Source organism: Clinocottus analis, unplaced genomic scaffold (genome assembly GCF_023055335.1).
Source record: "Clinocottus analis isolate CAN_PGR_092001 unplaced genomic scaffold, fCliAna1.0.p SCAF_28, whole genome shotgun sequence".
NCBI lineage: Eukaryota > Metazoa > Chordata > Actinopteri > Perciformes > Cottidae > Clinocottus > Clinocottus analis.
The window spans coordinates 991,140-1,062,993 of NW_027176020.1; the positions used below are offsets into that span (position 1 = coordinate 991,140).

At 48.2% G+C, this 71,854-nt stretch overlaps 2 protein-coding genes across 2 annotated transcripts in view; both read right to left on the reverse strand.

The window, feature by feature from the left end:
• Positions 1-28,454: 28,454 nt before the first annotated feature.
• Positions 28,455-58,727, reverse strand: prdm5 (PR domain containing 5). Its single transcript, XM_068592736.1, has 16 exons — positions 58,629-58,727; positions 57,249-57,332; positions 56,503-56,625; positions 54,727-54,892; positions 53,901-54,078; positions 53,410-53,502; positions 53,087-53,208; positions 51,565-51,644; positions 50,651-50,735; positions 50,378-50,535; positions 49,255-49,348; positions 47,952-48,112; positions 44,636-44,729; positions 34,657-34,742; positions 32,300-32,404; positions 28,455-29,351 (listed from the first exon to the last, which is right to left on the reverse strand). The coding sequence occupies exons 1-16, from the start codon at positions 58,725-58,727 to the stop codon at positions 29,187-29,189; spliced, it is 1,893 nt and encodes a 630-aa protein (XP_068448837.1). The 3' UTR covers positions 28,455-29,186.
• Positions 58,728-65,276: 6,549 nt separating this feature from the next.
• The window catches only part of ndnf (neuron-derived neurotrophic factor), a 10,927-nt gene continuing 4,349 nt past the window's right edge, over positions 65,277-71,854 (reverse strand). The window contains exons 2-4 of the mRNA XM_068592739.1: positions 70,284-70,487; positions 69,840-69,964; positions 65,277-68,276 (exon numbers count right to left, since the gene is read on the reverse strand). Of these exons, the coding sequence (XP_068448840.1) occupies positions 66,883-68,276; positions 69,840-69,964; positions 70,284-70,486 (1,722 nt within the window). The 5' untranslated portion in view covers position 70,487 and the 3' untranslated portion in view covers positions 65,277-66,882. The remainder of the gene's footprint in view (positions 68,277-69,839; positions 69,965-70,283; positions 70,488-71,854) is intronic.

Consider the following 71,854-nt stretch of genomic DNA (forward strand, 5'->3'; position numbering starts at 1 on the left):
GTTGCGTCCCTGTACAGGAAACCATTCTGTGGTCAGATGACGAGCTGCCATGAGCCCATGAGCCTGTGTCAGGTCATGCAGTGGATGGTTTCTACCACCACGTTGCTGGTTGCTGAGTGTCTCATCGTCCCATGCTGCATGGGGTGTGTGTGTGTGTGTGTGTGTGTGTGTGTGTGTGTGTGTGTGTGTTCCTTTCAGACCATCACTCTGCTGCATGTGCAGCTAGCCGGATGCTATCTGAAGCTATCTGAAACATGCAGAGTGAGCGGTTTCCCGTCTCTTCGCTCTCGACAAAGAAAAGCAATTAGCGCGCCGCGAGGAGGCTAACGCTCCTCACCACCGACCCCTGAGCCGCCGTACAAAAGGAGGAATTACGGCGGCTGCGTGGACTCGGCTGTGGGAAGGAGCCGCTCTATGTGACCCGCCGCTCTGTGAATGAAGGTCTCTGAAGCCGCCTGCAGAGGACAACGCGATGAAGAGACAGAATGCAGCACGATGTCTGGATTCATGCAATAAATGACACGTTGCAGGCCTTTTGTGGAGATTACTTTTGTCGTGATTTTGTCTGGTTGGGTTTTCTTTATGCCGGGAAGACAAAGCGTGTGCAGCACATGCACACGTATGTGTCTGGTGTGTTCTCACACTGTGAGCTCCATGTCAGCGTTTCAGCCAAAAACAGATTCTGTTCCCAATGGACCCAAACGGGAAACCCAAGAGCAAACCTTCTGGTCCAAAGAGGAGTCACTTTCCTTCTTTTCCTGCTTTCAGTGAGAAGAAGTTTAGCGACGCAGGTGAACGTTACATTACACGCAGCATTAATAACTGTAATCACATATCTCTGTTCACAGTGAACAGCTGCCTCCGTCTTTGTGCTGCTGTTGTTCCGTGCAACGGCGAGCCCAGAGGAATGTTACACACACACACACAGACACACACACACACCTAAAAGTGTACACAGAAGAAGTCTGAGGAGGGAAAAATGTCTCACCTCAGCAACAGGACTGTAAAGTTAAGTTTAGTGGAGCTTTAAAAAGAGACGCCGTCCCAAAGAGAACGTTTGCCATTACGCAGAATGTAATGAGACACACCCACGCTGTGTGTGTGCATGTGTGTGTGTGTTAGTTAGTTAGCTACATGATGGATCTCAGCCATGGATAACAGAATATAGCCCTGGAAAGTGAGAAAATGACTAGCTCGCTGCGCTCTGATTACAAGCCTCCAGCCTGAGGTTTCCACCTCTGCTGCCTCCCTGCAGGACTTCATGAGCTTCATCAGCGAGTTCTTTCCAGAGGTCTCTCCAAGCGCCGGCCCCATCCATCAACGGGATCTCCATTATGCGGCGAGCTCCCCGCCGTGGTCAAGGACCGTGATAACGAGACAGCGTGGAAACAGATGTGAGCCGAAGTGAGACGAGAGCAGAGCTGAAAAAAAAATGCAAAAGGTGAGCCAACACTTGTGTTTCACCAACGGGTGCTTTTCCTCCTGGAGGAGTTTAGGGTTCAAGGACAAAGAGGAGCTCCTCGTGCTAGCTAGTGGTTGTGTGTAGCGGGACCTGAATTGTCTGTTTGTGTGATTTGTTTGTGTGACAACTTTTCCTCTGAGAAGACATTTTGTTTCAGGCAACAAAATTACTGAGCTGAAGGAAAAACATCATGGTTGACCTTAAAAGAGTCAACACAACTATGAAGAGTTAAGTTCAGTCAACACAACTATGAAGAGTTAAGTTCAGTCAACACAACTATGAAGAGTTAAGTTCAGTCAACACAACTATGAAGAGTTAAGTTTAGTCAACACAACTATAAAGAGTTAAGTTTAGTCAACACAACTATGAAGAGTTAAGTTCAGTCAACACAACTATGAAGAGTTAGGTTGAGTCAACACAACTATGAAGAGTTAGGTTGAGTCAACACAACCGTGAGCATCAAACCACAACGTGTTTCTCTGAGTTTCTTCGTCCTTTAAATTCATTTCATTCACTCGTCTGCCAACAAATAAAGTTCTTAATCGACTTTTGCTTTGTTTTCCTGCTGAGTGACACAAACACAGACAGTTTGTGTGTCTGCGGCTGAGAAAGCAGGCGGTTGTTGTCCACGTGAGCGGCGTGGAGCTGCAGCTCCTCAGAGTTTAATCACAGAGCGACGGCGCTCCGGCTGTCCGTCATCTTTTGGTTTCGGTCACGCATTTCAGGCCAACTCCCAGCTGGGTGCTCCTGGCTCTCCTCTTCACCCTCTGCTTAATTTATCTGTTTCCTTTGAGAGTGAAGGACATCTCTGACTCCCCGTGATGAAGAAACTCTCTGCTTCTTTTTCTTCCCTCGCGGCCGCTGCTGTTCTCAGGTTGCTTATTGTCTGCTGGTGTTTTCACTGCTGCCGGGAGGGGAAGTGCGATAAAGTCGCCTTTTCTTTGCTTGTTTCTGTGTTTGAACGTCTCTCTTCCTCCTCCTCCTGCTCCTCCTCCTCCTCCTCCTCTTCCTCCTCCTCCTCCTCCTCTTCCTCCTGCTGCTGCTTTTGTGCACACAGGGTTGTTTCACGCGAGGTTACAGGAAGGTCAGATCCAAAATCAATGAGGAAGCGGCTCCGCTGCTCTGAACTCTTATTTCTGCCAAGCAGGATCCTCCGAGACGAGCCGGGATATCAGGAACGGCCGAGCGGGAGGATCGTTAACATGACGGATGGGACGAGCGAGAGAGGAAGAGGACGAGAGAGGAAGAGGAGCGAGAGAGGAAGAGGACGAGAGAAGAAGAGGAGCGAGAGACGAGCGCTCTCTGGGAAACGTGAGCCGGCGAGCTGAAACAGAAGAAGAGCGTTTCAGTGTTTTAGTGTTTTCTTGAAAGAATCTCATCCTCCGGATCCTTAAACTGGACGTGAGGACAGAATGATACAAACACACTGCAGGAAATGACTAAAGTCCTGCAGCCATAGGGTGAACAAGTTATATGAAAATATATGTTTATATATTTATATATACAAACATGAGGAAATAACTACAAAGACAGACAAGATGATTACAAAGAGACAAAACGACTACAACGAGACAAAGAAATTAACTACAAAGAGATACAAAATGACTACAAACAGACACAAATTAACTACAAAGAGACACAAAACGACAACAAAGAGACACAAATTAACTACAAAGAGAAACAAAATAACTACAAAGAGAAACAAAATAACTACAAAGAGACACAAAATGACAACAAAGAGAAACAAAACGACTACAAAGAGACACAAATTAACTACACAGAGGAACAAAACGACTACAGAGAGACATGAAATAGTGTAAAAGTATTTGTGTGTCCATGTGAAGTCTTTCTCACACTCTCAGCGCTGCTGGCAGGAGGTTCGTTCCCAAAAGGCCGGCGAGGTGTCTGAGTGTTTCTGAGTGTTTCCTATAACTGAAGCGATGTTTCTCCAGATGAAGCGTGGAGGCGTTCAACAAAATGTGAGAAATCAGGACGAGTGTAACACAACCTTCAGGGATCATAACCATCTGTAAACTCATATCTAGCATTCAAAAACTACTTTATTAGCTCCAAACAAGGTGTTAAACGTGTTGTAATGAAACTAAAAAGGCTGGATATCCGGTAAGAGACACTTAACCCTCTTTATAAAACCCTTAACGTGTAAATAGTGATTTAATCTGAGAGTCAACGTCAAGAAACGTTTCAGCTTTTCAATATTGCTGCTGTTATTGCCAATATCCTGATAAAAATGGCACACATGAATAAAATAGCGGTATTTTGAGAAGGGGGGGGGGGGGGCAACACAACGCAATAAAGTCCAGCGTGCCCCAGTGCCTCATGGGAAACCTCGGGGGTTGCTTTAATGTTTCCTTCCTCGCCGCAGAGCGGATATTACAGATTATAAAATCTCACACTCATCCTCCTCTCCTCCCTCCTTTCTCCTCTCTCCTCCCGTCCTCTCCTCCTCTCTCTTCCCTCCTCTCTCCTCTTCTCCTCCCTCCTTTCCTCCTCTCCTCCCTCCCTCTCTCTCCTCTCCTTTCCTCCCTCCTCCTCTCCTCTTCCTCTCTCCTCCTGTCTGACTTCATCCTCGTCATATGAACACAGCGACATGAACTCAAGATGAAGATGTAAACTGACTCTTCCTCAGGACTTCAAAGCCTCACTGTGATCACATGTTGACCAGGTTACACCGCGAGGTGAGCTTCTAGGAGAGAGGAGAGAAGGAGAGGAGAGGAGGAAAGGAGTTCCTTCACGGTCAGCAGCTTCCTGTGTGAAGGAGGAAAAAGCTTCCAGTCGATTTCACTGAACTTCAAACCTCCAAGTGCTCTAGTCCAGACTGTGTGTGTGTGTGTGTGTGTGTGTGTGTGTGTGTGTGTGTGTGTGTGTGTGTGTGTGTGTGTGTGTCTGCTGCACCTGAGTCTCTTGTGCTTTGGGGAAACTTTGTGAGCAAAATCATGTACTTAGTGTTTTTTATAATTATGTGTTTAAAACATGTCCTCTCTCTCTCTCTCTCTCTCTCTCTCTCTCTCTCTCTCTCTCTCTCTCCTCTCTCTCTCTCTCTCTCTCTCTTATTAGGTCATCTCAAAGTGGTGAATTAGCTCAATCCCCCGGGTCGGGATTTATCCCACATCTCTTCCAATTAGCTTCCTGAGCTCCGGGAGATAATTGTGTCACAGCTTTCAGAAGAAGAAGAAGAAGAAGAAGAAGAAGAAGAAGAAGAAGAAGAAGAAGAAGAAGAAGAAGAAGAAGAAGACAGGATCAGGATCAGTATCCCTCTAAAGGGGGCGGGGCTTCATCCCTCAGCGTTAATCTCATGAAGTTTGTCTCTGTGTCGTCATCTACAGATATCTTTAATAACGGAGTTGTTTCACACACACACACTCCACACACACACACACACACACACACTCTCACACACACACACACACACACTCGCACACACACTTGGGGGGATTAGACCATCGCCTTTCTGATCCGATAATCCAGCGCTCCTCGAAAATCCCAAAAACTTTGAGGACTTGTGTCTCTCTCTCTCTCTCTCTCTCTCTCTCTCGCTCTCGCTCTCTCTCGCTCTCTTTCTCTCTCTGTCTCTCTCTCTCTCTCGCTCTCTCTCTCTCTCTCTCTCTCTCTCTCTCTCTGTCTCTCCTCTCTCTCTCTCTCTCTCTCTCTGTCTCTCTCTCTCTCTCTCTCTCTCTCTCTCTCTCTCTCTCTCTCTGTCTCTCTCTCTCTCTCTCTCTCTCTCTCTCTCTCTCTCTCTCTCTCTCTGTATAAAGTTGATCTCTCACTCAGGAGACGTTGTCCGGCTTAAAATTTACAAAAAGAACGATCTCTCGACAGGTGACAGCAGTGATTCAGTGTGTGTGTGTGTGTGTGTGTGTGTGTGTGTGTGTGTGTGTGTGTGTGTGTGTGTGTTGCCCCCCGGGTTACGTGGAATGTGTGTTGACCCAACGACAGGAAGTGAGAACGAGGTTAACTCGAGGAGACGTCTTTAAACACAGCGTGCTCTTGTGTCAACGTGAGTGTGGGAAGAGAACGCTGGAAGACTGTGTGTGTGTGTGTGTGTGTGTGTGTGTGTGTGTGTGTGTGTGTGTGTGTGTGTGTGTGTGTGTTTGTTGGGATGTGATGTGTGTTTTTGTCACCCGGTGATCAGAGAGCGCTGTGATGACACACTGACCCGTCACAGCGTGAGGCTCCTCCTCCTCTGGACCTTCAGCATCTGCTGAGGAACAGACCCACAACAGACCCACAACAGACCCACAACAGACCCACAACAGACCCACAAACCCGACTCGTTGGACTTCAGGACAAACGTCTCCTCTGCAGTCGACCTGCAGGGAGCTGCATCTGTTTCATCTGGAGGAGACTCAGGATGCAGCAGCCGTCAGGTTGATACTTTTCTTTAATTGGAGCTTTTGTTTTCTGCTCTAGAGAGCACAGTCAGCACAGTTTAAACCTGACTTTCCACAGTCAGGTTTAAACCTGAGAGCATGAGGAACATCCTGAGGAACATCCTGAGGAACATCCTGAGGAACATCCTGAGGAACATCCTGAGGAACATCCTGGGTTAACGCAGAACAATGAAAGAACCTCGTAAAACATCTTCAGGTCAGAGACGAGCAGAAGAGAAGAAGAAGAAGAAGAAGAAGAAGAGAAGAGCTCTGCGTGGTTCCCTCATGCTCTCTCTCTCTCTCTCTCTCTCTCTCTCTCTCTCTCTCTCTCTCTCTCTCTCTCTCTCTCTCTCTCTCTAATCAAAGCCAAATGGTGTCTCTCTGCATCCGCGCTGCAGCTGCTTGTGTTTAATTCCATACAATCAAAGTGTCGCTACAAGAAGCCGAAGACAACGAGCAGCGAGATGTTCCGTGTTCAGACTGACAACATGGACGCCAGCGTGGAACACTTCACAAGACGTGGAACCTTTCAGAAGACGTGGAACCCTTCAGAAGACGTGGAACCCTTCAGAAGACGTGGAACCTTTCAGAAGACGTGGAACCTTTCAGAAGACGTGGAACACTTCAGAAGACGTGGAACACTTCAGAAGACGTGGAACCCTTCAGAAGACGTGGAACCTTTCAGAAGACGTGGAACCTTCAGAAGACGTGGAACACTTCAAACCACAGAGCCGCTCTGAGCTGCAGCCGCCTCAGAGGAGACGTGTCACCTGATCTCCTCCTCTGGGTCAGAACCTCCAGAACCTGCTGACCTCCAGGAGGCGACGCTGTGACCCGTGAAGCCACAGAACCACTTGTTCTGTTTTCAGCCCCGTTTCCTGTTTTGACTGATCACACGTGTGCCAACGCACACGCATGAGCTCATGCTCTCGACTTCCATACATGAACTTTTAAAACCCAGAACCTTCAGTCCTTCACGTCTCTGCTGCTGGTTTAAAACATCTAGACGAGGAGAATCCATACCTTCATATGAATGTTTATTCTTTTAATAAACTATTGTCTCTCATTCATTTGAGTCATTTAAGGTTTACTGTATGCTTTGAATCCTCATTGTTAGTTTAAATACTACATTTTATCACTTTTACTGTTTACACACACATTTCACACAATGTTTGCTCATGAACATTTAGTTTAAAGTCATGAACGTTTAGTTTAAAGTCATGAACGTTTAGTTTAAAGTCATGAACATTTAGTTTAAAGTCATGAACGTTTAGTTTAAAGTCATGAACATTTAGTTTAAAGTCATGAACGTTTAGTTTAAAGTCATGAACGTTTAGTTTAAAGTCATGAACATTTAGTTTAAAGTCATGAACGTTTAGTTTAAAGTCATGAACATTTAGTTTAAAGTCATGAACGTTTAGTTTAAAGTCATGAACGTTTAGTTTAAAGTCATGAACATTTAGTTTAAAGTCATGAACATTTAGTTTAAAGTCATGAACGTTTAGTTTAAAGTCATGACATTTAGTTTAAAGTCATGAACGTTTAGTTTAAAGTCATTTTCCATAAATGAGCAACAGTTTCATATTCTTTAATAGTTGCTGGTTTTATTTTTTAATGCCTCGAAAACCAAACTGATCCTGTCTTCTGGAAAAATATTTTACAAGGGAACTGATATTGTGTCCATCACCCTCCCCCCCCCCCCCCCCCCCCCCCCCCCCCCCCCCTCCCCCCTCCTCCCTCTACTCCTCCAGCGGCGGGACTCGAACCCTTCAACTCGGATTTACTGCCAAACGTTAAACTCTTTACCGAGTCATTAAAGGAAGAGCGGAGGAGCATCACTCCACGAGACGCTGAGTCCAGGAGACGAGACACACACACACACACACCCCACACACACACACACACACACACACACACACTGGATCTTTGATGGCTAATGACATGAATGTGCATCAAGGCTGCTTAACATTTGAGCATTGATACATGTACAGTTAAGTATACACACACACACACACACAACACACACACACACACACACACCACACACACACACACACCGCGGACGAGTGCATCATCGAGCCGTGATGATTTAGTTCGGCGTCACATTAAGGAAGTCGCTCATGCTCCAGTCTGAATGAGGGCATTACCCAGCATGCAGCGCTGTAATGCTCACACAGATTATGAAAATGGAAAAGTGACTCTGAGAAGTTCAACCGTCTCCAAAAGATCCACGAAGTCTAAAGAGAGGAAGAGACGCTCGTGTGTGTGTTGTGTGTGTGTGTGTGTGTGTGGTGTGTGTGTGTGTGTGTGTGTGTGTGTGTGTGTGTGTGTGTGTGTCACCAGAGGAACACGCAATGGAGACGACCAGAGATTAAATTAATAGGATTATAAATATAGAGAGAAGAAAAACGAAATCATGAAGATCACAAGAGAGGAACCACACACCATTCTGCTGCTCAACACACACACACACACACACACACACACACACACACACACACACACACGAGCGTTTGTTTTTTTTGGACCTTAAGTGAACATGTTTTGGACGAGTGGGCGGAGCCTGAGAGCCTTTAGCGCTACCGCTAGCAGCAGCTAGCTGTGAGAGAACTTTAACTGGAGGAACATCATCAGCTTCACTGCAGCTTCATGATGACGTCATCGCTAAAATAAAATAAAATAAACCTGATGGATCAAAATGTTTCTGCTTTCCTGCAGCCAACGTTTCCACAACGACGTGTTTTATAGACGCAGAACATGATGAAGATGACGATGATGATGATAATGATGATGATTAGCAGGTGCTGAAATATCAATTGACGTCTCTCTCTCTCTCTCTCTCTCTCTCTCTCTCTCTATATATACATATATATATATATATATATATATATATATATATATGTATATATATATATATATATATGTATATATATATATATATATATATGTATATACATATATATATATATATGTATATACATATATATATATATGTATATACATATATATATATATATATGTATATACATATATATATATATATGTATATATATATACACCCTGCTGCTGTTGCCACCCTGCTGTTGCCACCCTGCTGCTGCCACCCTGCTGCTGCACCCTACTGCTGCACCCTGTTGCTGCCACCCTGCTGCTGCACCCTGCTGCTGCCACCCTGCTGCTGTCACCCTGCTGCTGCCACCCTGCTGCTGTCACCCTGCTGCTGCCACCCTGCTGCTGCCATGAATAGAACTCTAATTGAATTCACTGGTGTTAATTGGGACGATAACGATGACCGAGTGTTCAGGGGGGGAGGGGCCTGTTGTTCCCAGCACGAGGGGGTCTGTGTGTGTGTGTGTGTGTGTGTGTGTGTGTGTGTGTGTGTGTGTGTGTGTGTGTGTGTGTGTGTGTGTGTGTGTGTGTGTGTGTGTGTGTGAGGGGGTTCTGCGGTCCTTTGTGCCTTTTTTCTTTGGGAGGAAGCAATAAAGCAATAAAAGGCCTCTGTGCTCGAATCCCCCTCTGCAGCACTGTGACAGATCATAACCGCTAACGACAACTAGGCCTGTGTGTCTGTGTGTGTGTGTGTGTGTGTGTGTGTGTGTGTGTGTGTGTGTGTGTGTGTGTGTGTGTCTGTGTGTGTGTGTGTGTGTGTGTGTGTGTGTGTGTGTGTGTGTGTGTGTGTGTGTGCGTGTGTTTCATTCTCAACCTGTTCACGTCCACAGAGCAAAACTTCAATATCAGGTTTCAAGCTTTCATGCAAATGCAAAAGCAGGTTTGAGCATAAACATATACATTATTAAACACACACACACACACACACACACACACACACACACACACACACACACACACACACACACACACACACACACTCAGCCTGCAGGATCTTTGCTTCATATTAACTTTGTTTCTTTTATTGCAGTGAATCAATATTTTAGAAGTTTGAAGGCAGAACTCTTTATTGTTCTCTTTGTTATCATTTCTTTATGAGATGATCAGAAGTAAACTGCAGCTCTGGTTTACTTCAGACACAAAGAGACAGAGACAGAAAGAGACAGAGATGCAAAGAGACAAAGAGAGATAAAGAGAAAGAGACAGAGAGACAGAAACACTTCATGTTTACAGCAGATTTCACATGTTTTCTCATGTAAGTTTGGTTTAAAGTCAGAATGTTTCTGAACCCTGACATGACGCCTCCTCCTCTTCCTCCTCTTCCTCTTCCTCTCTGTGCAGCAGCACTCCATCACTCCCCTGGCGTGACCCTGGACGGTGGCACAAGTTCAAAGCTCGCCGCATCACTCAGGAGAGTCCGTCCCATCACCCTCCTCCTCCTCCCTCTTCCTCCTCCTCCCTCTTCCTCCCCCTCCCTCTTCCTCCCCGCTGGCGTCCGTCTCCTCCATATATCAGGTGAGCGCTGCCCATAAAGAGCATCGCTCTGCGGGGAGACGGGCGTCCATTTCCACCCTGAAACCAGATTCAGGTGCTGCTGCTCGTCTCTCCACAGGCGTCCAGTGAGTGATGAACCTCCCCCCTCCCTCCTCCTCCTCCTCCTCGTCTTCCTCCTCCTCCTCCTCCTCCTCCTCCCATCCCTTATCTCCTGAACGGCCTTCAGACGTTCACCGACTCACTGAGACAGGAAAACTTACATCAAGAGAGAAGTAGAGTCATTTATATAGACTTCTATACAACCGGAGGAGTCGCCCCCTGTTGGTCAGGAGAGAGAATGCAGCTTTAACACGTGAAGCATAGACTTCTATACAACCGGAGGAGTCGCCTCACAGGTTGTGTGACGTGCTGATGGTTTCATTTGAAGTAAGAGGTTTGTGTTGTGCCTTCAATGCTACGCTGGTTACACAGGATTAGCCCACGATAGCGTGATAGCGTCTTAGCCCGCCATTGTTTTCTGAATTTGCAGGATAGATGCCACCGACGAGTAAAAAATAAAATCACCTCATTTGTTTGTGGACATTTGAAACCTCGCGTCGGCCATCTTAGGTACATTAGCATAAACTCTGACATCATTTTAAGTCTTTTAAGAACTTCTTTTCATCCTCTGAACATTCCTGTATCACAATAACAGTGTGCATATCCTGTCGAAGTAAAAAGAAGAGCCCGAGGCGTCGTCTCTACTCATCAAAGACCTGCAGCAGAACCGGCACAGCGCGAGCCGCCGCCGAGGCTTCTGGGAACTCGTCTGAACACCTGAAACAGCCGAGCGTGGCGACGGGAAACTCCCGTCTGGTGGAGGCTCAGCGTCGTATCCTGAGGGTTTGCAGGGAGAGCCGCCGCAGCGTGTAATTACCGGACTGGAATATTATATATATATATATATATATATATATATATATATATATATATATATTACTCACGCTCAGACCCCACACGCGGCCTCGGCGTCGCCGCAGAAGAGGAGGGAACGATTACCGTGAGCGACAAATGATGGAAGGGTTCGTTAAAGGAGCCGCTCGCTGGGAAGCCAAATGGATGCTGTGTGTTTTATTCATGAGCGACGCAGCAGGAGTCGCTCAGAGGTACGGTGAGTGTGTGTGTGTGTGTGTGTGTGTGTGTGTGTGTGTGTATTTCGTGTAACACACACCGTATGCACAGTAATTGGATTTGTTCTTTCTAAAAAATGAACGCGGCAGCAAATCATGCTTGAAGTGCACAGCTGTCTGATTAACACTCATGTTTTCACCGCCTTATGTGAGTTATTATATTAGTCACTTCTGAGCAGTGGATTACACAACACGGCCGCAGGAGCTGCACAGAAAAAAGGTCCTCAAGGTGTGTCCTAAACATTAGGGCGTGTCCTAAACATTAAGGTGTGTCCTAAACATTAGGGCGTGTCCTAAACATTAAGGTGTGTCCTAAACGTTGAGGCGTGTCCTAAACATTCAGGCGTGTCCTAAACATTAAGGCGTGTCCTAAATATTAAGGCGGGTCCTAAATATTAAGGCAGGTCCTAAATATTAAGGCGTGTCCTAAACATTAAGGTGTGTCCTAAACATTGAGGTGTGTCCTAAACATTAAGGTGTGTCCTAAACATTAAGGCGGGTCCTAAACATTAAGGCGTGTCCTAAACATTAAGGCGGGTCCTAGACGTTCAGGCGTGTCCTAACACATAAGCGTTATTGCCCAGGAGACAAGGTGAATTTAGGTAACTGCTGAAACAAAGCTTGATTTGATTGTGTGTTTATTGTCTTGTCTTTCTTTGTGTTGTGTAAGTGTGTTGTACACAACAGCACTTACAGCTGCAGTAGCACCAAAAGAACCGACTTCTTGATTATTCTTGATGGTTATGAATGATTTGGGACTGAAACCGGCACGAGCCCTCCTGTCTTCATGTCCGCTGACAGCAGCATGAATGTGAAGAAGAAGAGACACAAACTGGAAAAACAACTTGAAGAACGGACTCAGAGGTTATTGCCTTTTAACTCCAAGAGCACGTGGACGTTCATCCGGCGACGACAGGACCCATGTTTGTTGTCTCGGCCTGCTGGGGGCCGGGCGGCGGGGCCCCCGTGACATGAATGAGAGCCGACTGCATGACAGACGCTAACGGGCGGGACCTCGTGTGAACACGGCCATCGAAGACGGCGTCCGTCAACACCCGGATTACAGCTGGGGCTGTTAGTCCAGTCAGGAATCCTTCATCTCTCCTTCAGCGCTAATTAAAGAGCTGGCGGACTGAAGCGACCGCTGCTAACGAGGGCCGCGACTCTGAATTACCAGGGATTATCAGAGAGGAGATGTGGAGCTCTGAGATAAAGTTCAGCAGGAGAACGCAGTCAGGGAGCAGACGGAGGCCAACGAGTCTCTGCACACGTTTTCTAGCATGTTGGTCAAAGTCAAACGACTGAGGGAACAAATGATCCGGCGTCTGAAGGTTTGTGAATCTATTGGTTCCATGTGCAGGGACGAGAACTGTTTGTTAGGGTTGAGGCAACTAAACCAACAAACCCAACATGCCTCAAAACATCCGTCCAATGGGGTGAGGCGTTACCAATGAGTGACGTCAGGATGACCACGCCCACTTCCTCCTGACAGCCTGTGAGCTGGACATCAGGGTTTGTCGGCTCATTGTTTAAGGGTGTTCCAGGTAATTCTTTACCTTCATGCTTCCTGAGCAACTTTCATTGACAATGACCGTGGCGCCTCCTCCAGGGCCGCCTCCCTTCTCTTCACACCTCGCGACGCGGCGCCTCCTCGACCGTCTCTGACGCTAAAAAGGAGACGAGGGAACTTGTGTGGAAACCCCGCTGCCGGGTGCGCCGCTGTGGCGTTCACAGCCTCGGGTCGTTCGTCAGGACCTCGAAACATTCACGTTCAGCCGAGGGGGATGATGTCATCGCGGCGGCCGCGACCACAAACCATCGGCGTGCCCACACAAACCCAATGAAACGATGGGAAGAGGGTTGGCGTGGGCTGTGTAGCTTCCGCTGAGCGGTGGTTTGGGAGCATAAACTAACAGGTATGTCGCTGCATGAACACAGAGCGGCGGAGGCCACAGGGCACATGTGATTTCTATTGTCGGACTGCTCGGTTCCGCCTCGCGGATCCTTTTCCACTCGCGGACCTTTACAGCTGGCGCTTCGGCGCAGCCCTGCAGAAAGTGAAATCATCCATTTTATGCGTTTATAAGTCGCACTCCTGCAGCTCCGGTAACGGGAAGCTCTCTGCGGAGCGTTTTATTGTGTAACTCGATGAGTTGCCCGAGGAGCCAAAACCCGGTTTGAGATCTCTCTTAAGAGTTTCATCTGAGACGGTTGTCTTGTGTTTGATGAGTTTAACAGACAAGTCTCGGTATTTATTGCTGCTTTAAGAGGTCGTTTCAGGTTTTTCTATCCGATAGTAATACAATATAACATCAACACGGAGTTATTGGTCGCTGAGAGGATCCATCCCGTCCACACTGACCCGTAAAGAGATCCTAAAACGTTCTGTTTCTGTGTGAAAATCAGGCGCCGACCTCCAGTTCAGCGGAAGAGAAAAGTGTCTCAAAACCTGCATTCTCTCTCCTGACCACCAGGGGGCGACTCCTCTGGTTGTATAGAAGTCTATGCTTCATGTGTTAAAGCTGCATTCTCTCTCCTGACCACCAGGGGGCGACTCCTCTGGTTGTATAGAAGTCTATGCTTCATGTGTTAAAGCTGCATTCTCTCTCCTGACCACCAGGGGGCGACTCCTCTGGTTGTATAGAAGTCTATGCTTCATGTGTTAAAGCTGCATTCTCTCTCCTGACCACCAGGGGGCGACTCCTCTGGTTGTATAGAAGTCTATGCTTCATGTGTTAAAGCTGCATTCTCTCTCCTCACCACCAGGGGGCGACTCCTCTGGTTGTATAGAAGTCTATGCTTCATGTGTTAAAGCTGCATTCTCTCTCCTGCCCACCAGGGGCGACTCCTCTGGTTGTATAGAAGTCTATGCTTCATGTGTTGAAGCTGCATTCTCTCTCCTGACCACCAGGGGCGACTCCTCTGGTTGTATAGAAGTCTATGCTTCATGTGTTAAAGCTGCATTCTCTCTCCTGACCACCAGGGGGCGACTCCTCTGGTTGTATAGAAGTCTGTGCTTCATGTGTTAAAGGGGCGACTCCTCTGGTTGTATAGAAGTTTATGAGAAAAAAAGACGTAACATAATCGTGTTTTTTTTCCACCCTTTTCTTTCACACATCCAGGGGCTGAAGGTTTAGTGCCTTGCTCCAGAGCACCTGGTCAGGTGAAGGGAGAGAGTTACTCACTCGCCGTCCTGCAGCCTCCTCGCTGCAGCGCTGCAGCCTCCTCGCTGCAGCGCTGCTGGCATGCGACGCGCTCATTCAAACACAAACACTGACATTCCTGAGCCTCCGGAGGCTCCTCGCTCCTCCGCCGCACGCTCAGCGGAGATATACGATCCAGTGCTTATTAAACTGAGCTTACTTGTAATTAAGCCTCCCAGATGGGTTTTGCTTGAGGTTCACTTTAAGCCTCTCTCTCTCTCTCTCTCTCTCTCTCCCTCTCCCTCTCTCTCTCTCTCTCTCTCTCTCTCTCTCTCTCTCTCTCTCTCTCTCTCTCTCTCTCTCTCTCTCTCTCTCTCTCTCTCTCTCCCCCTCTCTCTCTCTTCGGCTGTCGTCTCCGTAAAAGAAGTGCAGAGTAATCGGCTTCGTAATGTGCCACAGGAATATGTTTAGAAGAGGGAGAAGCGGTCGTGAGAGCTCCAAGACATCGAAGCGCATCTGAAGCGAAGATCCAGCTCCACGATGTAATTACAGCAGTCTGAGAAACCTGAAAGCTGAAACATGAAACCTGAAACCTGAAACCTGAAAGCTGAAACCTGAAACCTGAAAGCTGAAAGCTTAAACCTGAAACCTGAAACCTGAAAGCTTAAACCTGAAACCTTAAAGCTTAAACCTGAAACCTTAAACCTTAAAGCTTGAACCTTAAACCTGAAACCTGAAACATGTCGGAGTCAAAGTGCACTCAGGAGCTCCAACGTCATGACGTCATCAGACCAGATGAAACGTCTCATCGCAGCAGATTCCCGTCGAGCCGCCGACACAAAAGTCTTTGAGACGGAGCGACCTGGACGTGATGAAGCATGTGGAGGGTGCACAGCTGTGCAGGGGGGCAGGAAGCCAGGTGTGTGTGTGTGTGTGTGTGTGTGTGTGTGTGTGTAGAGGGGGGGGGGGCTCTGATGCTGAAGGCCTCCAACACCTTCAGCACGGACCTGCAGCTCACGGCTCCATACGGAAACATCTGGAGGCGACAAGACTCCTTCTGCCAAATAGTGTTCCAATGCAGTCACACACACTTATACATATATATATATATACACACACATACACACACACACCCAGCCACACACACACACCCAGCCACACACACACACTCTCTCTTTTCAGACAAACAGGGAACTAAAGAAAAAGCTCCACAGAAACATGAAAGCAGCGTTTAAATAAACTCTAATCGAGCTGCTTTGTAACATCAGTTTATTTTTACAGCCTCCAGCTGCAGCTGAGTGTGTGGAAGCAATCAGAGAGATCGTGTTCAGAGATTCAGGACCTGGCCGAGCTGCAGGAGGAGCTGATGAAGGCTCCACTGATCGCACCGCTCGGACAATTACCTCCAAATGGATCCGTGTTGTTTTTATTTGCTGAGGACGAGGTCGCTGTTACCTTGTAATGACGGCGCTGGAGCGGCGAGGTTTTTATTGTGTGTGTTTTAGTGCGTCTTTAGCAAAAGAAGGACCAGAAGGAGAAGTCCAGCGTGTCGGGCTGAGGTTCAGCTCCAAGACGCTGGAAACCAGAAGAACCTTCAACCAGAAGACCTTCAACCAGAAGACTTTAACCAGAAGACTTTAACCAGAAGACTTTAACCAGAAGACTTTAACCAGAAGACCTTTAACCAGAAGACCTTCAACCAGAAGACCTTCAACCAGAAGACCTTTAACCAGAAGACCTTTAACCAGAAGACTTTAACCAGAAGACTTTAACCAGAAGACCTTCAACCAGAAGACCTTCAACCAGAAGACCTTCAACCAGAAGACCTTTAACCAAAAGACTTTAACCAGAAGACAGAGGACCTTTAAGAAGAAGACCTTCAACCAGAACACTTTAACCAGAAGACCTTTAACCAGAAGACTTTAACCAGAAGACCTTTAAGAAGAAGACCTTCAACCAGAAGAAAAGTGACGTTCATAAACTTAGAAACAGGACTAATGTGATGTTGTTGTCACTGGAAAAAGGAAACTAACTTCTGTGGGATTAAAACCAGGATCCATCGACCGTGTGAAACAGTGAATGAAGTGAAACAGTGAATGAAGTGAAACAGTGAATGAAGTGAAACAGTGAATGAAGTGAAACAGTGAATGAAGTGAATGAAGTGATTTAGTGTTCAGGAACTCTTAATGACCACAATGAGCGTCACAGCTGCCCTTCATGCTGCTGTCAGTTTGTGTGTCAGCTGCCGCCTGCAGGTTGTGATGATGTTTCCTGTCACATCGTCGTCAACGTAAAGAAACCGGCGGCCGCGGCGTCCAAACGTCTCCGCCGGCGTCCAAACGTCTCCGCCGGCGTCCAAACGTCTCCGCCGGCGTCCAAACGTCTCCGCCGGCGTCCAAACGTCTTCGCGGCGTCCAAACGTCTCCGCCGGCGGCCGCGGCGTCCGAGGTGTTTGTCAGGCTTCAACCGCTGCGTGACCGGCCGGCGCCCCGACCCTCCTCTCGCCCTCGCCGCCTGACACGCTGCCGCTCTGATGGATGTCGGCCATCTGGCCGAGGTGGCCGGCGCTTTCATCAGCCGCTCGGCGGGCGGGCGGGCGGAGCCGAGGGGCGAGCGGCGCCGGAGATAAAAACGAGCGTCCCGTGTCACCGAAAGATAAAACGAGGCTCCTCTTCACAGGTCGTACATCAACATTATGCCGTCTGACGCCAGGAAGCAGCAAAGCATGCTGGGTAGATGACACACCTCGGAAGATGGATCTCTCTAATCTGAGGAGTGAACACATAAATTATCCCCCGAGAGGCTTCAAGCACGTTTCACTGGGAACTCGGCTTCCAGACGGGGATTTTCAATTTATTTCCCCGTCCTGGAAATAGAGATTTAAAAAAGTGTCTGTTAACCTTGGTGGAATTCATTAAAGCGTGTGTGTGTGTGTGTGTGTGTGTGTGTGTGTGTGTGTGTGTGTGTGTGTGGCACCTCATCGCGCTCTTCCTCTGGCAGTCAACTCATCCTCCTCATGTCTGACGCTCCGTCAGAAGCTGTGCAGAGCAGACACAGAGGAGCGGTAGAGGTCGACCCCTTTGACCTCTGGGTAATAGAGCGGTGAGGCCTCTCTGGCTGCTGGTCGTTGAGGTTCGAGTTCAACAACAATGAAACCCGTGAACGAGGTCATGACATCCTGTAAACACGCCGAGTTACAGAGCTGGAGGCTTGAAAAACACAAACATTAAAGTTCATATTTTCTTCTTTGTGTTATTTGTGTTTTCAGGTGTCGGTTGTAAATAAAAATGTTGTTTCAGAATGTGTTCAACGAGCTGAAGAGATAATATGAATGATTAGAAAACACTTCTGAGAACTCAAAGAGGCTTAGCGACCGGATGCGAACCAACGGTGAGCTGATGCTTCTGATGCTGAGATGTGACTTCATCATGTCAAAGCGTGAACGAACGTCGTGAACACATGAATATAACACATTCACAGGACTCGTCCAGGCCTGGAACCGTGTTGGACTCCATGACTCTGCAGGTTCTCCGTGCCGTGCGGACGCTGCTGTCGGTGTCGGTGGGTTCTAGGTCGTTTCCAGGCCCGCGGGTTCCTGACAGGAGAACCGTGGAACCTTCAGACTCGATGCAGCAGATCGCTCCGTGCTGCCGAGCCGCCATGTGCTTCTCATCTCCTGGTACATGGTTTATGCTCCTGCTCCGGGCCGCATGGTGTTGTGTTCGGATCCCCGTTGGCTCGCTGGAGGGGGGGGGGAGGGGGAGAAGGTGGGGGGGGGGTTCTGTTTATTTGGAGAACTGGCTCTCAGCACTGTCCCAACAAGCTTCCAGTGAAGTGCAGCGTGAGCTTTAATGACTGGAGTCTGGACGAGGCTCCATTAAAATGAATGACCTTCATTAAGGAGCTGTGAGGGGGGGGGGGTGAAGGGGGGAGGGGGGGGGATGGGGGAGGTGAAGGGGGGAGGGGGGGTGCACTTGACCAGACGAACAAGTGCCTAAACAAACAGGTTTTCCTCCCTTTGAGGCCGAAGCCCGCGGAGACGCCAGCAGATTACAACCACCTGGCTTTTAATCTGATGAAATTCATTTCTACGTTCAGATAATTGATCCTAATTGTTTCTTTGAAGGCGGCCGGCGGCATCTGGCGAACATCTGGCGGCTCGACGCCCGCGGGGACAGACTCGGCGCCCGATCGCCTCCGTCTGAGCCGGGAGCCGAGCCGCCGGCCCGGTGGCCCGGTGGCCCGGTGGCCCGCCGGCCCGGTGGCCCGGTGGCACACGGTCACCTCAAAGCAGTCGGCGCTCGTGCACACGAGCGTGAACCCGCTGGAGGGGCGTCGCCCTGCAGCGGGTTGTAGAGTAAACGCCATGAGGCCCACACACACACACACACACACACACACACACACACACACACACACACACACACACACACACACACACACACACACACACTCTCTCACACACACACACACACACACACACACACACTCACACACACACACACACACACACACTCTCTCACACACACACACACACACACACACACACTCTGGGTTTCTGCAGGACGTTCAGGTCGGCTCATAACTGCACAGCTCTTCTTTGATTAAAGGATGCATGTGTGTGTGTGTGTGTGTGTGTGTGTGTGTGTGTGTGTGTGTGTGTGTGTGTGTGTGTGTCTCACATGGACTACAAGGCCGCGTTGTCACACTCATTCCTTCATGTAAACACGGCTTTTCCTCCTGAAACAGCGTCCGGAGACACAAACACAGGCGGCCATTGAAGAGATGATTATTTTTCTCTTTCTCCTCCGTGAGTGATTTTCTCCTCCAGGATGAGAGCCTGTCACCTCCCCCCCTCTTCCTCCCTCTTCCTCCCTCTTCCTCCCTCTTCCTCCCTCTTCCTCCCTCTTCCTCCCTCTTCCCCCCTCTTCCTCCCTCTTCCTCCCCCCCCCCTCCCTCCCCCTCCTTGAGCGTCGTTGATGCTGACATGTCACATCTGGAAGCTCTTCCCTACATGTGCTGCAGAGACATTTCTCCGCTCACTTTCCCTTTTCCCAGGAGGCCGAGCGCTGAGAAGCTCCTGTAACCGTGTGAGATCTGCTCTCGCTCCTCGGACGCACATTCCTCTCCCGATGTTCAGGATCAGGTTCTCCGGCAGGTGGGAGAATAGATGGAGATCAGAATGGAAGCAATTTGCTGCGAGTTTTACCACCTCGTTTGTTGGAGGCGGAGCTTGAGGTCAGCAGAGCGGCACAACGTAGCGGCACAACGTAGCGGCACAACGTAGCGGCACAACGTAGCGGCACAACGTAGCGGCACAACGTAGCGGCACAACGTAGCGGCACAACGTAGCGGCACAACGTAGCGGCACAACGTAGCGGCGGAACAACACTAAAAATCCACAGAGCAACTTTGCTCGTGTAAATAAATATTTGACCTTTCATAATGCTACGTAGCGAGCATAGCAATGTTGCATAGCAGGCGTATAGCTAAGGTTCAAACAACCTGCTGACCGTCCTGTGTGTGTGTGTGTGTGTGTGTGTGTGTGTGTGTGTGTGTGTGTGTGTGTGTGTGTGTGTGTGTGTCGTCAGCGTTCCTCCCTCGTTCTCCTCCATATTGTAAATAACAGGATCAGGTTCTACGTCATCGGGCTGGCAGAGAGGCTCAGCGCCAACATTCGTTCCTGGCGACTGCGTTTGGAAAATCCATGCTAAGCGTGCTACCGAGCTCGGCTACAGGCGAGGGCGTCGCCTTGGCGGCGGGAGGGAATGAAATAAGCATTAATACGTCTGAAGGGTGGATGATGTCATGCACGGTGAATAAATGTAGCTGTCAGGCCGGATGAGACGTCTGCAGAGAGAGTGACACTTTGGGGCGATAATGTTTCACAAGCGCAGATATGTTACACACTACACACACACACACACACACACACACACACACACACACACACACGCCCAGCCCACTGGTGGAGGCAGGACGATCTGCTTCCAGTTAGGGTTGCACACGGTTCCTGTTGGGCTCGCCGTACAAAGAGAGCGATCCGGTTTCAGGACGTGCTTTTAATGAAACTCAAACTGAAACACGTTTCTGATTGGAGAACAAAGACGAGAATCAAACGCCGTCGCCGAGGGTGACCGGGCCAAAGCGTGCTCACAACGCCAAACACCGGCTGCAAACCTCCTGCAGAGCGTCCTGCAGAGTGTCCTGCAGAGCGTCCCGCTCGTAGCGGCCGCCGCGCCGATAGCTCGGCTTACAGTTTGTTTTGAAAAGTCTGGATAAACTGCGACGCAGGTCGTTTATGACTTCCAGAGACGACTGAAACCTGGAGGAGCTTTGAAGACGAGGGAACGCAGGAAAACACCAAACATGTGTGAGCGGACGCTGATGAAGACCTCGATGAAGTCTGAGGGACTTGAACTGGAGGATGTCTGAAGGGTCCACAGCATCATTAGCTTAGCTTAGCATAACGTACTGTGGTTCTACCGTTCTGTACTGTTGTATGTACGAGTTGTTTTCATACCTCATATTTTTGTGTCTTCTACGTATTGCTTTGCTGCTGCCACAAAAAATACATCCATGCTTCTATACAACCATCCATCCTTCTATACAACCATCCATCCTTCTATACAACCATTCATACTTCTATACAACCATCTTACAGCCAAACTATTGTTATTTTCATGCTACAGTGCGTCATCTCTCGTGTTTTTCAAGCGTTTTTTAAATGAAAATATTCTCACAAAATTCTCATCAATTTCACATTTGATCGCCTCAATTTCCCTCTATTTGTGTGTGTGTATATATATATATATATATATATATATATATATCTATATATATATATATATATATATATATATATATATCTATATGTATATATCTATATCTATATCTATATATATATATATATATATATATATATATATATAGATATAGATATATATATATACACACACACACGTTTGAGAGTCAATCTGACTCTAATAAAGAAAACAATTTCCCAAAATGTGGAACTCTTTTCTTCCGGCTCTGAACTGTACGAGGATCTAAACCAGACAGAGTTTCCTTCTCTCTGTCTCTCTGGGAATAAAACCATTCTGTAAATTGCTCTGTGCTCGACGCTCAGAGACTCTTGAGCAGCTCGAGTCGTGTCGATGGTCCGTGTCGGCGTCCCAGAGGTTCTCATTGCTCTGCGGCCGCGAGCGCCTGCAGGCCGACAGAGGAAAGAGCAACAAACACAGGAAACAACGTCCTGGATGGAGCTGCAGAGCGGCAGAGATGCAGAGCTGCAGAGCGGCAGAGATGCAGAGCTACAGAGCTACAGAGCTGCAGAGCTGCAGAGCGGCAGAGCTGCAGAGATGCAGAGCGGCTCGTGAGGAGCAGAGCGACCTGCGACGCCGTCGGCAGCTCGGCCTGAGCGATGTGAGCGGCTCGGAGGCTTCGCTGTGCGGGTCGCCCACGTGGACCCAACACAAACATCTCTGTCTGCTACTGAGGCGCGAGGCGTTCAGGGGCTTCAAAGACGCGTTCAAGGACACGAGGTAAACGGTGTCAGGCCTCAGAGCTGCAACCCGAGAAGCTCAGCGAGGTCTGAGCCTCCACCGCTGCTTTTCAGAGCAGGAAGCAGAGAAAACACACAGTCTGCTGCTGAAGAGCGACAACAACGGTTCACTTGTGCGACTTTGTGACAGAAAATGTTAAAAACAACACAACAATGACACTGAAATAAATAACCATATAAGAGACGTAACATTTTGTTCATTCCAACATAAAACATTCAAAAACAATGTGACAAATGAATTTTACAAGACAACTGCACTAAATAACACAACATGAAACTACTGGAATAAATAACGACACTCACAGGACTTTGTTACATAAAACACTAAAAATAACGCAACAAGACATCACAATACTGAAATAAATCACCATGTTAAGCAGACTTTGTAGCATTTTGTTACATAAAACATTAAAAACAACGTAAAAAATTCAGACAACTGAACAAAATATCACAACAAAACATCGCAAAACACAAAAAACAACGAAATACAACAATGCAACCAAACAAAACAACACAACTACTGAAGTAAATAACAAGGAGCTAACGGGACGTTGTGACAGAACAATGTTGCGTAACACTCACCAGGGTCTGCTGGGTGAAAGTCCTTTAGCCCCGCCCACTATAGTTAATAAACCGCGTGTCACTCAAACACGCTCCCGATGACGCGCTCCTCTTTGTGTGTGTGTGTGTGTGTGTGTGTGCGTGTGTGTGTGTGTGTGTCACGTTGTTTCCTCTCTGCAGGATGTTCCTCTTCCTCGTTATTTATAACAAGATGTGATTCACGAGGACGCGGCGGCGCCGACTCGTCCATCAGCGGGTCGGACTCGCTGCTGGAGTTATGGGTTCAAGGCCGACGTCTGGCGGAGCCGCACATCCTCGTTTCATCAGCTCCCGACCAGCCAGCGCCAACCCGGCGCCAGTAAATCACCGGCTTCTGACGGCGCCCGAGGAGGATGATGTCCGACACGCGCGCCATCTTCTTCTTTTCTTTTTATTACCGAGAGGAAACTTATCACGACGGCGGAGCTCTGCTGCGGCGTCCGCGTGGGCGCCGTTCACCTGCAGAGGGAGGCGTTGGCGGCCATTTTGTGTTTACACTGCACGAACAGAGCCAATGGGAGGCGACGGTCGGGCGTCCAGCAGTGAATGAGGATGCAATGAGCCTGAAGATCTCCGGATGAAGGTCTTGCAGTGGACATTTGCAAGTGGACCAATCATTGTCTTGTTGTTTTAGGCCACGCCCCCCTGAAAGTTTCTTATTGAGGCTCAAATGTACCGTAACTCAATGTGTTATTGTTCAAACTAGATTCCGGACGCAGTTATAAAAAAAGAAATAACTTGTGATGGATTGGTGAAGAGCTTCCTGGTTGCAGTACCGCGCGTCACCACTGTGACAAAGTGGCGCTATCTCCCCGTCTCAAAGTCCCAGTTCACGCTGTTCCCTTTATTCTCGCTTCCCTTTTAGAAGGCGGTGAGAAGTTTTTAAGCTTTCAAAAAAGCTTTTACTGCGTTTTAATGATTTCATTTTGTCCTCGTGTTTGAAAGTGTTGCTTTTTATTTCACTTCACACCCGAGCGAGCTGCGAGGGAAGCAGCGTCTCTCACGTCCACGACCTTCAGCCGCTTTCCACTCGGCTGTTTGTCAGCGAGAGAACGCACACACGAGATTGTGTGTGTGTGTGTGTGTGTGTGTGTTAGATATTGTAGCAGTCAACAAGACAAGAGCAGCAGATTCATTACATTTGTTTGACCAATAACTTCCTGTGGAAGAGAGATGAGTTTTGGCTTAGCAGCTGTTCGCTCTGACAACAGTCAACCCTCGCGTGACGTCCCTGTACGGCCGGGGAATTATCATTCAGTGCACACACACGTGTGTGTGTGTGTGTGTGTGTGTGTGTGTGTGTGTGTGTGTGTGTGTGGTCTGGGTTAACAGGTTCAGCGTGGCTAATTCAGAGGACCCAGAAGGAAATCACACTTTTCAGAAGGGCCACAGACACTGGAGGCCTTTCTTCATGAGGTTAGCGTCCCGATGTGTGTGTGTGTGTGTGTGTGTGTGTGTGTGTGTGTGTGTGCAGGGCGTGTTTTACCCACCTTATGGGCACTCACATCCGATGAGACATTCTGGGGACACGCCTTTTGTGCCAAGATGTCAACAATTGCTCGTCCTCATAATGTAAATCATTACTTTTTAAAGGTGAAGACGTGGTTTGTGTCTCCAGGCAGTGAATGCAACGCCCCAACCTCATGAAAACACAACTCTGTGTGTGTGTGTGTGTGTGTGTGTGTGTGTGTGTGTGTGTTCTGCTGTTCGTTGGAGCGAGACCTGAACAGCACATGAAAGGTGAGCACCTCCGTGTTGCTCTGAGAGGAAGCAGACGTCTCCTCTCGGCGGTGTTCGGTTTCTCACGCCGACAAACTCAAAGCAGAGACGCTGAGCGGAGACAAGCAGCTCCGTGTTTCATCGCCGCGTTACGTTGGACCCCACGCAGCGCGACCTGCTGTTCAGAAGACAAATAACATCAAATCAAGACATAAAGTGAAAATGGTCTTCATCTGTCGTCCCTTTAACGGATGTTTCCTGTTGACTTCAGAAGTTGAGTCATTGACTTTGGCCCCGCCCCTTTGTGTGTGTCCTCGCCGCTCGCTGGTGTTTGTGTTAACACGGGACGCAGAGCGCCAAGAAGATGGGGGCTGACACAACAACAGCACGCGGACGGGGGGATGCGACCAAAGAGAGAAGAAGAAGAGAGGAGTTATGAGCCGTCGCTCAGCACATTGACACAAATGTTTTGGCGAGACCGGTCGAGTCTTCTGGCTTCACTAATCACCCGACAACAAATATCCAGATCCTGTCCACACGTGTGCAAGTTTTCAAACTGATGTTTTATGTTCTAAAAAAGATTTTCGCCATCTTTGTACAGTGCTAACAACACGCTAACACCGCGCAAACAGTCCGCCATCTTTGCTACGGGTTCTAGCGCTCGCTCATGACACAAAGCACCGACGGGCCCGAGTGAATCGGGCCGATGACGTCGTACATGTTACGATGTCCTTCACTCAGATACAAAGTAACCAGATTCTGTATTAAAACTGTTTCATCTTAGTCCCTCTTAGTCTTAGTCCACCTTGAAGCTCGTCGGCGACAGGCTGCTGCTGCGTGACATCACACCGAGTCAGTAACCGGCCTCTGACTCGTCCTCGAGGCATCGCGGCCGCAGAGACTCGATCATCCAGATGCTGGCGAGGCGAGGACAGGCCCGTAGACGCTAATGAGGCCGCGGAGCGACGGCGCCCAGAAGCGGCGGCGAGGCGCTGACAGAGGAGGCCGAGGCTGAAGCTGCAGAGGAGGATGGGAACGCTGACGGATGTCTTCAGCGCTCTCAGCGAGCCGCTCAGCGGTTAACCGCCCGAGAGCAGCCGACCCGCCATCCTCCATCTGCTGCTTCCTGAGCAGCGAGTAAGATTCAGAAGGGCACGAACACATGGAGGAACATGGAGTTTTAAAGGCCGATAAATCAGATTTAAAAAATCCCCAAAGTTGTGTAAAGGTGGTGTAAATGTGTTATATTCATGTGTTCATTTAGTTTAAATAATGAATCTGCTTTTAAAAGAAAGAGGCTCAAAATATCAGCAGCATCCATACAGGCATCTATATGAATGTTTATTCTTTTAATAAACTATTGTCTCTCATTCATTTGAGTCATTTAAGGTTTACTGTATGCTTTGAATCCTCATTGTTAGTTTAAATACTACATTTTATCACTTTTTACTGTTTACACACATTTCACACAATGTTTGATCATGAACATTTAGTTTGAACTGCATTCTCTCTGCTGACCACCAGGGGGCGACTCCTCTGGTTGTATAGAAGCCTATGCTTCATGTGTTAAAGCTGCATTCTCTCTGCTGACCACCAGGGGGCGACTCCTCTGGTTGTATAGAAGTCTATGCTTCATGTGTTAAAGCTGCATTCTCTCTCCTGCCCACCAGGGGCGACTCCTCTGGTTGTATAGAAGTCTATGCTTCATGTGTTGAAGCTGCATTCTCTCTCCTGACCACCAGGGGGCGACTCCTCTGGTTGTATAGAAGTCTATGCTTCACGTGTTAAAGCTGCATTCTCTCTGCTGACCACCAGGGGGCGACTCCTCTGGTTGTATAGAAGCGTTGTTTCTGGCCTGGAGGGTTTTCAGTGTCAAAAGCTTTTTTTTCTTCTCGCTGCCGGACTGGGTTTCCATGGAAACGTGGCATCAAAGGAACATCCTGACGGGTTCGACCCAGAACGCCGCCGCCCGCTGGCTCTAACCTCTCGCCCGGGCGCATCGCACATTCCACATTCCTCCGGTCAAGTGGACAGGAATGGATGTGGCGGGGGGGGGGGGGGGGGGGGCTGAAGGGGGGTTACCCCGTTGCCGCAGCAACGCCGGACCCAAAACACACACGAGGTCATGCGAGCGTGTCGAGACGATCCCAAAACGTGACGGCGGTTTGTTTGTTTTTTTGGCCATAAAAAACACAACCCCGGGCCGGCGTGGTCGCGGTCGTGACACTTCCCCGGCGCGGTGGGCGGGGCTCTAACCCCCGGCCCGCCCACACGCTCAGGCCGGGGCCGCCAGCAGAAAACATGTAATTACAAACACATTGACCGGAGAGCGAAGAGAGAGGCAGCGCCGGGCAGCGGGGAAGTCCAGGAGGAGAACCTGAAGACCAGGAGACCAACATGTGGGAAGAGGAGAGAGACGGGAGCCCAGAGACGCACTCGTTAAGGACGGTTCTCCGGTTCCGCCGCGGCGGGTTACTGGACTTCAGCGCTTCTGTGTGTCAGAGAGCGTCAGGACGCCCGGAGGCCTCGCCGCTAACACGCGGGGAACCGAGCGCCAGACGAAGGAACCGAGGTTCAGACGAAGGAACCGAGCTCCAGACGAAGGAACCGAGCTCCAGACGAAGGAACCGAGGTTCAGATGAAGGAACCGAGCTCCAGATGAAGGAACCGAGGTTCAGATGAAGGAACCGAGCTCCAGACGAAGGAACCGAGCTCCAGACGAAGGAACCGAGGTTCAGATGAAGGAACCGAGCTCCAGATGAAGGAACCGAGGTTCAGATGAAGGAACCGAGCTCCAGATGAAGGAACCAAGCTCCAGATGAAGGAACCGAGCTCCAGATGAAGGAACTGAGCTTCGACGAAGGAACCGAGGTTCAGACGAAGGAACCGGTTCTGAATTAGTAAAAAACACAGAGTACTGATGCTATTGAATCTTTATTAGTCTGGAAGTGAAACGTCCTCGCTCTTTCTCACTTTGCCTCTTTGTCTCTTTGCCTCTTTGTCTCTTTGCATCTTTGTCTCTTTGCATCTTTGTCTCTTTGCATCTTTGTCTTCACAAACTTCACAGAACAACTCGCTGCTCTTGAGATTCTCCCAGAATCCTGCTGGAGAGAAAGAACCAGGAACCATCAGAGCTTTAATGAGCCCGAGAACAGAGCTCAGATGAAGCAGGAGAACCGGAGGACTGGATGGACCCGCCCTCACATCAACAGCTCACTAACACATCATCAGAGCGGCCGGAGGAAGTGGATGTTTGCGAGGTGCTGAGGTTTTGTACATTTCAAAATGTGAAAGTGTGAAGTGACGGTTCGCAGGGAGCCGAGCCTGAATGCAACACGTGTTGATCACGGCGGCGCTGGAGGAGGAAGCAGACGGGCCTGAAACAGGACAGAACCCATGAAACACACGAGACGCTGTATTGAACAACGACAACAAGGTCAACACAAACTGAGAGGAACTCGTGTTCAACTGATACAACACACAAGTCAACAAACAGTACTCTGGATTTTCAACACAACAGAAACACACCGAGAGGCTGACGGGAGGGCGGAGCTTCAGGCCATGATGTGAAGACCCTGAAGGTCAGAACTGGTTTTAAAGGCAGGACCTTCTGCTCTGAAGGTCCTTGGCATTCATCCCATCTCCACTCTTTAAAGGGAACCCAGTCGGTCCCTCCAGACTGAAACATATCTTTTGCTCCGAGATTCGACGTCTCCAAACAAAAGATGTGTTTCATGAATACTTCCTGAAATCAGCCGTGTGTCGCGCTACAAAACTGCTGGTTTGCTCTAAAATAACAAAGTAACAACGTAACAATGTATCGTAACGTAACAATGTATCGTAACATTGTAACATAACAATGTATCGTAACATCGTAACATCGTAACGTAACAAAGTAGCAATGAGATGTAACATCAAACCGTAACATTGTGAATCGTAACTTACGTAACAATGTAACATCGTAACTTACATAACTTTGTAACTTACGTAACATCGTAACTTACAAAACATCGTAACTAGCGTAAATAAATAGCTCCCGCCCTGAGCGGACTTTCTTGCATAACGTTACGTAACAATCGTAAAGTCAACGTTAACTTTTGGTTTCGCAGAGACACAAACATCGGTCTCCGTGGTGAAGGTCTTGTGTTTGTTTGGTAACTTCTGTCTTTGGGGGCGGGGCGATCGTACGTTTCTGCAAACCACAGATTGTGCTGAGCGGGACCGTCCTGAACCCAGAACGGGTTTCATGGACACGTTGAGGCTCGTTAGCTTTCAGCAACAACTTTGTTTACTAAAACGATGACGCGACAACGAAACGTGAATAAAGAGCCTCCGCCCTGGCGGAGCTCCTCCCCCTCCACATGCAACCTGTCCGTGGTTTGCAGTAACGTGTTCATCCTGTGAACAGTCAGGAGCTGCAGGTCGCAGCTTCTGGGCTCGACCCTCCAGGTGAAGACTTTGTCCGTCGGGAGGTTCCTCTCTGAGTCTAAATATGAGTCATGCTCGGTGTGACACGTCCAGGTGAAGCTGGACGAGGCTCTTTGCTGCAACTCAAACGATAACAACAACACAAAAGATTAACCAGAAGCCTGTGGTTCTGCTTCTAAATACTCCAACGGTTCCATCTCCTGCTCGAGTGCATCTTCAGCAGCAACAGCGCTGCTGTCGCTCCATCTGTGTGTACAGTGAAGGCACCAGGCGGCCCGCTAGCCCGCGGTCCGCGCGGTCGGTTCCGCGCGGTCGGTTCCGCGGTGGGTTCTAGCTCTCCGTCTCCCCGTGGACGTTCTCCATGTGCACCTTGAGGTAGTCGTTCCTGGTGAACTTCTTGTGGCACAGCTGGCACTCGGCCATGGGCCGGTTGGGGTTGTGCGTGAGCTTGTGTCTGCTGAGCATCTTCTTCAGGCTGAACGACAGGTCGCACACCTGCACACAGACACACAAACACACAAAGGACAACGTTGTGTTAGTTCCAGAGGAAAGAAAACATTTATTTTATTTATTTTATCAGTTTGTGTCTGAAGATCTCTACAAAATTCACTGACGATGAAAGAGGATTAACGCCTCATTTGCATATTCAAACACAACATATCATAAAACTTGCAACACAATGAATGCTCCTCTGCATGTGATGAAGTGGTGAAGGTTCATGGTGATATCTATGAGTTCACCTCTTCACCTGCAGAGTCTTCACAATGTGTTAATGTCACTGAACTGAAAGTTTGTTCACATTCATGACCTCATTTACATAAATTCACTCTTTCATTCACTCATACATCCTGAGTGTTTGTTCACAGTGCATTCATAACCTCATATATATTATTTATTATTGATAAAACATGTAGAAAAGTGTGTCTGTTGACAGTGTTTTCTGGTTTATGCAGTGATAATAAAGATATTTCTCATTTCCTCTAATATGTCGACAAAATGAAACAACCATTTTGAAGCTTCTTTCAGCAACGTTCACGTTGAAAATGAGCTCATATTTAGCAGGAAAATGCCTCATTTGCATTAAAATAGTTGCATTAATGTCAGCGGTGAGCGGTGGGAGTCTCAGCATGTGTTGTCTCCTCTCAAGGAGATAAAGATGAAGTCCAGCTCTGATCTGAGGAGGTTCTGCTCAGAGACACTGAGGTGACGGATGGAGCGGGAATGCGTGCAACTACACATCCATCATAAATGAGCCATTTCACACGGAGCAGCAATGACTCCATCGTCCTCCATCCATCAGCACAACCTGCTGCTGCGCCCGAGCGCTGCACTGACGCACATCTGGACTCCAGGAGCCACGAGCCAGGAAACGTCTCCTGGTGCTGAACACAAACCCAATTTACTCACCGTGTGGTCGCTCCAGAAAGACACGAGAAGACAAGAAGACACGAGGAGACAAGAAGACACGAGAAGACAAGAAGACACGAGAAGACACGAGAAGACAAGAAGACACGAGGAGACACGAGAAGACACGAGAAGACACGAGAAGACAACAGAAGACAACAGAAGACAACAGAAGACAACAGAAGACAACAGAAGACAACAGAAGACACGAGAAGACAACAGAAGACAACAGAAGACAACAGAAGACACGTGAAGACACGAGAAGTGTTTCTAATCTAGCTTTGAGAGAAGTTCAGTGTCGGGGTGAATAAATAAATAAATAATAACTTTTACAGATCCTAAAAGATGATCATTGCTGGTCGTGACGATCTGGTCTCAGAGTCTAAAAAGCTCTTTTTACTTTGTGATATCTGTCGTGTTTGAGATTAAAACACAATTACAAATATCAGGAAGTAAAATATAGTCATTTGATTGGTGAAAAGCTGGTAATGTATCTCTAATATCTATTTTATATTCATGTGAAAACATCTGGATTTATTCGTTCATCGCTGTTAGCCGTGCTGCTAACGTTACTAGCTCTCCTCCAGTTGGTCTAAACACTGATTGGTTCTTTACAAAGTCACATGACAAGAGACTAGAGGAGCATCCTGGTCACATGATCTCCTGGTCACATGATCTCCTGGTCACATGATCTCCTGGTCACATGATCTCCTGGTCACATGATCTCCTGGATGCTGGAGGCCTCTGGGCTGTGAGGGATCAGCAGCTCCAGTGTTTCCATCGTCTCTCGTCCCAGATGTTAGCGGACGCTCCGACAACATTTCTAATGCTGTCATGACAGAAGCTGCTCACACAAGCTCCTCTAGCTTTGTTCTGGAATAAAACATAAAACATAAACGTTCCTGGAACAGTTCCCCTTTCTGTCTCACTCCAAATCAAACGCACATGTTATCTCTTATTATGTTGAGAGTTATTAACATGAGAGCGTCTCCGCCGCCGGCCCGTCTTCTGGTTTCTGGAACCGGAGGCGATGCCGCGGATTAAAGGCTTATCGGGGCGACGGAGCTCAAACCCGGACCCGGCCGGGTGATGGATTAGACGCGATGTTTCTTCTCGTCTTGTTCTTCAAAGTATTGAGAGACGTTCGGATTCCAGAGTTCAGGATCTGAAGCTTTTGTGCATGACTGAGTTTGCAAAGTCCAAAACAAAACTGCTCCGCCCGAACACACAACAGCTGGCGTGTCGTCGGGTTTTCAACACGTCGAACACGCCGAGCTCCACGTGAGTCAATACAGAAACTCTGACTCCTTGTCTCACTGAGGACTTTGAGTTTTTCTGCATTGGACGAGTTTAAACGCGTTTCAGCGTCTTCGCCAGGAGATGATGAGACCCGCCGTGAGAGTGAGTGAGCGAGCTGTAGAGTGTGAGTCTCTGCGTCTGTCCGGCGCTCAAGACTCACTCAGACTTTCCATTAAACACTTTTTAAATTTATTTTTCACGCACGGCCACCGATCAACCGCCAGAGTTACTTTGGAAGTGAAGAAAGCTTTAAAGGTTCTGCAGCGAGGTGGCTCGGTCTTATTTCTGGGATCTCAAGGTTCTATGGACATGGATTTGGCACTGCACAGAAAACATGAAGCTCAGGTGTCTCACGTCTGTCGTCAGCTCTGACGCAGTCGTGGCCGCGTTGCCAGACTCCTTTGACATTTCTGTTGTTTTTAGAGCAGCAGTTTGCACCTGCAGCTCTAAACGCTGAACACATGAAAAAAAAAACTTCTAAATTTAGATTTAAAAGCTTTTTTTAATGCATTCATCACTTATAAACGTATGATGTCGCATTTCTCTCCAGCATCCTCTGAGGATGATCATCACTGCTGAGCAGCGACTTCTGATCCTCTCAATGTGTTTACGTGAGATCGGCCTGCTCGGCCTGCTCGGCCCCTCCAGAGGAGCGAGATCACTATCACACACACACACACACACACACACACACACACACACACACACACAGCAACACGAGCGAGCTGCTGGATACTCACGTCGCACTGGAAGGGTTTCTCTCCCGTGTGCGTCCTCATGTGCTCGTCCAGCCCTCGTTTCTGGCTGAAGGCTTTGTTGCACTCGCTGCATTTATACGGCTTCTCCTGCAGCGACACACACAAAACACACACACACACACACAACAGTTGTTTAAGAGAGGCAGCAGGACAATGCAATACAACACACAAACACACACCTTTCCCTCCCCTTCGCCTCACACATGGACGAGCCCCTGCAGGAGGCTCTGAGTGCACGGCGGCGCTCGGCGGCGGGTTAATGACACACACATGTGCTGGTGAGAAAACACACACAGCACGGGAGGAAGACGCTGGAGACGCATCGCACGCCCGCTCGCTTTCACACTCGCTGTGAGTTCATGAAGATATGAAACGCCCAGCGCGCAGAGAGGAAATGACCAGGAAAACACACACGGCGGCTCAGCGGAGGGAAGAAAAACTCCCTTTGAACGCACAACCTCTGCTCACCTCGTCAGGAACATGTGTGTGTGTGCGTGTCTGTGTGTGTGTGTGTGTGTGTGTGTGTGCGTGTGTGTTGTTGGCCCCGATGAGGGGGCGTGTCCCAGGCGGTGACACCTCGCCCAGATAGCCGCCGCGGGTTCGGTTCCCACCGCCGCTCCGTGGGAGGCCGCTGATAGCGAGGAGGCTCGACGCCCTGCTATGTTTGGGGGGGGCTTAGTTGTTGTCACGGGAACGGGGTGAATGCAGGAAGTGAGGGTCCTGGGAAAAGAGGCTGCTATCGAGTGGGCGGGGCCAAGCGGCGCCCCGCGACACGGGACACAAAGGGAGGTAAAGGTTCACTGCGTGTGGGCTGTGAGGGACGCAACTGTTGTGCTACAAAGGAGAGTGTGTGTGTCTGTTTGTGTGTATGTGTGTCTGTTTGTGTGTGTCTATGTGTGTCTGTTTGTGTGAGTCTGACTGTGTGTGTATGTGTTTGTCTGAATATGTGTTAGACTGTGTGTGTAAGTCTGAATGTGTGTGTGTATGTGCATGTCTGACTGCGTGTCTGTTTGTGTGTGTGTCTGACTGTGTGTGTGTGATTGTGTGTCTGTGTGTGAGTGTGTCTGTTTGTGTGTCTCTGACAATGGGTGTGACTGTGTGTATGAGTCTGACTGTCCGATTGTGTGTCTGACTCTCTGTGTGTGTGTCTGTGCATGTGTGTTTGTGTGCATGTGTGTGTGTTTGTACGTGTGTGTGTGTGTGTGCATGTGTGTGTGTGTCTGACTGTGTGCGTGTGTGTGTTTGACTGTGTGTGTGAGTCTGACTGTCCGATTGTGTGTCGGACTCTGTTTGTGTGCGTCTGTCTGTCTGTGTGTGTGTGTGTGTGTCTGTGTGTGTGTGTGTGTGTGTGTCTGTGTGTGTGTGTGTGTGTGTGTGTGTGTGTGTGTGTGTGTGTGTGTGTGTGTGTGTGTGTGTGTGTGTGCAACATTTCCATGGCGTCTCCACCAGGATTCTTCTTGGTGTGGAGAGAAGAACCGTGGAGGGGTCGGGAGAGTTCAGGTCAGGAAACACATGGATGGATTTAGGGGACTGGGTGGTGTACCCAGAATGCATCACTCTGACCCCGGTAACATCGAACATCTGTACCTGCCGACCTTCCCTCTCCAGCAGCTGTTGAGCAGTCTGACCTTTGACCTCGACCTTTTCCCTCTCCATCTGACCGGCGATGAGCGCACCTTTCAACGCGAGGCCGGACTCTTGTTTATGTGTCGCGTCTCGTGTGACTCGTCCGGCTTCAGGGAGCCGATCCACAATAAATGCAGGGCTACGTTAGCAGTTAGCTCGCGCTAGCGGTTGACTCGCGTTAGCTAGCTTATCCTTAAAGTGCAGGACCTCGGTTTGAAAGGACAAACTGAAGATGAGCCACTGAGGGATTTACGGAGCTGAAATCCATTAATCTTTGTCTAGTCAGAGCAGCTTACTGCTAAATGACTGCATCTTCATCCTCATCATCATCAATACAACCCCCATTCAAGCAGTTTGGTTAAATGGATTACAAGCGGCAAAAAAACTGTTTTGTTTCACTAGACTAGGCTGCAGCTTCAAATTAAAAGCATTTAACTGGTGAAAAAGACTTTTATTGTGAAGTAATCACAGGAAACGCAATGTGTTTGTTGTTGAGTTTGATTTAAGTTCAACCAAAGCGACCAAAACTTTAGCAACTAAAACATTAGCGACTAAAACATTAGCGACAAAACATTAACGACAAAACATTAGCGACAAAACATTAGCGACAAAACATTAGCGACAAAACAATAGCGACCAAAACTTTAGCGACAAAACAATAGAAAGCACAGAAAGACAAACGCAGGGAGAGTGATCAGCTGTGAGGAACTCACTCGAGTGTGCGTGCGGATGTGCATCTTCAGGCCGTCGTTCTTGCTGAAGGCCTTGTCGCAGTAGGGGCACTGGTACGGACGCTCACCTGCAGGGGAACAAGAGGCTCATTTATCTGGTTACACCTCCACTTCTTCACCAACACGTTTTCCTTTCTGCACAGTGGGACAAGACCAGAATATGTGTGTGTTATTGTTGTTTTCAGGTGCTCAGGACCCAGGAGAGGCGTGTCCTGGCGTGTCCGGGTGGCAGCAGGTGAGTCACGGGTCTCTGCTGCTTTGAGACCTCCTGAAGCCAGAAGACTCAAAGAGCTTCACGGCGCGCTATCGGAGTCTTTTGAGGAGCACATCAGAAGGGTATGTGGTCGAAACCCAAAAGCAGTCGGGGGGCCAAAGAGCTCCTCCAGATCTTTATCTGTGAGCGCCGCGGCGGTGACGACGGAGGGGAAGTGACAGGCTGTCAGTCAAACGGGGGCTGCGGACACATGGGTCCGGTTACCGAGCGCCGATCCACCGGCGGATAGCGAGCGCAGAGCTGATGACCGACCTGGAGGAGCCACGCGAGGCCGCACGGGGAACCACACGGAGAGACAACGAGCCCAGACGGGAGGATTCTGGTCCAATGATCTGATTCATTTGTGTCACAGAGGATCAGGAACAGAGGACGAACGAAAGCTGCTGAGAAACGACTCCTCTGAATTCATACGACTTCAGAGCTCATGCACATCCTGACCAACGGACTTCCAGGACTTTTAAACAGATTTTCATGACTTTTAAACAAATTTCCTTGATTTTTACGCACATTTTCATGACTTCTTGACCACATTTTCACGACCTAAAACCAACTTTTCATGACTTTTTACCAAATTTTCATGACTTTTAAACAAATTTTCAAAATTTTTTTCAAATTCTAAATTCTAAAACTAAATGTTCATGATCAAACATTGTGTGAAATGTGTGTGTAAACAGTAAAAAGTGATAAAATGTAGTATTTAAACTAACAATGAGGATTCAAAGCATACAGTAAACCTTAAATGACTCAAATGAATGAGAGACAATAGTTTATTAAAAGAATAAACATTTATATAGATGCCTGTATGTATGCTGCTGATATTTTGAGCCTCTTTCTTTTAAAAGCAGATTCATTATTTAAACTAAATGAACACATGAACACATGAATATAACACATTTACACCACTTTGGGAATTTTAATCTTTTCCAGGTCTGGAAACAACCATTTTAAATTGGCTCTTCCAGGTTGCCCATGACCATAAGAGCGCTGCATAAATATATATGTAAAGATGCCTGAAGTGCCCACGCTGCACTCTGCTGACAACCAGACACCTGCAGACACATTCCTGCATTTCTAATCTGCTTCCTCTCTCTTTTAATAAGTGCTGCACGGGCGAGCGAGGGGGTTTATTGATGGGGGAGATGTTCCGCCCCTTTAAATAATAAGGTTAATTAGCTGTGTTTCCTTGGGACTCCACATGCAAAGATGCTCATTAAAACAGGAAGTCCGTGGAGGGTTTATGGGTAATATCATCTCCCACGATGCTGGAGGAGCATTCTCCTCAGTCAGTATTTTATATTTTAATATTAATATGAAGTCCACGAGAGAAGTGGACGAAGCCATGACATAAACTCATGTTCACAATGTTTACTGAGGGAATATATCAAGAGAGAAGTAGAGTCACTTATATAGACTTCTATACAACCAGAGGAGTCGCCCCCTGGTGGTCAGGAGAGAGAATGCAGCTTTAACACATGAAGCACAGACTTCTATACAACCAGAGGTGTCGCCCCCTGGTGGTCAGGAGAGAGAATGCAGCTTTAACACATGAAGCATAGACTTCTATACAACCAGAGGAGTCGCCCCCTGGTGGTCAGGAGAGAGAATGCAGCTGTAACACATGAAGCATAGACTTCTATACAACCAGAGGAGTCGCCCCCTGGTGGTCAGGAGAGAGAATGCAGCTGTAACACATGAAGCATAGACTTCTATACAACCAGAGGAGTCGCCCCCTGGTGGTCAGGAGAGAGAATGCAGCTGTAACACATGTTCGCAGTGTTCACGGAGGCTTTGGGCGCGTCGGCATTTACAAATCGATGTTAATTCAATTTCACATCGTCAAAGGACTACAATGGTTATATTTAGTCGGATCATAACCCACAAAGTGTTTTGAAAGAGAAGCCCCGACAGCTGTCACGTAGCAGACACATAAGCCGGGGGTTTGAACCCCACTAACCCCCCACAAGAGCGCCGTGTGCGGCACAAAGTGATAAAATGTGTTAACTCTGACACATGCTGACGGATGAGGACGCACTGAATCGTGTGCAGGCGGCAGCTCGGTGATCCCGTCCTGATGAACGAGGCTCTTGTTGACAAACAGGAAGAACCTGAAACCCAGATGTGTTTTTTGGGGGGGGAAGAGGAGAGCGAGTCTCTGGTGTAGCATGTGTGGTGTCGGGTTCAGGCCTCGGGGGTCCTGGGGGGGGATCAGTCTGCTAATTGTGCCGGAGCGCAGGCTGAGAGGACCGAGCCCGACCGGCACTTCTATGAACGCAAGGAAGTTCATCCTCTTTGAGAAAGTAGCTAACGAGCCGCTTTACCCTCCTCACCAGCAGGGGGCGATCACACAAAGACCTGAGAGGAATGAAGACGACAACGAGCGTAATTCATACAGTACTTTCTCACCTTCAAACAAACCCTGTAGAGAAAGTAGTCAAGTATTAAATGTTATAAAGCAACTAAAAGGTTGAATATCCTGTAAAATATTTGATTTGGCTGCTAAATATTTATTCACATGGAGTTTTTTAACACATCCTGTTTCTAAAGATGCTAAAGCTAGCTGAGCTAGCTTCACTCCGGCGAGGACAATCTCAGCTTTTACGATTTGTCGGGTTTCTGCGACATCATTGTACGTGTTTTTGTGTGAAGCCACGTCGCACAAAACAAACGCCTCCTCCTCCGACAGAAAGAGAACCGTCCACTAATATGATAATCGATTAATCGTTCGAGTGATTTCATGCAAACTGAATATCTTTCCTTCACTTTGGACGTTCCCCTCCATTTTCTGACATTTTGAAAACAGATTAATCTATAAAATAATCCAGGATGAGTCGTTTGTTCGCCGCTCTGCTTTCATCGGGTTCAACCTGCTGCGACTGAAACCAGAGCGCCGTCCAAACAGGAAGTCAACGAAAACGCCGTCGGACCCCAGAGTGGAGCCGTTGTTGCAGACGGTTCTGTTCTCGCCGTGCGAGCAATGCGGTAACGAGAGACCCTCCACTTACTCCCCAGATTGTTTGGGGATTACGAGGGGTGGCTGCGCTCGGAGCCGGGGCTTTATGGTAACTGATTTAGCATGTGCTGAAACGGGACCCCGTCTCTTTGACCCTGGGTGTGTCCCCCCTCCTCCCCTTCCTCCCCCTCCTCCCCCTCCCCCCCCCCCTCGGCCCCCCGCTGTGGCCCTCACACTCCTCGGCTGCTAATCGATCCGTTTGGCACCCCTCGTGTGTCGTATGTGTGTGCGTACGGCCGCGCGTCTGGTTAGCAGATGCTCGCCGGCCTTTTGTCGGTTTATTTCTTCCCCGCGAGCCGCCGGTGCTATGAGAGCGCTCTGGAGCTCTGGAGTTCTGGAGCTCTGGAGCTCTGTAGCTCTGTAACTTTGTAGCTTTGTAGCTCTGTAACTTTGTAGCTCTTTAGCTCTATAGCTCTGTAGCGCCGGACTGAGAGACGTTAGCGCTGTCCATCACAAAATAGTTCCTCTGGCATCCTGCGGTGTGTGTATGTGCGTGTATGTATGTATGTGCGTGTACATGTGTGTGTATGCATGTGTGTGCGTGTACATGTGTGTGTATGCATGTGTGTGCGTGTACATGTGTGTGTATGCATGTGTGCGGCGGTCTCCCCCACAGTAACGTGATACCGGCGTGTCGGCGCCTTTGAAGCCGCGGCAGCGTTTACACTCGACCTCTTCATCATCCTCCTCTTCCTCAAAACAAACCCCCGCGTGAACGTCTCCGTCCGGACTCGAGCCGCCGCACATGGAGCGGGTCCGGAACCCCCCGACACGCGTCTCAAGCCGCATTAAAAGAGCTGCGAGCTGCGACGCCGACCCCTCGGTTCCGCCGCGGGGGGTCAGGACGGGGACGGCGGTAATGCTCGTAACCATGACCACAGCCGGGACAAACAACCATCAGAGTGTAAACAGGTTCAGTGGTTCCAGAGAACCACCAGATGTCCATCTGAAGGACCTTGAGAAGAAACATCCCGATGCTAACGGCTAGCCAAACAACAGACACGGGGATGGAGCGCCGGTGCTGCGTCCAGCGCCCGAGGGGCTTCACGTGGGACGCTTTAAACAAATAGTGACTTTATTGTAAGCTGTTTGATATGACGTCTGGTTCCACTGAGGAACACACGATCACACAGAGAACATCTCTGTTACGCTCATTGTCTGGAAGACACACGCACGTCTTCACTGTTTGCTGCCTTTCAATGGAACGAACAATAAACTGAGTTTTGAGGATTCTTAATAACCAGTTAGTTATGGCTCATTCGGGGAGCGTTCCCATTCGGATCGCTCCCGGCAGTTACCGCCGACAGCATTATTTGAGGCGGTGTTCCATTTCGTTGCGCGGCCAATCGTTAGAAGAGTTAAGTTGTGACGTTAGTTCATCCTGCGGCTGCAGTTTTGTTCCAACTTCATTCATATTTAACGTCACATCGTCCAACTGGTTTGTTATATCATGACAAAACAGAACAATCCCACAGCTGCTCACACACTGGAGGATTCAGCACAAATATAAAAAGTGTTTTAGCGTTAGCTGCAGCAGCTAGCTCCCCAACAACCACCGACGGTAGCGGGACCCGCCGCGGCTCGACCAGCAGCAACAACAGCGCTGTGGCTGTTCATGATTAAATACCACTGCAGATGTAAAAAAACAGTAACACAACCAGCATAAACTCACCAGACGCACACAACACTTCATAACGCTCTGTGTGGAAAGCCTCATCAGTAAATACATTGTACTGAGCTGTGTTCTCTCCTGCTCTCGAGCTAAATCCATATTTCATATCGCCGCATAACCTAGCATGTTTATTTAAAGCCTTATCCTCAAGCTTATCGTCGATACATACGATACCATTTTGCAATCAGCTTTTTTCTGTAGAAAAAAACAAACAAAAAACACGTTTGCTGACATTTTCTAATCCAACTCAAAAGGTCTGTTTGTCTTCGCTTTTGTTCTCGCTGACCTTCAGTTCTGCTTCACGGTCAACGGGCCTCGCTTTCATCTGCCATGCACACATTTGTGATGCGTTACTGCGCGGATGTGGGTTTGTGTTGTGAGTTCTTGCGTATGTAATTGTGCGTCCTGTTTTCGCTCCGTACTGATTGTTCTCGTGAAGAGGAACTTCAGATGTTCAGATGTTAGCGTTACGTTAGCTCTTTAGATGTTACGTTAGCTCTTAACTTCAGATGTTACGTTAGCTCTTTAGATGTTACGTTAGCTCCTCACATGTTACGTTAGCTCCTCACATGTTACGTTAGCTCCTCACATGTTACGTTAGCTCCTCACATGTTACGTTGGCTCCTCACATGTTACGTTGGCTCCTCAGATGTTACGTTGGCTCCTCAGATGTTACGTTGGCTCCTCACATGTTACGTTGGCTCCTCACATGTTACGTTGGCTCCTCAGATGTTACGTTAGCTCCTCAGATGTTACGTTAGCTCCTCAGCTGTGATCTGGTGCGTCACATTGAGTGGTGACTCATGTTGTGAACCCGTTCCACCTTTTTTAAATTAAATACAAATCATCTGGTTGTGTAATTATCTAAATGTTTGGACAACAATGATGAACTGACGCTTCATGTTGTGCACAAGCTTTGAGTTCAGAGAGTCGGATCCAGAATCTGTACCGAGCCACTTCTCACTGTGTGTTAGATGCCAGTACCAGTACTAGTCCCTTTAAAGTCACAGCGATACCAGTGGAACCAGTGGAGTACTTTATGTGGTACCCATTGTGTGAACAGGAAGCTGCGTCTGGGAACACTTCCTGTTCCTGAACCTGACGAAGTAGTTTTATTGCCTAAAAAAAAGGTGAAATTGGCACGTGTTGCTGACTTTTGTAGGGAAAGCAAAGCTTCCAGCTTCTTGGGCTTCACTCTGTAAACACCTTCAACGCCACAACGAGCACGTTTTTCCTCATCGTCGCTTTTTCAAATTAATTCTAACCGCACATGATTTTGTTTGTTGAAAGAAACGCGACAACCCGCTGGAGCTCTTTGAGTCCACACGTGTGTGAAGGTGCAGCTGTGGAGAGCTGACGCGTTGCTGTTTGTTGGATAAACCGACACGTCTTTTAATCGTCTGGTGGCGATGACGATGACGATTATGTGCGAACACACTGGAGACCTCGAGCGGCCCGAGCATGTGGAAACAGTCTCGAGCGCTGGAGCTGGAACACAAACACTCAATGGGCTTTTTTTTAAAGGGCTGAACCTGCGACACGCCGGCGTGTTTTGCGACGCGGCTCATGGGGTTTGAGCCGTGCCCACACATGACATGTCCAATGATGTCAAGTGTGACACCGGGAGGCTCTGGGTTCTCTCAACGTTTCCCTTGGCACAAATAACACACACACACACACACACACACACACACACAGCGTGAGCCAAGAAGAAGAAACCATCCGTCATGACGATGGAGTTCCACCACGTCTTTCCACGGCGTCCCGGTCCAACTTGTTTTTGACGGATCGCATCGTAAGGCTGATCTGTGACGTCATGGCGGCGCTGAGACGCTGCAACTGGTTTGTTTGAGCTCAACGCGATGTCGTTTGTTCTGACCCAGTTTCATTCAAACCAGAGCGACTCCTCTGGTTGTATAGAAGTCTACGCTTCATGTGTTAAAGCTGCATTCTCTCTCCTGACCACCAGGGGGCGACTCCTCTGGTTGTATAGAAGTCTATGCTTCATGTGTTAAAGCTGCATTCTCTCTCCTGACCACCAGGGGAAGACTCCTCTGGTTGTATAGAAGTCTATGCTTCATGTGTTAAAGCTGCATTCTCTCTCCTGACCACCAGGGGGCGACTCCTCTGGTTGTATAGAAGTCTATGCTTCATGTGTTAAAGCTGCATTCTCTCTCCTGACCACCAGGGGGCGACTCCTCTGGTTGTATAGAAGTCTATGCTTCATGTGTTAAAGCTGCATTCTCTCTCCTGACCACCAGGGGGCGACTCCTCTGGTTGTATAGAAGTCTATGCTTCATGTGTTAAAGCTGCATTCTCTCTCCTGAGCACCAGGGGGCGACTCCTCTGGTTGTATAGAAGTCTATGCTTCATGTGTTAAAGCTGCATTCTCTCTCCTGACCACCAGGGGGCGACTCCTCTGGTTGTATAGAAGTCTATGCTTCATGTGTTAAAGCTGCATTCTCTCTCCTGACCACCAGGGGGCGACTCCTCTGGTTGTATAGAAGTCTATGCTTCATGTGTTAAAGCTGCATTCTCTCTCCTCACCACCAGGGGGCGACCGAACCCACGACACAAGATGCTGACGGTCAAGACACGGTCGGTAAGAAGACAAAAACCAAGATGGCGACAATCAAGACACAAAAACCAAGATGGCGGCGGTCAAAAGGCTGAACTCAAGGCTTCATCCAGAGCGAGTACTGGACCGTGTGCCGACATATTTTACTTTTGCGGACATTCACAGCAACAACGTCAACGCAACAAAGCACCAAACAACAGCCTGACCATGAAGCGTGCTTATATATCGCGTTAAAATCAGGATAAATGAAGCGCTTTTCAGTGACAAATGCGTGAATGACCCTCACAGCGGGGGAGCTCGGCCTGCTCGGTGGTGAAACCCCCGGAGCAGGCGGCACAAAGCCCTCTGTGTCCAGCAGGTAAATAATCAACGCTGACCGGTTCCTGTGAAGCAGGAAGACAAACAAAGATGGCGCTCTTCCTGCCTGCCGCGCGGCCCTGAAGGCCCTCTGTCTCTTTAAGAGATCAGACACAGGAAGCTGGTTAAACTTTTACATTAACGCGGTTTTGTTTTTTTTTATGATGTACGCGTTCTACATTTATGACTCCGCGCTGTTTGAGGCGGTCGGGGGAACGACTCGCCAGAAAAAAAAACAACTTTATTTTTTCCTGTCGCACACAAACAACAAAACGAGCTCCCGGCCTTCAGAGCGAGGGGACAGATTTACAGCCGGCGGGGTCAGAGGTCGTCCGGCTGGATGCTTTCTTGGAGTGCTCTTTTCTCTCGCTGCTCCTTTCTCTCTTTGAGGTGCTCGCTCGCTCCCACCCCTCCCCCCGCATTCCTCCCTTTTGTTTATTCTACATAAACACAATCAGACTGGGCGAACTGGCCACACTGGGACGCATTCTCTCTCTCTCGGTTTGTCCTTCACACACACACACACACACACACACACACACACACACACAAAGCAGGCTGTTGACCGAGTGTGGTCGGACCACCGTCACACACACACACACACATTTTGACACCTGACAGGAAGCGGATGGTTTCAGTGTCGGATGAAGAGACTTAAACACAGAACTTAATCTCGTGGCTCATTTCAGGCTCTAATCCCGTCTGTGTGCTGAGATTATGAGTTTTTATGTTTAAAAATAGATTCATCACCTCACACTGGACCGCTTTGGGATTGTTACGTCACGACAGTCTTATATAGAATATTATAGAATTATATAGAATATTCACTGAATATATTCATGATATAAAATACAAAAGGTCATGTGTTCATGTCACTAATGAGACTTTTCACTTTATTTCTCTTTTCTCTCAAAACAACTTATTATATTTACACTTTACAATTTAAAAAAAGCCCACGTTAATATATTTATAATATTGTTTATAATAAATGTTTAATAGATTTCATAGTATATTTTTATAATATATTTTATTATATGTATATAATATATTTTATAATATATTCATAATATATTTATCATATATTATATAATATTGTTTAAAATATATTTTATGCTATATTTAATAATATATTTTGGGTGATTTGGGTGATTGTGTGTCCGGATGTTTCATGTTTCATTTCTGTATAAATGTTTTGTTTTAAAATCATTTTATTATTAATAAACAACGACGAGGAGAGAAAGAGATGAAGTGCAGAAGGAGAGGAATGGAGGGAGAGTTTAGTGTGTGTGTGTGTGTGTGTGTGTGTGTGTGTGTGTGTGTGTGTGTGTGTGTGTGTGTGTGTGTGTGTGTGTGTGTGTGTGTGCCAGGTCTCTGCAGCAGTCTGTTGGTAAGGAAACACACAGGAATGTGTGTGTTTCCAGTTTAAAGCAGTTTAATGAACACGCAGCTCTGAGAGCAGCGACGCCGCGAAGGAAACAAATCAATAAATCAATAAATCAATAAAACTCTTCTATCTGCTTCCATCACGTCTGAGATATTTAAACTTTTTATTCCTTTGGCTCAGAACTAAACTCAGTAAAGATGGTAAATATTATAAATAACATGAACTCTTTATTCAAACATAAAACGAGGCTCAGGTAGAGCAACGCTGTCCGTGTCGACGGCCGCGCTCCAGTTCCGCCGTTTTGGCCGTCGCCATCTTGGATTACAGATGTCGCCATGTTCGTTTTTCACACAACCGGTGAACAGGAAGTGACCGTATTTGGACCGTTGCACTGAGACCGGACAAAACGATGTGTTTAAATGTGTGTGTATGAACAAAACAACAACGAAGCTGCTGTAGCGGCTACAACGTTAGCATAGCAGAGCTACCAAACCAAACTCCATTCAGAAAACCAGCAATTTAAGAGTTGTTTGCTTGTCGTCTTGAGGAGAAAACTACGACGTCTGACGTCAGACTGTCCCCTCATGGTCATGGTCGTGAGGGTGTTTCGGCGTCACGTCTGTACATGTATGACACTTCAACGTGTTCCTCACGGCGCACGCCGCTGCAGGCGCAGCATCACTGACCTGTGTGGCTGCGGATGTGAACCCTCAGCGTGCCGTTGCTGGCAAACTTCTGTCCGCAGTACGGACAGATCTTCTCCTTTTCCCCCGTGTGCGTCTGTCAGAGGAAACACAACAACAACAACAACAACAAGCAGTGTGAGAAGAAAAGATGAAGGAAAACATCGTGAAACACTCAGAACGTGAGAAGCTGGAATTCACCGTCAGTATGAAACTCTTTTACACTGAAAAAGAGTTTAATATTTCAAAGGAAATAAAAAATCACACAGGAGAGCCCAGAGAGCACCAACACCTCCTCCTCCTCTTCCTCCTCTTCCTCCTCCTCTTCCTCCTCTCAGAGAGCGAGAGGCTCAAACTCGGAGCGACAGCTTCAACAGCAGTACAACAATACAGGAACACCTCCTCTCTCTGTGGCCCCCGGCCCGTCACCCCACTGTGTCCCTCTGACACCTCGGGTGTTTCCTTACAAAGGCTCCACACACACACACACACACACACACACACACACACACACACACACACACACATACACACACACACACACACACACACAGCAGCACATGTGTCCCAGATGGGGCGTTATTTAGTGAGCTGTTTGTGCAACAGAGAAAACATCACCGCTCTGCACCTTCACACGCCGAGCGCCAGCATGGGAACGCCGCTCACAGGGAGTTACTCCAGGTTTTATACATGTATATGTGTGTGTGTGTGTGTGTGTGTGAGAGTGTGTGTGAGTGTGTCTGTATATAATTGATTTGTGTGCCTGTAACTGCTCAAAAATCCAGCGCTGTAATTTTCACTCCTGGGTGAATTCTTCTAGAGTAGCACGCTGAGGTGAGATTTATCTGGTACAAAACATACAATACACACACACACACACACACACACACACACACACACACAGACACAGACACAGACACACACACGCCCTCTCGTATAACAGCGAGGGAGAAAGCATTGACGGTAACACAAGAGCGCTCCATGAATAACTCAGGTCTGGACAGACAGCGCCACTGTTCACTCACACACACAGACACACACACACACACACACACACACACACACAGACACACAGACACACACACACACAGAGACACACACACGCTCTGCAGCAGCTCCACCACAACGTTCTGCTCCAGGAAAATACTTTGATGCTCGATTTCTGATGATTGCTGGTTACAGATTCTCAGATGTGACAATTTGCTGCTTCACTTAGTCGAAAAAAACGTGTTCTTTTTGGGGGGGGAGCAGGCGGTTGTATAGAAGTCTCCTCAGGTTGTATAGAAGTCTATGCTTCATGTGTTAACGCTGCATTCTCTCTCCTGACCACCAGGGGGCGACTCCTCTGGTTGTATAGAAGTCTATGCTTCATGTGTTAAAGCTGCATTCTCTCTCCTGACCACCAGGTGGCGACTCCTCTGGTTGTATAGAAGTCTATATAAGTGACTCTACTTCTCTCTTGATGTATTCCCTCAGTAAACATTGTAAACATGAGTTTATGTCTCAATCTCTAGTTTCTAGTCTTCTTCTATACAGCCTGATGTCATTTAGGACGCTTTAGGGGCGGGGCTACCAGGTGATTGACAGGTCGACACCAGAGACGTGTCTCCACGTCACATATGTTCACTTCTCTGAATGAAAAGCATCAGAGCGTTCATGTTCTTTTCTGTGTTTATTTATTTATGGACATAATTCATCCTCATGTTTGACCCGCTGTCAGATGAATATTAAAGATAACGAGTCCATGTTTTCTTTGTTCTCTTTCATGAGCACGAACAAACACGACTGACATCAATGCGAGTAGTGATGGGGTCGGATGGACGAGGGTTCTATCCCTCCCTTCATTTCCTTTTTAACCTTTTCTTTCCCGTATGATTTAATTGATTCATTGAATAAACAAACATCAGATTTATCTCCACCTCAGGGATCCTTCACAAACCTGAATCGGATGTTTTAAAAGTTGAAACCAGTTCCTTATCTGCCTGCGTGTTTCTTATCGTACGGGGACTTGAACCCGCGCTGCCGTGCGGCGGCTTTGATCCGGCTCGTCTTCTCCTCGCTGCTCGCACGTTAAAAAACATTTTCTCGTCGCCTCGTGCCAAGAAAGACGTTTGGTTTCAATCTCTCGCTTCCGACCAGCTCGCCCCGTCGGGTTCGGGGCTCGTGGTATCTGCAGCGGGGATCTGTCCGGCGGGCTTTGAACCACCGACCTCCCCCCCTCCCCTACCCGCGGAGCTAATGGAGTAACTGCCATTTCTAATCAACGGAGGATTGAATCCTCAGACTTCACGAGACGAGGCCGCCCGGCCGGAGGTCTGAGACGCTCTGACAGGGACGAAGAGGAGGAGGAGGAGGAGGAGGGGGAAGAAGAGGAGGAAGAGGAGGAGGACGAAGAAGAGGAGGAGGAGGAGGAGGAGGAAGAGGAGGAGGGGGGGAGGATGAGGAAGGGGAAGAAGAGGAGGAAGAGGAGGAGAAAGAAGAAGAGGAGGAGGAGGAGGAGGAGGAGGAGGAGGAGGAGGAGGAGGAGGAGGAGGAGAAAGAGGAGGAGGAGGAGATGGAGCAGGAGGAGGAGGGGGAAGAAGAGGAGGAAGAGGAGGAGGAGGATGAAGAAGAGGATGAAGAGGAGGAGGAGGATGAAGAAGAGGAAGAGGAGGAGGAGGAAGAGCAGCATATATATGCCTTCAAACAGTTTATGACATTTTTTCTGAGCTTCCACGCTGCATCGAGGCCTCGACCAATCACGTCGTGCTGAACGTTGCGCAACAGCACGGAGGTTAAGCGGCGGGAACAAAGACGTTATTACTCCTTTCAGTTTGTTCCTTTCACAATAAAAGCCCTGGACACGTAACTGTTTACCAGACTTCTGTAACAAATGAACTGAGACTGAAGCAGCAACCAGGATTATGATTATTATGATTATTAAACTATTCATCACATTAGAACAAGTCAAGTATTAAATGTGTTCTAAAGAAACCAAAAGGTTGAATATGCTGTCAAATATTTCATTTGACTGATAAATATTTACTCCCATGGAGATTTTTACCACTTCCTGTTTGTAAAGCTATCTGTTCTTCTTTGTTAGATCCTCCTTCATGTTTTTATTAGAGAACTATTTCATCACCTGGTCGCGATGAAACGACCACCTGAGCTACGCTTCAGTCCGCATGTGGACGAGCGTCTGAACCGCCGGCCTCCTGAGCGCTGCTCGCCTCCACCTAACTAGAAAAATAAGTGCGGCAGCCATTTTGGGGACAAAAGCCGACCTCCACCTCCGCCGTGACTCACCGGCCGAGCGAGACGGAGGTCATGGGCTCGTTACCTTCTTGTGGCTCTTGAGGACGGACGGCGTGACGAAGGCCTTCTCGCACAGGTCGCACTTGTACTTCTTGTGTCCGTCGTGCACCACCTGGATGTGCACGTTGAGCGTGTCCTTCCTCTTGAAGGTGGCGTCGCACTGGTCGCACTTGAACGTCCTCTCACCTGCGGGGACAAAAGGAAGAGGCGGCGTTTTGTTCCCTTTGTGGAGGCGTCTGAACGAGGCGGCGGCCATCACGCCGCGCAGCGAGCGCCGCAGACCCAATTTCACCGGCACAGAAGAAGAGAAAGCAGAGGAAGAAAAGCACAAAGCGCCAGACAAACCCGACAATGGCCTTTACAGAGCTCTGCTTCTGGCGCTCTCCAGCTGACGTCCTCCTGTTTGGGGTTTTTTGTGCGTTGAGCATCTGCAGCTGAACTCGTCTCGGGGGAAGCAGGAGAAGAACCGCTCCGCCATGTGTCTCGTCGGGACGTCAAAACGCTTCCTTTCTTTATTGTTTTTTTTTACAGCGCCACGTTGTATTAATCATCTCGACCGAGCGCCGTAAAAACGCCAGACAGACACAATCTCAGCTGTTTCCCTTCACGCCTCCGCCGCTCGCCCCCACAACGGCCTCCATTGTTGAGAGGAGTTGTTTCCATTATGTGGAGATCATTCAATTTACACAGTGTGTGTGAGTGTGTGTGTGTGTGAGTGTGTGTGTGATGACGGTCAGCTCAACTGGAAAGCGTCCATCGTGTTTTTAATCAACTCCAAACATTCGCTTGATGGTCATTAACGTCCACGACGCCCTCGCTCAGGTATCTCATTAAGACTTGCGGCGGGGCTTCTTGCTCCGGGTTGTTCAGAAGCTCTCGAGGCGTCCAGAAGCCCTCGAGGACGTTTTGTGTTTGTTGAACACTCGAACGACGCGGATGGAAAGAGGAGGAGACGTTCAGGAAGAGAGTAGAACAAAGACCTCCTGTCGAGTTAGAAACGCCCAAAAGGAAATGAATGCATGAAGGTATGAATGTATGAATGTATGAGGGTATGAAGGTATGAATGCATGAAGGTATGAATGTATGAATGTATGAGGGTATGAAGGTATGAATGTATGAGGATAAACATCGAGGGAGAAAGTCAATTAAACTAATTAGAAACTAAAATGGCGGCCAGAACAACAAACTCGAGGCTTCACAGAAGCGTAAATCGACTCCTGACGAGGACAATGCTGGTCAGGAGTCGCTGGGGGCGGAGTCAGAGCCTGTGGGCGGAGTCAGAGCCTGTGGGCGGAGTCACAGCGACACAACCTCACACTTGTACTCACTGTTGTGGATCAGCAGGTGGCGCTGCAGAGAGAACGGCGTGCGGAACAGAGCTTTGCACTCGTCACACTGGAAGGGCCGTTCCTCAGAGTGTGTCTGCAGAGAGAGAGGGGGGGGGGGGGGGAGGGGGAGAGAGGGGGGGAGAGAGGGGGGGGGGGGGAGAGGGGCGTGTTTATGATGTCATCGTGTTGATGAAGCTGCTTTAATGGAGGCGAAGCAGCTTAAGAGGCTTTAGTTCAAAGTGCTTCTGTTTAGTTTTGACCCCCTCCTGATCCTTCTTGAGTGACACCTCAATCCCCAAAGTAAACATGGGAGACCTCGGGGGAGGGAGGAGGGGGGAGGGGGGGAGGGGGGGGGGAGGGGGGGGGAGACCCCACAGAGACACCAACCAGACCTGATGGATCACAGCCTTTCAATCAATATCTCTTCTCAGAAATCAGCTCCATAAAGGCCTGAAGATTAAAACTAAACGTACACTCAGCTTTGGTTGTTTTTTCTAATTAAAGCGTTTGGGGCGCACGATGTGTTCAAGGACCATCGGAAAGATGAAAACCTCACGATAAGGACCTCACTAGCGGCTTCTGGCTGCGATGAACGGAGTCCTTCAGGAACACATCTTCCATCACGTCTTCTTCCAGGTCTTTCGAGTCCTTTGGTCTTTTGGGTATTTTAGATCTCTCGAGTCTTTTGATTTTTAGGGTCTTTCGGTCTTTCGAGTCTTTTGAGCCTTTTGGGTCTTTCAAATCTTTCGAGACTTTCAGGTCTTTCAGTCTTTCGGGTCTTTCCGAGTCTTTCCGAGTCTTTCAGGTCTCTGAGTCATTCAGGTCTCTCAGATCTTTCGAGTCTTTCGGTCTTTTGGGCCTTTTGGGTATTTTGGGTCTCTCGAGTCTTTCGATTTTTCGGGTCTTTTGGGTCTTTCAAATCTTTCGAGAATTTCAGGTCTTTCAGTCTCTCGGGTCTTTCTGAGTCTTTCCTGTCTTTCAGCCTTTCGGGTCTTTCGGGTCGTTCAGGTCTTTCAGTCTTTCTGAGTCTTTTGGGCCTTTCAGCCTTTCGGGTCTCTCAGTCTTTCGGGTCTTTCAGTCGTTCGGGTCGTTCGGGTCGTTCGGGTCGTTCGGGCCCGCTCACCTTCTTGTGGTTCTTGTAGACGTTGCGGTGGGCGAACTCCTTCCCGCACAGTTTGCACTTGTAGGGCTTGTCCTCGCTGTGGATGATCTTGTGGGCCGTCACCTGGTCCAGGCGCTTGAAGGAGCGGCTGCAGATCTCACAGGTGTACGGACGCTTCTCTGCTCACAAGACGAAGGAAACAAACAGACGCACAGCGGCGGTGAGCCGGAGAGGGCGGGGTCGAGGGCTCGAGGGGTCGAGGGGTCGAGGGGTCGAGGGGCGTCGCCCGCTTACCGGAGTGCGTGATCATGTGACGCTTCAGCTGGTTGGTGGAGATGAACTTCTTGTCGCAGGCGTGGCAGTCGAGTATCTCATGGACCTGCAACAGAATGTGTGAAATGTGTAGACAGTAAAATAATTGAAGGAATAAACATTTATATCGACATTTGAATGGATGTCTGCTTATATCTTGAGCCTCTTTCTTTTCTCAAGGACTTTTCCAGGCCTGGGCGTAACCACGTGAAAGTTCCAGGACTCTTCCAGGTTTCCCCTGACCGTGGGAGCGTGTAAAGCTTGTGAAGCGACGGCGGGTCAACAGCAGACACTAAGTCTTGTTTCCGCTGCGCGGACGTCTTCTGACAGAAAAGCAATTAAAGTGATGAAAAGTTCCAATCCCCTCGCTCCGCTCCAATAAGCGGCGCGACGCGCTAACGCTAATGCCGTCAAGCGGCCGCTCGGCTAAACGGCGGCAGCGGACGCCTTAAGCCGCTTCGTCACGCTAACTTCTGATTGCTCTGCGGGAACGCCGTCGACGGAAGAAGCCGTGTGAATATAATATCTGACATATCTCAGATGAGGCTTTGTGTTCGAGCAGGACGCCACTTTATTAACCGTGTTTGAAAAAAATAATTATGTAACGTCAATCTAAATAATATCACACGCGCTATTTTTAAGAAGCCCCTCCCCCGAGGCCAGGAAGTGGAGAACGCCGACTCATCTTCAGATGTTTAACTAGTGTTAATGTTAAACTAGTTTTTTCGCACCATATCTCACACATTCCTGCTTTTTGTTTTTAACAATTATATTAATTTGCGTCTGAGTTTATTGAAATCACTCTCAAGGCCCTCAGAGCTTCTAAACAACCAGTTCAAGGACTTTCCAACGCGCCTCAGACAATGAGCTCCATCGATGACTTTTAGAGCCTTCACCTTTCTGTGTTCCTGCAGATTCAGAGACGAGGAGCACTTCCTGTTGCAGATGGTGCACGTGAGCTTCCGCCGAGCGCTTCCTGCAAAGGAAGAGAGAGGAAACATGAACCGAAACGACCTGAACCTGCAGGGCTGATGGGAAAAGTACAAAGATCAGAAAGTGGGCAATCATGACAACAATTTCTACACAATCATCACAAAGAGCGGGAAGAAAAGAGCGGGAAGAAAAGAGCGGGAAGAAAAGAGTGTGACGAATAGAGCGTCTCTCGTCTGTAAATTTGCACAAACATGGAAGTTGAAGCTGGTTCACTTTGCTTTTCATATTTATAAACAAGCAAAATAAGCAAGATGAATATAAATAAAGACTAAAAAGACATTAAAGAAAACAGTAAACAGTAAGAAGGGAAGAAAAGAGCGGGAAGAAGAGAGCGTCTCTACGGCACCAACAATAAATATATCACACTTTAAAGCCTTTTATAATGACTTGAGTTGTCATAATAATTCATATTTCTGGTCCCTCACTGAACTGTGGATCAAAGTGTGTCATAACTCTCATGGTTGTAAAACATTATGATATTTATATAAAGCACCATAAGTATAAATAAATGAAACACACAGTAGTTGTTTCCCTCTGAAGCATCCATCAGAGTTAATTATAATAATATTAGAACCATGATTATACTTTATGATTTAAAAAAAAAGGGCGTAATGTTTCACAACCGTGGGAACCTCGACCTCAAGAGTCATCAAAGCTTCATAATGACGATTATTATGAATATTTATGAGCGCTCATGACGATAATTACAAAGTGCTAAAAGCCGATTATAAAACATCCCAATGCATTAAAGACACGAGGAGGAGGAGGAGGAGGAAGAGGAAGAGGAGGAGGAGAGTTTCTCTGGATGCTCGACTCCTCATCATCATCATCATCCTCATCATCCCACCATTTTGGTCCACTTATCTGGAACTGAATCGCATCATGACCCACATCTGACGAGTCTGATCCACTTCCTCCCCCTGCCCACGCACACACACACACACACACACACACACACTCACACACACACTCACACACACACTCACACACACACACACACACACACACACACACTCACACACACACACACGCGTCCCGACCACATTGGAGTCTCATAAAGGGTTGTCGGCCTCTGAGATGAACGTCTCACTCTCGGGTTTGATACTCGATTGGGCATGGACCCTCCCTCCTTCCCCCCCCCTCCCCCTCCGTCCTACATCCCATAATAAATAGCTGCGGAGGTCCAATTATCCAAAAGGAGTGAGCCGCCCCCCAGAACACGGGTCAGTAATTAGAGACGTGGTCTCAACATCGCAGGTTTTAACTGATCGAGGTCAAGCAGCGCGACGGCACTTCCTGAAGCGCTGACGGACGATTAACTCCACCACGGAGGGAGGGGGAGGAAGAGGGGTGTGTGTGTGTGTGTGTGTGTGTGTGTGTGTGTGTGTGTGTGTGTGTGTGTGTGTGTGTGTGTGTGTGACAGACCCGTGTGGACGTTCCCTTTGTGCTTCTTCAGCGCGTCTTTGCTCTTGAATCTTTTGCCGCAGCTCTCAGCTTTGCAGATGAAGCGGGCGTCGCCTCTGCAGGCCTCCTTATGCTGCTCGAAGCTGGAGGAGGAGGAGGAGGAGGAGGAAGAGGAGGAGGAAGAGGAGGAGGAAAAGGAGGAGGACGAGTAGGAGGAGGAGGAAGAGGAGGAAGAGGAGGAGGAGAAGGAGCAGAAAGAGCGTTATCTGACTGTGTCCCAGGAGGTTAATGGTTTAGTTTGAGGGTTCTATTGGGTTCTATTGGGTTCTATTGGTTCTCGTCACCTGGAGATGGAGCTGAAGGTGTTGTGGCAGAAGGAGCACTGGTGAGCTTTGGAGTCTCCTGATTGGTCCAGAGACTCAGAGCAGTGCAGGACACTGAGGAGGTGAAGAGTTAACATGATGAGCTCATTTACATAATCATCACTTTTTACTGAACTAAAACGACATAAAGATAAAAAACATGAATTAAAACCTGAAGGAAACGTAATAAAACTATTTACAGGAAGATTTGGGAAAATATAAATGTGTTCATTACAGAGAGTAAAAATATAAAAGCTACGGCCAGGAGACGGTTAGCCTAGCCTAGCATAACAACTGGTTGAGTCTCTGTGCTAAGCTAACTGGAGCATCTGCTCCTTTAGCTCTGTGCAGTAGCCACGCCCTCCCTCTGGATGATGGACGCCCTCTCAGACGTCTCTAACTGAACCAGCAGTAAAACCAGACGCCCTGGCAGTGACACCGGGGGCCCAGCAGGGCCGGAGCCCACAACCCACTGGCGCTGCAGGGCCTGCTTGATGGGGAAGCGCTTCCCGCAGCTCCGGCACTTGAACTCCTTGTCGTCGCTGCTGGGCCGCTGGTGCAGACTCTGCAGGTGAGCAGCCAGGACGTCCTCGCTGGGGAAGCTGCTCTCACACAGGAGGCAGGGGTGGTCCTCCTTCTTGATGAGCAGCTCTGAGGGGGGCAGATACACACACTTATACACACACACGTATACACACAGAGATATACACACACAGATATACACACAGAGATATACACACACAGATATACACACACACGTATACAAACAGAGATATACACACACTTATATACACACACATATACACACAGAGATATACACACACACGTATACACACAGAGATATACACACACAGATATACACACACACGTATACACACACAGATATACACACACAGATATACACACACTTATATACACACACAGATATACACAAATATATACACACACAGACATACACACACTTATAAACACACAGATACATACATATATACACAAGTATACACACAAATATATACACACAGATATACACATAGATATACACGTTAATAAACACACATACAGTATACACACATATATACACAAAAAGATACATACAAATATATACACACGCACATACAGACATATACATACACACACATACACACACACATATATACACATATATATACACATAGACAAACACACAAACACACGCACACATACACACACTGTGAGCCCAGAGGCCAGCATGTGTGCGTGTGTGTGTGTGTGTGTGTGTGTGTGTGTCTTGATGACATGAGTTACATGACTCCACTTTACCCAGTTCAAGGCGTTTGGCTTCTTTACTGGTTTCCTCTTCGTCTCTGATGACCTCCTCCTCTTCCTCCTCCTCCTCTTCCTCCATGTCGCTGTCCAGGTAGCCGATCAGCAGCTCCGTGTCCGTCTCGATGTCGTCCACCGCCAGGTAGAAGATGTTCTCTCCATCCTGAGAGACGACAACGCGGTTGGCAACTATTTTGAGAAATCGGCAACCACAAAGCACGACTTCCTGTTCGGTGCATTCCTGATGAACTTCAAGATTTCTGTTCCAGTCGGAACTGGAACCAGACTTCGTTAGCAGTGATGCTAACACTACTTGCTACTGTTGGTTCACTGTTAGCGGTGCTGCTAACACTACTAGCTACTGTTGGTTCACTGTTAGCAGTGATGCTACCACTACTAGCTCTCCTCCCGTTGGTTCACTGTTAGCGGTGCTGCTAACGCTACTAGCTCTCCTCCTGTTGGTTCTCTGTTAGCGGTGCTGCTAACGCTACTAGCTCTCCTCCTTTTGGCTTAGACACTGATTGGTTGTTTTCAAAGTCACATGACCAGAGACCAGAGGAACATCCATGACCTCCTGATCACATGATCTACTGGATGCTGGAGGTTGAACCCATCACCGCTCAGCCTGATTGAGGTCAAAAGATCAAACCCCTAAAAAAATGTTCTCCTTAACTTTCGTCGTCCCCAGAAGGTCACGCTAATAAAATCAAGGCAGTCATTTTGTCTCAACAGCGGGATTGTAAATATACATAAATAATGATTAAGAAGAGGAAAGCTGCACCATAAATGTCAGCGCTGATGGAACGCAGAGCCTCGACGCACACGATGACCTTTAAACGACCGATCACGTCGAGCATCGGGTTTAATGGCAGGAACTTGGACCTGAAAGGTTCATCCCCCTCCACAACAATCTGTTTTATCTTGTGCACAGAGAGCAGGAGGTGACGCTTCCCAGAGCAGCATGCGCTCGACGTCCGGTCCCTCGCCGCTGATCCTCCGACTGGAACTTATTATGTGTTCATGTCATCTGTTAAACTAAACTGGATGTTTTACAGGATGAAAACACAATAAAAGTCACGTTATTGACCTCGGCTACTGAAAGAAGCGTCTCGCTCGGAAGGTTTCCCAGACTTAAAATACACATTTATGTGTTTATTTTACTACTTTTGTCTGTTTGCGTGTGTAGATTTCTCTTAAATTGACCAAAAGTTACATTACATAACGCCTCATTAGCATATTTAAACATAACATTTCATAAATCTTGTAAAACATAAATAATCCTCTTAATTATGAGTAAGAATGATGGTGAGTTCATGTTTTTACGGGAAAAAAAAAATACTAAAAACATGGGGAAATATTTTTGTAAGTGTCTGTTGACAGTTTTTCTGATTTATGGAGTGAAATAAAAAAACATCATAAACTCTGTAACAACATGAAAGAATCATTTTGAAGCTGGATTTATCCAACGTTCTGGAAATGTATTAAAATGAGCACATGTTTAATTACATAATGCCTCATTAGCATATTCAAACATGACATTTCATCACACTAAAAACACAATAAATCCTCCCCTGAGTGATGAAGTGGTGAAGTTTCATGCTCATAGCGTTGAGTTATTGTTGTATGTTCCCTCTTTAAATAAGAAGCCGGAGCAGCTCCAGCGGGTTCTCCCCACACGAGGAACAGACGTTCTGCGTCTTGGGTTCTCTTTACAGACACATGCAGAGGAAGCCGTCCTGACAGGAAGTGAAGGGGTGAATGGAGGACGTGTACCTGAATGGCCGCCAGGTTCTTCTGCTCCGCTGACGGCGCCTGGTGGACGAAGCGCAGCCAGTTAGCGTGTCGCGGGTTGCTAGCATCCAGGATGTAGAGCACGTCTCCTTTACTGCCGCGGACCTGAGGACAGAGCAGAGGACACGCGGTAGCAAGACTTCTTCTTCTTCTTCTTCTTCTTCTTCTTCTTCTTCTTCTTCTTCTTCTTCTTCTTCTTCGTTCTTGCGAGAACGTTTTCATTTACCTTGTGGCGGTATTAATTTTGACTGAACGTATCATCGTGTAACTGAAGTTAATCTTCATGGGTTCTCCGTTAGCGATGCTGCTAACATTACTATCTCTCCTGTTATTTCTCTGTTAGCGGTGTTGCTAACGTTACTAGCTCTCCTGTTATTTCTCTGTTAGCGGTGCTGCTAACGCTACTAGCTCTCTCCTGCTGGTTCTCTGTTAGCGGTGCTGCTAACGCTACTAGCTCTCTCCTGCTGGTTCTCTGTTAGCGGTGCTGCTAACGCTACTCTCCTCCTGCTGGTTCTCTGTTAGCGGTGCTGCTGACGCTACTAGCTCTCTCCTGCTGGTTCTCTGTTAGCGGTGCTGCTAACGCTACTAGCTCTCCTCTTGCTGGTTCTCTGTTAGCGGTGCTGCTAACGCTACTAGCTCTCTCCTGCTGGTTCTGTTCTAAACACTGATGGTGATCAACAGCGCTGCGTTGCTGCTCTCCAGGTGTGTAGCATGTGAAGTGTGTTCACCTCCCACATGAGCCGGGTGTCCGAGCTCTCCTCCAGCTCCACAGGAAGCTTCTTCTCTCCGGCGAACGGACCGAACTTTTCTCCCTTCAGAACAAACAGAACATTTGCACACGATGAATATTGAATATGATGACAACGGCTTTCGCTGCAGTGGACCGAACCAGCGTACTGAGGGTGAATGTAGTAAAAGTATTGTGTTGAGGTACTTGTACTCTACTTGAGTATCTCGGTGTTCAGCTACTTTCTACTTCTCATCCACAACATTTAGATTATTGACATAAAATGTCATAAACGGGCATCATGATGTGTAATTATGGATTATGAGCGTTGACTGCAACACTAGTGTGTTGAGCAATACTTGATCAATACTTCCTACTAGTCGGTGTACTGACTACTTGTACTTTAAGTTTATTTTTCAATACATTTTACTTAACTTAAGTTTCGAACGCAGTACTTTTTTGAACAAGAGTATTTCTAAATTGTGGTAATACTACACAGTAAATGCTTTAACTGTGATATTTCCTTCAACATTATACTGTATTGTTTTGTGAACTCAATATAGAGGAGTACTATACAGTATTTACTGTTATATCACAGTATTACAACAACAAAATACTGCTACATCGCACTAATGTGTTTGCTGTGAAGTAACAGCTGTCATTATACTACAAAGTACTGTTAAAAAACACAGTTTAATGCAGTATTACACCAGCAGCAGTATGCTGTGTAGTCACAGTATTGAGCTGTCATTGTAATGTACTTGTTGGAAAACTTGCTATAAAAGTAATTTACTGTAAACGTACAGTGAAATATTGATAAAGTGTACTTTTACAGAGTACATCCTTCAGTACTGCACATGGGGGGGGGGGGGGGGCGTGGTCAACATGTTGCATTCATGTTCATCCTCAACCTGTGTCTCTAAACCACAAAAAAATCCAGAAAAGCAGTGCTCCCTGTCCGTGAACGCATCACTGCTGCTGCTCTCCTCTTGACACAGTTCACACGCCTCCTGCGTGTCTGACAGCGGGGGGGGGGGGGGGGGGGGGTCTGAATCTACACGAAACTAACTGCTCGCATGTAACATTGTTGTGTACTTTGCGAGCAACTTTGTTGCTCCACGCGGCAACACGCTGTCCGCCTCCGTCCCGACATGGACACAGTGTAGCGCCGCTGAGCTGCAGCTACGTGGCACATCGCGTCACGGCGGCTGCGGGGCTCCAGGCTCCCGAAGAAGACGAAGAGGAGGAAGAAGAAGAGGAAGAAGAGACGAGAGGAGCGAGCCGAGCAGGAAAAGGGAGAAAACAACACAACTAAACACTTCCAAAGTTACACGAAGTCGCTTTACAAAGTTGTTAAGTCCGACAAACACCAACTACACACCTTTTTCACCCGCCTCGCCGTGTAGAGACCGATTCCATCCTGGACCTTTGACGCCTTCAGGGAGAACCGGTCCGGCACGTACATACCCAACATTGTCATCCCGCGGGGGGGGGCTCTGCGGCGGGAGGCGGCAGGAGGCAGCGGGACGCGGCAGGACGCGGCTGGCGGCTCCTCAGCAGCAGATCAGCGGCGTCTCGCGCCCCGTGAAGCGGCCACCAGGTTCAACTCGCGCTGCTCTGCTGCAGGAAGCCACGCCGCGCTGTGATTGGTCCAAAGTTTGTAACCAGAAGCTACCTTTACTGTCTTTCATCCGGTCCGCTCCCGGCCTGCTGCTGGAGTACACTGGAGTACTGTAGTACACTGGAGTACTGTAGTACACTGGAGTACTGTAGTACACTGTAGTACTGTACTACTGTAGTACTGCTACCGCTCTGTGGACGCCTAGTACTGGAGTATACTGTAGTATTGTAGTATAGGAGTACACTGTAGTATATTAATTAATGAATGTTTTCAGCATTATCCTGTTGAGAGGATTAATGCATGAATGAAAGAGTGAATTTATGTAAATGAGGTCTAAATGTGAACAAACGTCTCTAAAGAGAGGTTCAGTGACATTAACACCTTGTGAAGACTCTACAGGTGAAGAGGTGAACACATGAACTCATAGATCACCATGAACCTTCACCACTTCACATGAAGAGCATTTATTGTGTTACAAGTTGTATGACATGTTGTGTTTATTTATGCAAATGAGGCGTTATGTAACGGTGACTTCTGGTGAATTTAAGAGAAATCATCGTAAACAGAAGTAAAATAAATGTTTTATTTCCTCCAGAATGAAAGACGTTATCTCATTTGACCGATGCATAAAGAACATGTTCCCTCAGTCCCTACATTTCAAAATAAAAGCACACAAAGTAAAGCCAGATGCCTCTTTTTTTTCTTCCTTCACTAACATACCACTTAAACTCTGAACGCTCACAGTGGATGTGGTTTTCTGAAAAAGCTCAAAACTTATGGATGAACGATTGAAGTGTCAAAATGAAACCTTTTCATTTTTATCTCAGTTTGATTTGTTGACTTTCCTCAGGTGAGCGTCCCCTCCGTTGGGTTCCTGAACACCTCTTTGGACCCAACGTCTTCACCCTTTCATCAGCAGCGTGTCCACGTTGTGTGTGTGTGTGTGTGTGTGTGTGTGTTTACTCTGTTTATAGCTCGTGTTTACGCCGACGGCTTCCTGTTGGGCTGCGGCTCAGGATCGAGGAGCTGCTGCCGGTGTCTCTGAAGGGTTCTGTCTCCAGACCTCTTTTCCCTGTTTGAGTCGTTGTAGGAACCCCAAATTAATGCCAATACTTGTGTTTATTGTTTGTATTTGTTCAGCAAAGTCTTGGGAAATAAATGTATATCTGCAAAAAAATCTCTTTTAAAAGATATTTTGATGGTAACTATGAACATCCAGCATGATATGAGCCAGATTCCACTAAAACGCCTCCTGGAGCGTCAATAAGACAACTTTATGGAAAGATTAGGACCTAAAGAATCAGAACCTGCAACAAAAATCACAATAAAACAAAGTCTTGTCCTGTTAGGAAGGAGTTTCAGTCAAGAAACTGTGTCGTTTGGTCCAAAAATGGAAAAAATACGTATTTTACACCAAAAGATTGTCTGAATGGGGCATGCTGGGTATTAAAATAGGAGGGTGGGGGGTTTCATGGTCTTACTGCAGAAGTTGGGGTGGACCGTGTCCCTCAAGACGGATTTCAAACCTCTACATCTCCGTTGTGTAGGCGCGGCTGTCATCCGTGGCCTGAGCTCGTGTCAGGTGTGTTTCACAGAGCTGAGCTGCAGGAGACGTCCAGGTGGACGAGCCTCACCGCGGCACCGAGAGGCTCTTTGTGTGCGTCCGCCCCGCCCGCGTCCTCCTCGGCCCACAGCCTCACCCCTGACCTCGCTGTCAGAGCCTCGGCCTGTCGGGGCAGCGCCCCCCCCCCCCCCCCCCTCGTGCCCTCTGAGGACCCTCCATCCCTTTAACTTCCACTCAGCGTTCACTCGATCCGGGTTTATCCCCACCAGCTCTGATCTCACACACCTGCACACCAAGTCGCACAGAAACACTCCTGATGCCGCGAGGCCACTACGGGATGATAATCCTGACTTTAATCCTGACTTTAATCCTGATACGAACCCGAGGATGCACTCAATAACACGAGAGGCGTCTGCAGGAGGAACGAGGGAAACTACACCCTGACCCTCCAAGTTTAGTTCCAAAGGTTTGAAGCTAACTACGTTTCTGTAAGTTTAGCTTAAGCATTCTCTCTCCTGACCACCAGGGGGCGACTACTCTGGTTGTATAGAAGTCTATGCTTCATGTGTTAAAGCTGCATTCTCTCTCCTGACCACCAGGGGGCGACTCCTCTGGTTGTATAGAAGTCTATGCTTCATGTGTTAAAGCTGCATTCTCTCTCCTGACCACCAGGGGGCGACTCCTCTGGTTGTATAGAAGTCTATGCTTCATGTGTTAAAGCTGCATTCTCTCTCCTGACCACCAGGGGGCGACTCCTCTGGTTGTATAGAAGTCTATGCTTCATGTGTTAAAGCTGCATTCTCTCTCCTGACCACCAGGGGGATCAAAGTTATGACAAATCATCCTCTGGGGAACATGAATGTCTGCAACAAATTCCATGGCGATCCATCAAATAGTTGTTGAGATTTTTCGGTCAAAACCACAGACTTCAAGCTCTCGGTGACGCGAGATGGAAAGTTGGAGGATCACCAAAGTCACGCAGATTCGTCCTCTGGGGAACATGAACGTCTGCACGATATGTAGCTGAAATCCACCCAATATTTGTTGAGATATTTCTGTCTGGACCAACGAAAAAAAAGCAGCAGACTGGCTCACTTTGCCCTTCATATAAAGACATGCCACGAGCTAATTTATGGTCTGTCGCTGACATGAAACACACAAACACACATGGACAGAATCTCCTTTGGAATCCGAGCGCATTTGAAAGCAAAAGGTCTTAAAATCACCAAACTCATCAGCAGCTCTTTCATTGTGTCCGTCTGGCCAGCGACCGCTCGTCCCGGAGGCTTCGTGTTCCCCAGACGTCCGTCAGCGCGTCTGACTCACGCCGGCCTGCAAGAAGCTTTCCATGAGCGGCCTTGTGAAGCCGTGACAAAGACTACTCGAGGACAAAAACCAGCAACTGGGAGAGACAATGATGCATTGAGGGACTTAAAAAAATCTTCTTTTTTTTTTTGGACTAAACAAAGAAATTTGGATCATAAATCCTGCAGCAGGGAGGACTTTGAACCTGAGAGTAGCCGAGCTGCAGACTGCCAGCGGAGCCTCCGAGGGCCAAAAGCTACAGAAACCACATTGAGGACACGGTGCAGGGAAGGATCGCCTTGAAATAAATACTTTCTCTCTTTTTTTCTCCTTTTTTTTAAGTAAATATTTTCAGTGGAGGAAAAACCTCAGTTTGGCAAACATGCAAATGGTTCCATACAAGATTTTTTTTTTTTTTTTCCAAATGGACGTGTGCATTTTTCTGAAATCTCTCAAACCTGATCCTGCAGCCCCAGAGGCCAGACCACCTCCTGGTTCATGTTTCAAACCCCAGCTCCCGGCTTCAAGGCCGAGCGGACCGCTTCCTGAAGCCGCCGAGGTCACGGGGAGGAATTATTGTTTTCACTTGACGACCGCGAAAAAAAGGTCTTCAGACGAAGTTTTTTTTAAATTACAGCACAGATTAAAGCGTGAGAAATTACGAGCGCTTTGAAGTGATTTTCACCAGCGCAAGAGATAAGCGGGACCACCCCTACGGCAACGAGTACACAACAACACAACAACACAGTCTCGAGCCAGTTTGTGAAGGAGTCACCAGAAGGCCAGCAGGTGGGCTCCTGCACCGAGACGCTAACTGCAGAGATGCTAACTGTGAAGATGCTAACTGCAGCTGAGATGCCCGCGGGCCGCCGGGCCTCGTGGTCTCGGCGGGTTTGGAAGCCTTTCCTCCGCTAACTCGGAGCCGGCTTGGACTCGAGCCTCAGCGCTGATCCGTCCCTGAAGCCTGTGAAGTGGCCGGGGCTCCCTCTCCGCATGAGACGCCAACGCGTCATAATTTCATTACCCAGAGTTTACTTTGGAGGTTTCTGGAGACAGTGGCACTGGTGTGTGAGTCAGAAATCATTTAGTTTCAACTCTCGGGCCCAGCAGGAGCTTTTCTTTTCTCAGTGTGTTCCTCTGTTGCACTGACAGCAGACGTGTTGAGCAACAGGTTGCATCACCGTTAAACACAACAACCGGCACACAAACGTCAACTTCACAACTGTTGCAAGTCCATGAAGCGTCTCGGGAAACGACTTCAATGAAACCGGCAGTTTGAGGGTTAATTATCTCTGACTTTGACATAAGCTAAGCAGAGCGGCTACTAGCGGCTGCGAGCAGACACTAGCAGCCGCTAGTAGCCGCTCGTAGCTGCTAGTAGCCGCCAGCAGCTACTAGCAGCTTAGCTTATCCCAAAGGGTCTCGACCACGGACTGTCTTAAAGCAGTGGACGTCGTCATCGTGACGTCACTCATTGGTTTGTGGACTGACGTTGATGAAGCCGCCATCTTGGAAAACGTCTCCTGTGGCGGCCTGTCAATCACCTTGTAGCCCCGCCCCTAAAGCGTCCCCTGTTTTAGGGTCTATTTGACTCTAAATGACCATAATGTACTAAATGAACATCATGTTGTATAGAGGAAGACTAGAAACTAGACATTGAGACATGTCCAGACAGAGATGCTAGCAGCTATAAGAGCGGCTAGCAGCTAGCTGTAGCTTCATGGTTTCTACCCTTTACAGCCCTTCATAGTTTATATTCATGAACAAACGTAACCCCAACCCAAAGCTTTCTGACAGTATAAGTTAGTCGACCACATGGTTTCCAGAGTTTGACGGAGGTCGTTTGGCGGCTCGTGACTCCTCCACCGCCGACCTCCACGTCTGTCTCCACCCGTCACTCGGCTCCGTGTGCGCTCGTGGATACAAACCTCATCAAAGCTGGACGCAACGCAGAGGATAAACACGGCGTGCAGACGCACAGAGGCTCCTCTGTGCGTCTGCACGTCGTTGGTTTCTTTCCCACCGGAGAGCCGGAGAGCCGGACATTCCTCAGGAAAGACGCCGCGGCCGCCAGGCGGCAGATCTCACCCACACGTTGTGGGGAGAACTTCTTCTTTTCCTTTCGACTTCATATCAATGCGTGCAGGTTTTCATTGCAGGGGTCTCCATGACGCTACCGCGCGGCTCTCTGGAAGCTCGTCCACATTGTTTCCGGGGCAGCGGCAGGTTAATGGAAGCCAGGCGGAGGCCCCGCCCCCTTCTGCGTTCCCTCCGGTCCAGCGGTGATTGACAGCGAGGTCGTGGCGGCGGATCAGCGGCTAGCCGGCTAGCCGCAGAATCAGATGGGCCGGGATGGAAAACGCGGGAGATTCCCGCTTTTTCTTGGCCGGCAACTCGCGTTGCCGCTCACCTGAAGCTCTGAGGATCCTTCATGGCGTCGTGTGCGTCGTGTGCGTCGTGTGCGTCGTGTGCGTCGTGTGCGTCGTGTGCGTCGCTGCGTCTGGATTCTCTCTCCGCTGGTTCCTGCTTCACTGGTCTAAATGGTTAAGTAGCAGCGCGAGTCACCCGATGCTCCCAGAAGAGCGAGCACTTAACTGAGGGCAGGTGAAGAGGACGGCTGCTGCAGCGGCGGCGGTCTGGTGAGCATCACCTGCTGGTTTGTAAATTATTTTAGCACGCTGTCGTTTTCAGAACCATCCAAAAAATCAAGAGCAGGAAAGTTTGGATTAATGTACTATTTTATTTTTTTGGGCTTTCAATGCAACTTTTAGAAAATAACCAAAAATGAACCTTTTTACAAAAGAGAAGCTAACTCTGCTACGCATGCTAGCATAGCGTAGCGTATGAAAATTGAGTCAGTATTGTCGAGTTGCAGAGCTTTAACGCTAAAATAAATGTTCATTCAGTTTGTGGAATAGTCACAAACTGCATTCTGTTGGTTTTGTGCACGTTTGTCTGTTTGTCTGTTTGTCGTGATGTTACAGAACCACAAAGTTTAGGAAACACAACACGGTTGTGCTTCAAGTGTCGCGGTTGGAGTTTCAGGTTCAGGAAGTCAAGTGAACACCGGTCTCATCGTGCCGTGTGTTGACCCGTCTTCCTCCCCTTCAAGAGGGGAATGCATTGATATTTAACCTTTTGGAAACCGTGAGGAAATCCCCCCGTGTCCATTTTAACACCCAGCATGCCCCATTCAGACGATCTTTTGGCATAAAATACGTAGTTTTTACATTTTTTCAACCAAATGACACAGTTTCTTGACTGAAACTCCTTCCTAACAGAACAAGACTTTGTGTTATTGTGATTTCTGTTGCAGGTTCTGATTCTTTAGGTCCTAATCTTTCCATAAAGGTCTTGTTGACGCTCCAGGAGGCTTTTTTGGGGAATCTTGCTCATATCATGCTGGATGTTCATAGTTATGATCAAAATATCTTTTAAAAGTGATTGTTTTTTTGCAGATATACATTTTTTTTCCCCAAGACTTGGAATTAATTTGGGTTCCTACGACTCAAACAGGGTAAAAGAGGTCTGGAGCCAGAACTGGTTCCACAGTTTTCAACGGGTTGATAATAATTCACTTTAACTCGTGTTCCCCCCTCCAGGCCCTCGTGTCCCTGAAGCTGAAACCAGGAGGTTCCTGTGTCAGCGTCTCGAGCTGAAACCTTCTGCAGACGATCTTATCAACAAAGTGACTTCATCGACTGCAAACTTTTCCTTCTGGAGGTCGAGTATTAAAGAGGTTCAGACGTCACAATCCTGTTTCTCTTGGTGTGGAACTGAACAAAAAATGAAGATGAACTCAACAAAATGGTTTGAAATGGAGATTTTCTGTCGTCATTGAAAATAGTTTTCATGACTATAAAGCCGGAGGAAAGAAGGCAAAAGAATCAATGACTTCTTAAAACACATTTTTATAGAATTGCTTTTAAGTGACGTCGTCCTTTTATGGCGCTTTATGATTTTCCATTTGCTCTCTTCTCATTTGTTTCGATGTATTCGTTGTCGTCATGGAGCAGTTTGTGTTTACTGGTATTTGAGTTATGTTTAAACTATACGTTGCTTCTCTGTGAAACTGTGTTTCTAAAAGGTGCTATACGAATAAAGTTATTACAAAATAAATAGATATTGACGACACGTGAAACAGACAAACTTTCCTTTTTTTTATTTTTAAGTTCTCCGGCAACAGAGAAAGTCTCTCGTCGGCAATGATTTAATATCAGGACACTGATTCTGCACCACGTGTGTCTCCAACCATATTTTCCCAGCGAATAATTCATCTAACGATTCGTCACAAATCCTTTTTTTTTGGGCGGGTCGAGTTTTCACCTTCAAGCTCTCGAGTTGCGACGTCCTCGACGCTTTCATGTCGGAGCGGCACAAGAACATGACACCCAGGGTGACAGAGGGATTACTGGTTCTATATTTAGTGTTTATGTACATGGATATTGGCAGGACAACTCTGTACATGTGACACACACACACACACACACACACACACACACACATACACACACACACACGCACAGCGATACAGTGATAATAACACAGATCTCCAGCACAGAACACATTTACAAGATGGGCTCTAGAGCAAACACTGGCTGAGACACAGACGGGAATGTCCGAAACTACGACGACTTCCTCGTGAAACTGGAATTTCCTGGCAACAGTTATTATTGTCATCGATAAAAACGATCAAAAAAAGAGACACAGAGAGAGAGAGACGAAAAAGTATAAAATAATTTAAATTCCTCCTAAAACATGTAGTGAATATGCAGTGAGCGATCTATACAAAGCGGGCGGCGGCTGCGTTTCCTCCCACAGGACGGACGAGAGAAAGAAGAAGAAGAAGAAAACGTCATGCAGCGGCAAAAGAAAGATGATCTCCTCTTTAAGCTCCGCCTCCCTCGCTGGCGGCTCCGCCCACTCGGCCGCCCCGCAGGTAACCGCGATGAAAATGTAAACATAAATATACAGGTGGATATCTCTCTCCGCGAACAGTTCAGTCACGGCCTCAGGCCCTCGTCCGCGTGTGTGAGTAGTCGGTCCGTATACACTCCTTAGTAGAATATCACTTAGAGTTAAATAAACTTATTTAATATATAGATTTATAATAGATTTTTTTTTTTATTTCTCTGCGGAGTCCATTCAGCAGTATTTCCTCGTTTTCACCAGTTTGCTCTGGTACTTCACCGAGTGGCCGCTGTGTCCCACCACGTAAACGTCCAGCAGGTAGGTCTTGCCGGCCTCCAGGCCCGCCACGGTCTCGGTGGTCACCGCTTTCTGCAGGTTCGGGCTGTGGAAGTACTTGCACAGGACCTTCTCCGACTTGCGGCGGGTCTCCGGCCCGGCGCACTGGTTCTGCTCCCGGCGCCGCTGCTCCTCGCCGTAGTTCTCGGCCACCTCCTTGCGGTAGATGCAGTACTTGTTGCGGTCCTGCGTGCCCAGCCAGGCCACGGTGGCGGAGGAGCAGGTGCGCAGCTTGTCGAAGGCCTTGATGCGCGTGTCCTCCGGCAGCGACGGGAAGGGCTGCTTGCTGCTGGGCCGGGTGCTGGCGAGCACCTTCAAGGTGGAGGCGCCCTTCCTGCTGCCGCGCAGGCGGATCAGGTACTTGGCCTTGGGTTTCCCCCGAAGCTGGAACTGCCGCACGCCCTCCACGTTCTGGGAGAGCAGCAGCTTCCCGTCGCGCCGCACCTGCACCTGCACGGAGTCCAGGCAGGTGTGCACGAACAGGGTGACCCTCTGGTGGGAGGACACCGGGGCGAAGCGCAGGAACTTGCTGCCCTTCCTCTTGATGAAGACGTCCGACACCTTGCCGTCCTTCAGCTCCACCGTCTTCTGCCGGGCTTCCTCCTTGGTGCGGGCGAAGGTGCCCACGTACGCCGTGCTGGTGTTGGTGGCGGAGTTCAGCGCGAACACGTCGAAGTAGTACTGCGTGTCCGGCTTCAGGTCCGACACCGTGAAGATGTTCTTGTTGCCGATGCACACCTTCTGGATGTCCGCCGCTCGGGGCTTGGCCGCGTAGGCCCGGGAGATCTTGTTGCTCGTGAGGCCGCGGTCTTTGCCGAAGCCGTTGTCGGGCACGAAGCCGAAGTGGGCGAAGTCGAACGGGCTGAAGTCCCTGCCGGGCTTCGGCGCCAACATAAAGGCGTCGTCCACGCTCATCTTGGCCTCGGCGGCGCACATGCTCTTGAAGTTGTGCTCCTTGTTGATCACCACGCAGTACTGCACCGGCTGGCCCATCAGGAAGCCCGTGGGCGTGGGCTTCCAGGCCAAGGTGACGGTGGTGCGGCCCAGCGCCGTCACGTCCACGCGGGGGTCGTAGGGCAGCTCCGGGTAGGGCTGGTCGGACTCCGGGGTCGTGGTGGCGTACACCTTCAAGTTGCTGTCCTTCTCCGTGGACAGCAGCTCCAGCTGGTAGAGGCCGGAGGGCGTGCTGGTGGCCACGTACGCCTCCACGTCGTTGCCCTTGTAGGTGAAGAGCTCCGTGCCCTCGTCCACGGTCACCTGCTGCTTCTGCTGGTCCAGAGGTTCAGGCTCTCCTGGAAGACACAAGTAACAATACTTTTATACTGCAGCCATGACATTGACAGGGCTGGGAGGTATGGCCAAAAATTCATATCACAGTATTTTGTAAGATTCTGGCGGTTTTCACGGTACATCACCGAGCAGCTGTCGGTGCATAGAAGCTAAACATGGAGGGACTTAGGACCCAGGGGAGTGTAGGTGAAAAAAACCAGGAAGAGACGGACCGAAAGGGCCTTTTCGGTCCGTCTCTTCCTGTTTTTTTTCTTCTTGGTGTGATTGTGGGCGAGCAGTACCCAGCATGCAGTTCAGCGGTGTAATTTTTGCGGTATACCGCACAGTGCTAGACCTCGACGGTGTTTTTCTTGTGTTTCATTGTTTTTGGCTTTTGACGAAAAGTCATTTCCGCCCGTGCTCGAAAGCGTTTGATACGCTGACGTCACGACGGAGCTCTGCAGAGCCTCGCGGGCGATTAGCCCCTCGCGGGGGCCGCCATGTTTTCACTCCAAACATCCCCGAAAAGATCACAGACCGGCATTCACTCGGCCTTTCAGGGGAAGCTGCGCTACAAAGAGGCGCCTTATAGCTTTATACGGCGAGTCGGCCCAAGCATAATATTATGTTTGTCAACCAGAGAGCGTGCTCAGTGGTGTACTATAAATTAATGCTCAAAGATCGACTCCCACCGGAGACGTTCTGCTGAAATAAAAAGAGCAGCAAAGACGGGAAGAAGTGTTGCTCCGACACTTTTACCAATCTACCATCTTTTTTTTTAATGCAGCTTTAACACATGAAGCATAGACTTCTATACAACCAGAGGAGTCGCCCCCTGGTGGTCAGCAGAGAGAATGCAGCTTTAAGACATGAAGAATAGACTTCTATACAACCAAAGGAGTCGCCCCCTGGTGGTCAGCAGAGAGAATGCAGCTTTAAGACATGAAGAATAGACTTCTATACAACCAAAGGAGTCGCCCCCTGGAGGTCATTAGAGAGCCACCTGGTTCATATTTGCTGTTGTTCTTCTACTTACTGACACATTATTTTGTACACGTCTTCAACAGAGTAACAACCCGATAAATCATTCAGTAATATTTGATCTGACAGCATTGCAGCCACAAACGCAGGTGCTCGTGTGTTTAATATTTAAATGTAAGCTCACGTCACACATCTAAAGTAACCGACCCGCTTTTTTGTCATCTGGAAAGATCTGCAGCGTTGAAAGGGACGACCCCTCCAGATGGAGAAAGTTTTAAAGCAAAAACAAAAGTCAAGAGAGAGAGAGAGACAGAAACGAGGAAGACGGAGAGCAGCAGGATTCACCTTAAGGAGACCAAGACCGCTTAAGTAAAGGGACGTAATCACTTTGATTCTGTTCTCCTCTGAAATTATAGACGTCAGCTCGGGCCGAGTCAGACACCATAAGTGGTCGGACTAGACACTACGACTGTGACTTAATTAAACCCCACCTAAAACACAGAGCCTGGCATGGCTGCGTAAGTGAATTGTGTGTGTGTGGGGTAGTGATATTTCCACGCAGCGTGTCATTAACCTCTTCCACTGCTGCCTGATGTCAGTTATACCTGATGCCTCTCCGCTGGCCTCCTCCGGCAGCTCCTGCAGGGTGAGTTTCCACTCCAGAGGAGCGTCGCAAGGTGTCACGGTCACAGACAGGGGTGTGTTGTCTTCCTCCACCACAAAGTAGTACCTGGGAGAAAATAACAGGCTTTTTTAAAAAAAAAAAAGGGATCGTGAACATTTTGGGACTTTTTTTTAGTGAAAAAGGCTCCAGCAGACAGTTTGAGTCCGGCGGTATCGTCAATTACACCAACACGACTTTCTCATTTATTATTTAGTCCCTGCGTCTGCATTATAGATCACTGCTCCTCAGCAACCTCTGATGTTTCCTATATCTATTTACACTGAGTGGCCATCTGCAATGTTTAATGCAGTCCTGGGCGTGGCTCGGGTCAGAGTTTTCGCTCATTCGCTCGGTCGTGGTGGTTTTGGGGCGAGCAGGCGCTCACCTTTTGGGCGTGTCCCTGAACAGGTAGCCGCTGATCTCGGCTCCATCCGGGATGACGGAGGAGTCGTGGAACAGCGACTTGTCCCTGATCTGCATCTGGAAGAGCCCCTCGTCTCTCGTGGGCAGCTTCTGGGCCAGAGCTCCCAGTCCCAGCAGCACCAGCAGCACCAGCAGCGCCATGCTGCAGCCTTTACACTGCCTCATCCTGAAAGACACAGGAAGCAATAGTTTGAATTTCTTGGGGGAAACAAAATAATTAGTTTTCTTGCTCAGAGCTAGACAAGAAGATTGATACCTCACATGTCCAGTAAATGTGAAACTAAAGGCAGCAGCTGACTAGCTTAGCTTAGCATTAACCCAAGAGGAAACAGCTATGAGCTATAAACAGTTTGTTTATTTATTTAATCTTGCAGGAATAATTCCCAATGGGATTTTTAATCTATGTTTTGCGAGTCCTGGCCAAGAAAAGCAGCATGAAAGGTTTCACATAAAACATCAAACAACAGATTTAAAACAGATTGCATCAACAAACGAAATGGCAGTATTCAGAAACAAGACATTTTAATGCTGTTTTTCTCATGTTCCATGCTTATAGTCTAGAGGACGCAAACTCTTTAAAAGCTCTTTCACTGGAGACAGCGCAGGTTCAAGGCTAACGGGAGGAGAAAAACCTTGTGCTGTCGGCTAAAATGAAGAAAACTCTTTTCTCTGCCAAGACACAGAACAGCACAGAACCCTCCCTGAACCCAGAATGCTCATTTGTACATTTTCTTCTTGTTTGAATCAAACAAATGAGATGCAACGTGTTAATTTGTGAGTTTTGGAAGTGCCAGTTGACATGCTTTTCCACTTTGTATGCTATGCTAATAAGCTCATATTTAGCGTTTGAGAGTGGTGTCAATCTTCTCATCCAACTTCTGCCAAGAAAAGATTCAAAACAAACATAACTTACAGTGAGTTGTAAGACAAGTTGTTTTCTTTTTTTCTAATCTTTGAACAGAGCCGAGCTAGCAGTTTCCCCCAGCTTCCAGTCTTTATGCTAAGCTAAACTCAACTGAGCTAACAGCTAGCGGACAACAGCTAGTGTCTAATAGCTAGCGGATAACAGCAAGAGTCTAACAGCTAGCGGATAGCAACTAGCGGATACCAGCTTCATTCCTGCACGTTATCAATCAATGTCGGTCGCTCATATATCGCGTGTTCAAAATGTCTATTTCTTTTATTTGTGTAATGGAAGTTCTGAATGGCTTTTTTTGTTTTTTTGGCTCCTTTTCCTCTTTTTCTTTCCTTTCTGGCTCCAGCTTGAGTTCTAGTTGGCAACGCTGAGCTTTTGGCAGCAAACTTCACAGCTTCTCTAAAAAAACGTTCTGCTTTAATTAGTTCCCGCTACATATTTCTGTTTATTCCACTTTACGTTAAAAATCGAGTTTTGTTTTTTCTTGTCTTTTAGCTTTAGTCCTAATTAACATTTAAACAGAGTGACAGCGCTGACGCCATCTTTTGAGTGAATCAGTGACCAGAAGTGAAGCAAAGGGGTTTGAATGAGTGCTGCTGGCCACACAGAGGAATGAG

Bases quoted from the DNA above. Each gene is read 5' to 3' on its own strand.
- prdm5 (XM_068592736.1), bottom strand. From the start codon at position 58,727: ATGACAATGTTGGGTATGTACGTGCCGGACCGGTTCTCCCTGAAGGCG. The intron at 51,645-53,086 runs GTCTGTCACACA...CTTCCTTTGCAG, and splicing joins CAAAGGGAACGTCCACACGG to GAAGCGCTCGGCGGAAGCTC. The intron at 32,405-34,656 runs GTGAGTTCCTCA...GTGTCGCTGCAG, and splicing joins ACATCCGCACGCACACTCGA to GAGAAGCCGTATAAATGCAG.